Source organism: Artibeus jamaicensis, unplaced genomic scaffold (genome assembly GCF_021234435.1).
Source record: "Artibeus jamaicensis isolate MK-2021 breed Jamaican fruit bat unplaced genomic scaffold, CSHL_Jam_final contig_233, whole genome shotgun sequence".
NCBI classification, from domain to species: domain Eukaryota; kingdom Metazoa; phylum Chordata; class Mammalia; order Chiroptera; family Phyllostomidae; genus Artibeus; species Artibeus jamaicensis.
This window is the reverse complement of record NW_026521486.1, coordinates 64,828,199-64,887,681: the sequence shown is the minus strand read 5'-3', so window position 1 is coordinate 64,887,681 and position 59,483 is coordinate 64,828,199. Positions and strand designations below refer to the sequence as shown.

General features: G+C 41.3%; 1 protein-coding gene and 1 pseudogene across 1 annotated transcript; both read right to left on the bottom strand.

The window, feature by feature from the left end:
• Positions 1-25,428: 25,428 nt before the first annotated feature.
• LOC119039428 (glutaryl-CoA dehydrogenase, mitochondrial-like) lies at positions 25,429-40,533 on the bottom strand (annotated as a pseudogene).
• Positions 40,534-44,226: 3,693 nt separating this feature from the next.
• Positions 44,227-58,774, bottom strand: LOC119039418 (KRR1 small subunit processome component homolog). Its single transcript, XM_037132160.2, has 10 exons — positions 58,496-58,774; positions 55,006-55,178; positions 53,480-53,614; positions 53,146-53,271; positions 52,970-53,053; positions 51,856-51,912; positions 50,534-50,704; positions 48,505-48,582; positions 48,310-48,403; positions 44,227-46,836 (listed from the first exon to the last, which is right to left on the bottom strand). Exons 1-10 carry the CDS (start codon positions 58,578-58,580, stop codon positions 46,697-46,699), a joined length of 1,143 nt encoding a protein of 380 aa, XP_036988055.2. The 5' UTR covers positions 58,581-58,774; the 3' UTR covers positions 44,227-46,696.
• Positions 58,775-59,483: the final 709 nt, after the last annotated feature.

Sequence of the window (59,483 nt, the reverse complement as noted above, 5' to 3'; positions counted from 1 at the left end):
AGATTTTTTAAAAGATTTTATTTATTTATTTTTAGAGAGAGAGGGAGGAAGGAGAAAGAGAGGGGAGAAACATCAATGTGTGGTTGCCTCTCATTCACCCTCTACTGGGGACCTGGTCTGCAGCCCAGGCATGTGACCTGACTGGGAATCAAACCAGGGATCCTTTGGTTCACATCCTGTGCTCTACTCACTGAACTACCCCAGCCAGGGCTAGAAAATAGATTTTTAATTCTATGTAACTGGGCTCTCATAAACTGCCATGTATCATAATACAGTACAAGTAAAGTATGTTAAGTTCCTGTTTGAAGGACTCCCTTTAAAATCCTCTCCATTGGGGGAGAAGTCCCTCTCTTTTTTCTGGATCACCCAACAAGGGGGATTATGTGGGAAGCGAAAGAAGCTAATGATTCAAATCTCCCCACTTCCTGGGCTCCTTGCACAATTGGTTTGAGACCACTGTTCCTTTCCACTCCACTTTCTTCTCTGTCATACACCCCTGCCTCATGTCAGCTGCAGGCAGAAGTGCACCAGGCAGGCATCTTTTTGAATCTAAGTGGAAGTTGAATGAGGGGGTACATTTAATTTGGGTTTAATGGAAAGTATTTATGTGGAAGTTATTGTTAGCCTTTTGGTATAGGATTGCTTTCCAGGAATATTTTTACAGCCACTGGGATGACTCATGTAGCTTCCTCGAAACAAAGATGCAAGGCCAGAGGTCATGTCATAACCTAAGTGAGTTCATCTATGCTGGGCACTAGATATGGGTAGTGGAAGAGAAACAAAGTTTGAAATCACTGAATAGTATCTGAAATCAGATACTATTCTTTAGAAAATTAGTCTAAAGAGACAGTCAAAATTGCAAGTGGAAAATATGCTTTTCATTGATGCCCAAATCAAAAAAGAAGTCTCTGCTGGCAGGAATACACTAAATAATAATTTTTCTGTTTATGAGAAAAATCACAGGAAATTTAAATTCCTGTTTCTTTTCTTCTAAATAACAATTTGCTTTCATACCTTATTCTGTATTCATAAATTTTTGTTTTTTCTTTCAGAAAGCTCCCAAAACATAGGCATATCAAGCCTCAGAAAACCTAGATTCATACCTGCAACAAATCTTAGTGACATAAACTACTTGATGTATGAATTGAGTGAGAACACTAATATCATATAATAAGTATTAGTTAAGTTTAATTCTTCAATTTTTAGCTAAAAATATAAAATTATATTATTGAGTATCTTTCCATATCCCAATAAATATATTTATATACTTCATTTATTTGAATGATAATTGGTTAACAATTGACAACTATTCAGTTTTGCTAAATAAGAAAGACTGCTTTGCAGGCCCAGAAATGTGGGACATTAAACCCTCTCCTGCTCTTCCTTGAATCAATCAATTTTAGGTATTGCAGTTCAATTTCCACATTAGGTATCAATTTCCAGACTTTAGGTATTGCAGTTCCTAGTACCAAATTCCGTCAGACTGAACCATATAAAATTAAAATTTTATAGGTAAAAAATGGTTGAACATTGACAAATTTATAGGTTCACATTGGTAGACATTTAGGATGGATTCAGCTGCAAGTAATAGAAACAAGACTCAAATTCATGTACACAATAAGAAAATGTATGGTGAGGATATCAGTGAATTCACAAAACTGACTGAAAGACTTGAGAATCAAGTTTGGAAAACCGGCAGAAACCAAAGGAGGCAACACTGAGTCCGGATCAGGCTGCAGAGATGAACAGTGATGAGAGCAAAGTGTCCGTACTGTATTTTGCTGTGTAATGTGCACCCACATTTCTGGCTCGAACTTTCAGGAAAAAATCTTTTGTTTTAATTTTTTAATTCAATTTTTTTCTATTTATTTTTACGAAAAAAAAAAACAGTTATCATGTTCCCGGACACTATTTTGTATACAGATATAGTCATTGCTTTCTAGAGTTATGCTTTTAATGCATATGCATAAGTAAAATAATTAAAAACATTATATAGACGTGGGATTAGCACTACACATGTATAAAATGCACCTGTATTTTCCCCTCAAATATTTGGGCAAAATAAGTGCACATTATACATGACAAAATATGGTATTAGTTCATTCTGTGTTAAGTTTCCGAATGACCAGTAAAGTGATTAAATTGGCCAATAGCACATACAAATTTTTACAAAATGTCACCTCATCAATCAAAGTCAAGAAGAAATGTTTCATCTCAAGAGCTAGGTAAGCTATTTATGGAGCAAGAGGTCTGACTAGCAAGCTATTTTATCCCCAACTCCATCTCATTTTCATGGACTCTCCTAAAATGAAGATAATCCTACTAATCACTCATTTTTCTCTATGTTGTCTCCTTAAACAACCAACTTCAGATGGCGCTCTGGAAGCAAGCTAGTGTGTGTTTCCCTTCCCCCTCTTCTTCCCCTACAGGCATGCATTTCCTAAACTCTAAGGGGTCCCCCAAGACTTGCAAACAGGGCAATAATGTGCAACTGCAGCTCACCCCTGACTAACCCTCTGACCCTCTCTCCAAGGCCTCTTTTTCTCTGACTTCTCAACCAGCCGAAGCAGTCCCAACTAGACACTCTGCTGTTGCTTCTTGTCTCCTAAGCAGTTCTTGTTTCACTGTCCCCAGCATTAGTAAATGTACCCTCAAGGTATAAATAAATAAATAAATAAACAAACAAATAAATAAATAATAGAAACTACCTCAAATACATGGAGCCAGGAGTGGGAATACCTAAGGTGAAAATACAAGCTATCTCTGCACCAGGCTCCAACAATGCTATGACTGACCTTGTAAGCAAACAGGCCTGAGGTAAAAAACATAGGTGATGATGGTGATGATGATGATGATGATTATAAACCCTTATCTCACATTATTATACTGTGAATAACAACCACATTTTCTCATCTTTATGTTTCCACAGAATCTGGAAGGATGCCTTAGTTGTATAAAGTATTCAGTGAGCCCTGGCTGGGGTGGCTCAGTTGGTTAGAGCATCCTTTCTATGCACCAAGATTTTGAGTTTGAACCCTACTCAGGGTACATACAAGGAGCAACTAATAAATACATAAATTAGCGGAACAACAAGCTGATGATTTCTCTCTCCCTCTCTCTAATCAATATCAAACTTTAAGTAGTTAATAAACTTTGGCTGAATTAAATTGTTAAAAATCAATAAATTTTACAGCCGAACAGAGCTGTGAATCCAACTCCTCCACTTTTTTTACAGATGAAAAAACTAATTCTAAATAGGTTGGCGGAAGAGCAGTGCTGGTCGTACCACATAAATCTTTGAATAAAAGCAATTGCAAATAATATATAGCTGTTTACTAGGTAGGGATGAAAAAAATGAAAACAAATGCAAATTATTAAAAAGGCTGGGCTTGTTTACTCTCAAACCTCTTAAACTTTCCTGAAACTATTTCTCAAATACTTTCTACTTTGTTATTGTTATCCTGACCCAGGCCCTCATTTCCACACATCATCAACAAAGATAAGGTAGTCCAATTTAGTATTAATTTCACAATGGAGGAAAGTGACTTGCTCCATATCATAGTTACAAGGGATGCATTTTGTTCCCAAATGAGCCTTTTTCAAGTTTTGCTTAAAATGGAAAGGAATTCTCACCTACAGGCAAACACTTTGTTGCCTTAGTTTTCCTAGCTTCCTCTGTAGTTAGATGACACTGTGATTTGGTTCTGGTCAATGCAACCTAGTAGGAATTCTGCTAATAAAATATGAGAAAATAAATAAAGAGGTATATTGTTTAAATTGTTCAATTTTATTATTGCTAATCTCTTACTGTGTCTAATTTATAAGTTAAACTTTCTCCCCATCCTATTGCTTGTTCTGCTTGAATGTAAATGTGATAGCTAATGGAGTTTATGACAATCATATTTTAACCACAAGGCCGTAAACATGTTGGCAAGAGCAAGCATGATAAAGATGGTAGAACAGATAGAAAAAGCCTGTGCTAAGGTTGTGTTTTGAAGTACCATAGAACTATTGAATAACTTCAGATTGTTAGAAAAAATGTGTTGAATTGTTATATATGTTTATGTTATTGAAAAACTAAAGGTAACCTCCAAAGTCAGAGAGATATAATATATAGCCTTTACACCAGGGAGGAGAAAGGTGGGAGACAGACATTTTTCATTAATCTAACAGGACAGGAAAAAAAAAGAAGAAAAAAAACAGAAGTATAAATGGAAAACACAGAATAAGATGGTACTTTGTGTCCAAAAAGTCAGGACACACCCAATGCATAGCAAACTAAACTAGCCAATTAAAAGACCTACATTGTCAGAATCAATATGATCTTGAAATTATACTACAGGACACGCGCCTAACCAAAGACTCACAGAAGGGTTAAAAAAAAAAGGGATACAGCCCTGGCTGGTGTAGCTCAGTGGATTGAGCACAGGTCTGCGAACCACAGGATCGTGGTTCAATTCCTAGTCAGAGCACATGCCTGGGTTGCAAGCCAGTTTTCTGCAGGCCAGTTCCCAGCAGGGGATGCACTAGAGGCAACCCAGTGTTTCTCTCCCCCTCTCCTTCCCCTCTAAAGATAAATAAATAAATATTTTTTAAAAAAGGGATACAAAAAGGTGTAGCAAGCAAGTACAGGCCCAAATCAAGCTGGCATAGCTATGCTAATATCAGTAAAAGAGAATGTAAGAAAATTTACCCATTAATAAAAAGAAAGATAACAATGTATCTTTAATGAAATGTTAGAATGCATAAAAAATTATAAGATTAAAAAATCACCGTGTGGAGGTAACTACTACTAACACATCGGGTACATTCTTTGAGTATTTTTCTTTGTTTTGCTTATTACTGGAAATAATTATGTATTTTTATTCCATTAAAATTAATATATGATGGTTATAGAACAATTTAGACAATGCTGAAAAGTAAAAATGAAAATTTGCCTTGTACACAGAGATAATTCTATTTAATTTCATGCATGCCCCCTAGATATTTTGAGGTATATGTATATATTTGTTTTTAAAATTGGCATCATAATAGCCCTGGTCAGATGGCTCAGTTGGTTAGAGCATCATCCCAATATGCAAAAGTCCTGGGTTTGATCCCTGGTCAGGACACATAGAAGTACCAACCAATGAATAATACATAAATAAGTGAAATAACAAATTGGTATTTCTCAACCTCTCCCTTCCTCTCTCTCTAAAATCAATAAGTAAAAAAGTTACAAATAAAATTGACATCATAATAGATGTTTCCTTTTCACCCAAGGATACAATGTAAATATCTTTCTATATCAATAGATATTCCTTTGTATCATTTCAATGCACATAAAATATTCATTGTGTGACTTTACTGTAATATTTCTTAATGCAGAATTTTACAGAGTTGAAATCATATGGTGTATCATCTTCCATCTCGCCTTTTTCATTTACTATAAAATAACCAAGGTGTCATGTTATTAAGATTTTTCCTAATGATAAATATGAATAGTCAATAATATTTTATGTCTGTGCATAACTTAGCTATTGCTCTATCTTGAAATTTAACTTGTTCACAATTTTCACATATAGATGTTTCAAATAATGATCATTTTTCAGAACAACTTTTTAAAAATATTTTATTTATTTATTTTTAGAGAGAGGGGAAGGGAGGGAGAAAGAAAGGGAGAGAGACATCAATGCGTGGTTGCCTCTTGCATGCCCCCTACTGGGGACTTGGCCCACAACCCAGGCATGTGCCCTGATGGGGGAACAGAATTGGGACCCTTCCGTTCATAGGCCAGCACTCAATCCACTGAGTCACGCCAGCCAAGGCTCAGAATAATTTTTTAATAAGACTTGAGTTCCCTAGATTTTCCCTTTATGTTATTCTAAATACCAGGGAGGCATCTGTAAAGCATTAATTCAATGTCTGATTAGTAATTAATATTTATATAATTAGCATACTTTCCCTGAGTATATTGAATTTATGATTTAATAATGTTGAATTAAATGTGCTGATTATAATCTTCATACTGTAATGTCTTCTCAGGAAATCTATGCAGATAGGATATTTATTTCTGTCTTATAAGACCTGAGCAGCTTATTACAATTTTTAGGTGTTATAGATGTTTCTAGTTCTCTTTGCTTTTTAAGTATTTCATGGGTCAAACCTGTGATTTATTTGATGCTGAGTCTTTGGTGACATGATCCCCCAACCACAACATTGTTCTTCCCTGAGTCCCTGCTTCCTTTATTCATAAGGACCAGCCGTGCTGGCACGGAAGGTCTGTTGCCCGAAGCTTGTCACAGGAGTCCAGGGAGAATGCCAAGCTCAGGGTTCCATGAAGAGCTGGGCTGAGTGAGCTGGGGAAGAGATTTCTGAATCTACACACTGAGGGTGAGGGGCAGAGGCAGGCGTTAGAAGCCAGAGAATTGTGCCAGGAATGGGAATGCCAGGGATAGAGGGGCGCAGAGAAGGATAGATTTGGTGAACGGTCCTCAGTCTGGGCCTGACCATGTACCTGGTTGGAAGCTCTTACTGCTGGCTTGATGGCATTTACCTTTACACAGCACAAAGCCGTGTGTTCAAAAAGTCAGGAGCACAGCTCTCACCAACGGGACCGCTTCCCACCCCTCCCGCGTACCTCCTTCTTTGGGTTCAGTAGTATTACAGGTTCCCTATGTTAACAAGTAGAAGGTTCTTGTGTTAGTTCCCTATGGCTGCTGTAACAAATTACCACACATCTAGTGGACTGAAACAATACAGATTTATTATCTTATAGTTCTGGTGGACAAAAGTCTGAAATGGACCTCACTGGCCTAGAATCAAAGTGTTGGCAAGAGCTGTATTCTTTTCTGGAGAATCTGCTCCATGCCTTTTCCATAAAAGATCGGCCTCGAGACTTAAAAAATGCCCAGAGCAGACCTTTGGTTGTATGATGACTTGCACAAAGGCCCTCAAGCCTGTAACACAGAAGTCCCTTCTGAAAACTAAACAACCCCAAGTAGGGCACATTCTACAAAGCCTACCTCAGATGTGGCCATAGGACACAATGTGGGGTCATGGAGAGGAAGGGACAAGGATTCAGGGAGAGAGGTCTCCACTTCCCTCACCCGCTCACTGCCAGGCAGCTAGAATGGCACCTGCCAGATTGGATAACCTAGGAACTTTACTACAAGGGTAGGGAATCTTTGCAATTACTGCTCCACAGGATGTGATGATCACTACGAATCAGAGGCTGCTGTGTTTTTCCTATTCTTGCCTTTTACAGATAGATATAATGTGTGTGTGTGCGCTATTCCATTCCTGCTGTACAATTTCTAACAGGAAGATCTGAGGTAGATAACTTGTCTTTTAGTTTAGGCTATCAGACAACGAGAAATGATATGCGGCTATCATGAAGAGGACTGAGAATTAACCAGAGATTGTGAACTTTGAGGTGGATGCAGAAACTGGATGGGACTTCGGTGGCTTCTGCCTCCAGAGAGGAAACAAATGTGTGGGAAGAAGGATGCACATGATATTTGGGTACCCAGAGGGACAAAACTGGGCCAGAGATTGAAAGTTGCCCCTCAATGTCTCTTCTCTTCTTTCTCATTATTAGAAGTCTTTAGTTTGGTGCATGGCTACCCAGAAAGCCGATATAGTTCCCAGCCTTCCCTTCAACTGGATAATTCATACATCAAGCCCCGGGCAATGGGATCTGAGTGAAAGTGATGTTTGTGACTTCTGGGCTGCACTCCTTTTTTTTTTAAAAAATATTTTATTTATGTATTTTTTAGAGAGAAGGGAAGGGAGGGAGAAAGAAAGGAAGAGAAACATCAATGAATGATTGCCTCTTGCACATCCCCTACTGGGGAACTAACCTGCAACCCAGGCATGTGCCCCGACTGTGAACTGAACCAGTGGCCCTTTGTTAGCAGGCCGGCACTCAGTCCACTGAGCCGCACCAGCCAGTGCTGGGCTGCATTCTTAAAGGGAGTGGCATACTCCTTTAGTCTTTTCCTTCTTTCTGGTCAAAATGTGACATGATATTAAGTCACCTGGGACCACTGAGACCAAGAGAGCACCACAGGAACAGTGGGACAACAAGATAGAAGGAACATGGGCCCCGACACTGTGGAGGGATATATTAGACTTTTACATGAAAGAGAAATGCCTTTTCTCTTGTAAAGTCAGTGTTATTTTAAGTCTCTACTTATGTGGCAAAAATATATATAGTATGGCTGAATATATCTTAATTTCACAAACATGTTGAGGTGAGGTGCCTTTAAAAATTTCTTATGAAAAATGTCCAATGTACACAAAGGTAGAAAGAATAATGTAGTAGTTTTGTGTGTACTCACCTACAGCCTCAGCAACTACCATTTAATCTATCCGATTTAAGCTAAACCCACCTCCTCCACCTTCTTTCCACTGGAGTATGTTGAAGCAAATTTCAAATAAATCATTTCTTCTGTTAACATTTTAGCACGGATCCCTAAAAGATAAGAATTCTTTTTTTTTAAAAGAAGAGTACCAAATGCTTTTGAGTAAAATAAATATAGATTGTCTATGAGACAGTTGAGCATATCTCTGTAACATTCAGGACAAAGGTCCGTCCTGAAGGCTCATCAGTGGTATTTAAGGACTTGGTAGTAGATGAGATAACCTAGGGAAAGTGGTCCTCTGAGTTTAAAACAGAAAAATTACATCAGTTTAGATAAGCAGAGGTTTCTTTCACTGGTGTCAGGTAGCCTGGGGAATTGTGAAAGATAGGATAAGTGCACATGGGTAGGAAGGTTTTATGAACATCATTTTCACTACCCAAAATTTATTTCTCATCTTGATTTTCTTTGGGGTAGAAAACTACAATCTCATGTCCTAAAAACCAGTTCTTTGTTCAAAGATGGTTTGAATCTCTGGTTCACGTATCTTAGTCACAGCTGATGAGCCCCAAGGAATGTTTGCTGAAGCCTCTTGGATCTTTGGGAACTACCTGCGTCTGCTTGGGTGGTGCGGTGTGATGGGATGTGCTGAAACTGCTACAGCCGTTCTGTTATTGTGGGAGGATCCCGGAGCCACTCTGAGTGTGGGGACTGAGGATGAAGCCAACACCGAGTGCAGAGAGGGAGAGAAACCCAGTCCTTGACGAGTTAGTTTGTGCTGCAGGTTCAAAGCCTTTATAGCCAGCCCTCACTCTGAATCTTTAAAAAAATAAAATAAAATAAAACAAAGCAACTTTTTTTTTTATCCTCACCAGAGGACATGTTATCATTGTTTTTTCAGAGAGAGAGAAGGAAGATAGACTGGGTATCAAACCCACAACCCTTCAGTTATAGGACAATGTTCTCACCAACTGAGTCATACCAGCCAGGACTTGACACTGAATCTTTGAGTTACCAATTTGCCTTTGTTGTTTAAATCATTTCAAATTGGATTTTCTGTCGCTTGTAATGTGTTTTCTCTAGTAGAGCGGGCCATGAGGTCGATGTTTTTTAAGACCTGGAGGAACCCCAGTTCTAGTCACCTCAGCTTTAGCCTGGGCAGGTGATATGTTTACACAAGAAAAATAATTAGCCCACATCCTCTACTCAATATATTTTCTTGGTGTTCAGTAGCAGTGAAAGCATATAGCCTTGTGGCAGGTAGGAGAGTTGCCTGCAGGCTTTTCCCCAGTAGCTTATGGCTTCTATGGGAACTGGCCAGTTGTCGGGAGTCATGGTGGTGCTTAAAGGTATGGGAAAACAGGAGATTTTTCCAGACTTTTTCAGATTCTGTGGAAAAAAGTATTCTAGGTAGAGAAATGTAGTGAATTACGTATACAGTCTGCTTTGGTTATATGATAGCTCTTGCTACTCTCTGCAGAAGCACAGTATGGAGTATTGTTCCATAAGACCTACCTACTATATGCAACCAAGTGAACAGAAGGATGCAACATTATATCTTTTTAAAAATACATATTTTATTAATTTATTTTTAGAGAGAGGAGAAAGGAGGGAGAGAGAAACATGGATGTGTGGTTGCCTCTCCCACGCCCCCAACTGGGGGCCTGGCCTGAAACCCCAGCACGTGCCCTGACCGGGAACCGAAATATATCTTTTTGAACTGTATCCTTCACAACTGCAACAAAACTGGTGTGGAGAGTTTGTAGAGGTGGCTCCTTCTTTGACAGAATGTTGGGGGGTGCTAATGGAAGGCTGGAGCAGGAGATGAAATGTCCCACATTGAAGGGAGATGACCTCAACCTTCAAGCTTGTATTGAAGGCACGGGACCATCCTCACCTGAATGCGGTTTCATTCCACAGCACCGACACTGCGAGTAGTCATTCAGCAAAGAGTGCTCAGTGACAGAGGATGTGGACAATGACTACAGTCACCCCTGGATGCTTTTCTTGTGTGTGGAAGGGGGAATCTCTTTTCCTTTCTGCGTTCCATTGAGGAACAGTGGCAGACATGAGGACTGTTTGCCAGAAGAGTACTCACACTTTTGACAAGTGATTTGCCAGAGAAATGAGCTGAAGTTCTGTATTCTTATTAGGTAAACAGAAGACAGCATGTGAATATTTCAAACAAGCATATTTTACGACTATTAAATTTAGTTCAAAGTACTACAATTTGTTAAAACTCCATAGACAAAGGCTGATAGAAGTTCAGGCTTATTTGCATCTGTAATGATCTAGAACCTAGCATTTAGGGAAGCCAGAAGGGATTTATTATTTAATTATAAAGTATTTATGAACATTGGCATTAGAAAATCAGGCATCTTTAAAATCTAGATGCTAGGAAAGTGGAATAACTACTTTTGCCAGTGTTGGGATGGAGAGGGGCAGCTCTCTTAGAAAAAGAGCAAAAATCCAGAGTGGTAGGGTGAACTCCTGGAATAAGAGTACAGAGCCCCCTGCTGGCAAAAACGAGCAAAGAAGAAGAGACATAAAATATATATATTAATTAAAATAAATAAATAATAAATAAATAAAAGCATTCACCCAAACTACCAGAAACAATGAAGTGGGTCAGAATGTGAAGGTTTAAGGTTGACACGGTAGATGAGGTCTCCTGTCAAGACTGGAAGGAGAGACTGAAAATTTGCAGGGTTGGAGGACCTTGGTGTGCCCTGTAAAATTTACCCAATTGGCACAAATGAAGATTTGCTGAGCACTGAATAGGAGTCAATTAGGAAAGAACTTGGACTAGCAGCCGAGTCTCAAATCAGAAAAGTGGCGAGTGTTGGTTTGTGAGGGGAGAAATGGTGTAGAAGTGGCAATCCACGTCCAAGGGGCGAGTTTCGCCAACAGTTTTTCCGGAGTTAGAAGGAGTTTTTGAGATGGTAGCACCTAGAAGTTTCTGGCCAGGAACTTAACGTGTATATTAATCAAATCTCTACCTTCACTCCCCTGCCCCAACTTCCAGGCTATTTATGAAAATGATTAGGACATCTGGCTTTGCGGTGACTAGGGGACCCAAAGAGTTTGCTATTTGAAATGGCTGTCTGCTGCTGCGGGGACCCAACCCCCTGAACTACTCTTGGGTCTTCTATTTCCTCAAGGGCAAGGACTGTGGTATTTAAAAAAATCTTTTCAGTTCTGACCCTTCCTAATACAATGGCTGGCTAGTGGAAGGTGTATAATTTGGCAATGCCTCAGATGGGTATTGACTTATATATTCATTTACTTCTTACTTTATTTTTACTATGTCTTCTTTCACAAGAGAGTTGAAAATCTTATGAGAACATATATGATCAAACAGAAAATATAAACGATAAATGAAGCCAGCATCTTTAGAAACATATATTTTAGGCAAATACAAGTCAACAGAGTGGAATGAGTTGTGCAAGCAGTAGTGGTCCATACAATTAATTATCTGAGCCACAGAGTCAGATTTGAATTTTCTGCTGAAAAAAAAAAGTGAAGGCCAGTTATGAGTCTCTTAATACAAAGGCAAAAGATTCTAGTTTCTCAAGCATTTACTGAAACTTAACTCAAATAAATTTCTGGTGTGGAGCTTTATATCTGGGACATTGAATGATATGGTAATGTCCTCAATGATATTCTTATAATGAATCTAATAGGGCTTTTCTAAAGCTGTGTCTTATAGCCTGAAATTTTAGATATGTCCCATAGTGTAAGAATTGAAAGGAATTTTGTGGGAGACCCCAAAATTAAGGTTTAAGACCAAAACTTTCTAAAATTTTAGCTAAATCAAAAAATCCAACTAGAAAATCCAGAGTAGTTCAACTCCTTCAAACAATTCTCCATTAAGATCACCTCTCTTGCCCTGGCTGGTGTAGCTCAGTGGATTGAGTGTGGGCTGCAAACCAAAGGGTCGCTTGTTCGATTTCCAGTCAGGGCACATGCCTGGGTTGTGGGCCAGATCTCCAGTCAGGGCACATGAGAGGCAACCACACATTGATGTTTCTCTCTTTCTCTTTCTCCCTCCCCTCCCCTGTCTCTAAAAATAAATAAATATAATCTATTAAAAAATTTAAAAAATATGTAGGTTACCTCTCTTGCAGATTACCTCTCTTGCCTGTGTGGCTCAGTTGATTGGAGCATCATCCTGTACCCCAAAAGGTTAGAGGTTCGATTCCTGGTCCAGGCACATATGGTAGGCAACCAATCAATGTTTCTCTCTCTCTCTTTCTCTCTTCCTCTCACTCTCCCTAAAAGAGATTTTTTTTAAAAAAAAGGACTTCTGCCAAGATGGAGGTGTAGGTGGAAGCACTGTACCTTCTCGCACAACCAAATTTAAAAATAACAAAGTTTTAGCAACAAAAACGCAGCCAAACCACAGAAAATTGAACTACATGAAAGTCTGACAACAACGAACCCTTCAGCCAAACCAGTAAGAGGGGCAGAGCCGGCAGCAGAGCGGGGTCAGGCAGGAAAGATCCACTGGACCAACCCAGGCACATGACCCAGACCTGCAGGCAGCCAAGGGCGGGTCCCAGGTGTGGAGTGGCAGGCGGATGCACTGAGGGCGCAAGGTGGCAGGCTGACCGCAGTTACACATTCCTGCGCAGATAAACCGGTGAAGGAGCGAGCAGTGAGACAGACCGCCTGGGCCCAGCGGTGGGAGGCAGCGGGGACTGCTGTGGTCCTTCTCTGACCCACCCCACATACAGCATCACAAACCAGTGACTTGGGTGTCCCCGCCCTAGTGAACAACTAAGGCTCCGCTCCTCATACGTAACAGGCACAAACAGATCAAAACATGGCTCAAGAACAACTCAGAGCCCCAGAGCCCATAAATCTAAGTGATGAAGAAATAGCCAAACTTTCAGATGCACAGTTCAAAACACTGGTGATCAGGATGCTCACAGATCTGGTTGATTTTAGTCACAAATTAGAGGAACATATGAAGGCTAAACTGATTGACATGAAGGGAAATGCACAGGAAACCAATAGTGATGGAAAGGAAACTGGGACTCAAATCAAAGGAGTGGATCAGAAGGAGGGAAAAAAATGACCAAACAGAAAAGGATGAAGAAACAAGAATTCAAAGAAATGAGGAGAGGCTAAGGAACCTCCAGGACATCTTTATGCTCCAACATCCGAATTATAGGGGTACCAGAAGGGGAAGAAGAACAGCCACCAGTGGAACACTTATTGGAACAAATAATAAAGGAGAACTTCCCCAATCTGGCAAAGAAAATAGACTTCCAGGAAATCCAGGAAGCTCAGAGAGTCCCAATAAAGTTGGACCCAAGAAGAAACACACCAAGGCACATCATCATTATATTAGCCAAGATTCAAATGAAGGAGAGAATCCTAGAAGCAGCAAGAGATAAGGGGACTGTCACCTACAAAGGAGTTCCCATCAGACTGTCAGTGGATTTCTCAAAAGAGACCTTAAAGGCAAGAAGGGGCTGGAAAGAAGTATTCCAAGTCATGAAAACCAAAGACCTACAACCAAGATTGCTCTATCCAGCAAAGTTTTCATTTAGAATGGAAGGACAGATAAGGTGCTTCTCAGATAAGATCAAATTCAAGGAGTTCATCATCACCAAGCCCTTATTATATGAAATGTTAAAGGGACTTATCTAAGAAAAAGATCAAAAAGATGAACAGTGAAAGGACAGCAAACTCACAGTTATTAACAACTACACCTAAAACAAAAGCAAACTAAGAGGACAGCTAGATCAGGAGTGGTCCTGATAAAATAGATAGGGGGGGCAAGAATAGTATGGGAAATATAGAATCTAAAGAACTTGAGACACGTGGTCATAAACTAAAGGGGGGATGGTGGGGGAGGGGGTGTGCAGGGTGGAGGGGAATGAAGGGGGGAAATAGAACAACTGTAATGGCATAATCAATAAAATATATTTTAAAAAAAGATCACCTCTCTAAACCAGACCTTTCATAAGGGTTATTGGAGTTTATATCTCCTCCCAAGCCCTGAAGGGTGATTATTTTCTGTTCATTTAGAGTAGCAACATATATTATAGTTATCAAATAAGATTTTTAAAAAGGCATTATGGAAATTGAGATATGTAACCAAACCCTTTTTCAGGATAGATGCCTAGCCAGCCCTCTGTTCTGGTTATCTATTGCTGTTGTTGAGCTTAAGTAGAAAACCAGAAAAGTGGGTTTATTTCTCTAGAAAAGTGGGTTTATTTGGGAACAACAAAGAATTGCAGTTCAGGACATGCAATATAATGACAAATCATGCCAAGTCCAGAGAAACAAAGGAGACAAACCACTCTTTTATGAACCTGGGTGGGCCTACTGTAAGTGAAGAGTCCATTGCAGGGAACTGAAAGTTCAAATATAGTGGCTTTTCATTGGTTGAGTTATGGCTGAGCTGTTACTGAGCAAGGAGGAATCTTTTCTTCCTTCTGCTAAGGTAGTAAAATAGAATCTCTTCCTGTGGGAGATGCAAGGTACATCGATTTCTGTTGGGGTCAGCAGTGTACGTTGAGTGAAGTTTGTGAGATTTCTCTCTTTTAGCCCCCAGACTCTATTTTAAGTGAGGTTTCTGTTTTTTAATTTTCACAATGCCTAGCAAACTACTGTAAGACTTAGTGACTTAAAAGAACAATGGTCATTATCATTTTCTTTCTTATCATTACGGGGGTTGACTGGGCTCAGCTGGGCAGTTCTTGCTCAGCTTTCCTCATGCAGTCAGACAGTGACTGGGACTCTGATTATGTGAAGGTCCGCTCACTCACATCTCCGGTACCAGGCTGAGGAAACCCAGTCGGCGAGGGGCTGGGACAGCTGGGCTCCTTGGGTAACACTCTCTGTGTAGCCTCTGCAGGTGGTCTCTCCAGCAGCATGGCTTCAGGACAGCTGGACTTCTTACGTGGTGACTTAGAGAGAGAGAGAAAGAGAACTAGGTGCAAGTCATATTACCTTTTCTGACCCACCCTTGGAAGTCATGAAGTGTCCTTTCTACCATATTTTACTTATTGAGGCATGCTCAAGGTTCTGTCCAGCTTCAAGAGAAGGGGATGAAGAGTCCAAGAGGGACTGAGGGGAAAATGTCAAGGTTTGGAAGAGCACATGGGGCCAGAACTACTGTTGCGGCCATTTTTATAAAATATAATCTGCCACACCCTCCACATTCCAAAGGTCCACTGAGAGAGTACCTATAACCAAGACAGGATCATATTTTTTGTTTGTTCGTTTAAAACATGTTTAAAAAAGAAAAACATGTTTTTATTGTTTCAAGGCACTTTTCAGATACATTTTTTAAATTTTATTTTTCAATTACAGTTCACATTTAATATTATTTTGCATTAGTTTCGGGTGTACAGCATGGTGATTAGACAATCATACACTTTACACAATGTCCCCCTGGTATTTCCAGTGGCCACCTGGCACTATACATAGTTATTACAATATTATTGACTGCGTTCCTGATGTGTTACCTCTGTGTGGCTATTTCTGTAACTACCAATATGTACTTCTGAATCCCTTCACCTTTTTCATTTAGTCTTCCACCGCTCTGGCAACTATCAAAATGTTCTCAGTATCCACAAGTCTGTTTCTACAATATTTTGTTTGCTCATTTATTTCGGTCTTTAGATTCCACATATAAGTGAAATCATATGGTATTTGTCTTTCTCAAGGCAGGATCGTTCTTAAGGACTTATTTTGGGCCTTCAATAAGTGAACAAATTCAAGTCCCCCAAATTTTTATCATGCAGCATAGATGAGATGACTTGCATTTTCAAGGAAGCTTTTACCAATCACTCACCACAGACATAGGGAAAGCTGCATAATGTTCTTAAGAAAAGCCCAATTTTCAGCAACATTGAAGCCATTCTTAGTTGATATCTCCAGCTGGGAGGCGGGTGGGGAATGCAGCCTGGTCATCTAATAGTTTCCTTTCAGTCAAAGGGCAGTGTAAGAAGAAAAAGAAAGTGTGAGAAGGAGGAAGAACATAGTGCTGCTTCAGGCCCCTTGATGCAGTTATCTGATTTGCCAGGAGACAAATCTGTCAGAAGACTGATACTAAGATGTTAAAATGCAGCTTTGTATAATAACCAGTAACTAGGAGTTCATACTGTGTTCAGAAGTTTACCCTGGAGTCATTTTTGTCTAGTTGTAAAGGCAGAGAAGAGGTAAGCTGTTCAAAAAGAAAAGAAGGAAGGAAGGAAGGAAGGAAGGAAGGAAGGAAGGAAGGAAGGAAGGAAGGAAGGAAGGAAGGAAGGAAAGAATAAAACTGATTCTATATTCATTTACTTAAGTTTTCAAATTATGCCCATTTAATTTCAGGAGTGTGAGGTCACTAACAATCTATTGTATTATTCTTGATATTTTTTTCCTTAGATAATAGTAGAGTATCTGTGTTTGAAACTCTAGGGAATATTTATTTATCCCCAAATGCTCAGTGTGACATATTTTAAGGAAGAATGAGGCATAACACTTGGATCTATATTTTAAAGGAAGTGATTTAGAACAGGCTTTGAATAAGTTTGACAGCCCAAAGTCTTTACCTGCTGCTTTATTTAAATTAAGGCTTCAATGTCATCTTAGGATGATACAAGCAGGAAGAAAGGGAGGCCTCCCAGCTGTCAATCGAGATTTGCGCATATCTGCGTCTCCAGATCTAGCTTCTTTATTGGTTCTGGCAGTAAATATCCAAGCTTCCTACACTATTCATGAAATTTAGGAAATAGGTTTAAGTTTGAGGAGATTCTGCCTAATCCTTCTGCATTGTTTTTACATACCACTGCACCAACCCAAGTCATGATTGGAGGAGATCCCAGGACTCCAGCCTTTTCAGATGTTCCTTCTTCAGAGGCAGCTTGGAGGGAAATGCACTCCAGGTGGGGTAGGAAGACTGGGAACCTCTGTTCTCAGACCTTCTGGAGTGGGTGTGGCAGATACTGCTTATTGATTACTCAACAGTTTCTTGAGAACAGAACCCCCTAGTGGTTCTTTAAAAAACCTTTTATAGATTATATTTATTTATATTTAGAGATGAGGTAGAGAGGAAGGGAGAGAGAGAAACATTCATTGGCTGCTTCTTGCACGTGCCCCAACTGGGGACTGAAATCTCAGCCAAGGTATGTACCCTGATTGGAAACCAATGGGTGACCCTTCACCCTGCAGGATAACACCCAACCTAAAGGACTCTAGCTTAGTTACATTGACATATCCAAAAGTCATCATAGTCATTAACAAATTTTTCTGTTTTCTTCTGGAAATTTTATTGTCTATTTTGTTCATTTAGTTGTGTAATCCATCTTGGGATAATTTTGTGCATGATCTAAAGCAAGGGTCAAGGCCAAATAGGAATAGGGCATGTTTTGAGGCAGCAGTATGCTCAGAGAAGATGGGCTTTGGCCCCTGTCCCAAGGAATGAGTCACAGGCTGATACAAGCCAATCACAGTAACTCTTTGTTCTTTTCATTTTTTGAGCAAGTATTTGTTGACTGCTTACTATGTGCCAAACACAGTCTCAGCTCTGAGAAAACAATAATAAACAATACAGGTACTGCCCCTGCTGACATAGAATCCCCCTTTTGCATCTCCCTCCATTGGTTGGAGATTAGGTGCGTGAACCAGTTCTGGACAGTGGGGTCTGAAGGGAATTATGCTGTGGACATCTGTGGAAGGTGTTTCTCCTTCATACAAGGGAGACTTTGCACATGGGAGTACATGATAGCTGGTGCTGCAGCAGCCACGTCCAAAAACTCAAGGTGACAGAGAAGACAACTCAGACCGCTGCAGTCTTTGGGTCCATTTATGAACCAATTCTATAATGGCCTCTGTTCATGTTTATTAGGTGACATAATTAAATATCCTTATTGTTTAAGCCATACTGAGGGATTCGATTACATGTAGCCATATGAGGTACATAGACAGATTTCTTGGCATGACACCAATGCTCTCTAAGACTGTGCCACGACTCCCATCAGTTCCTTCCATCATCTGCTCCAGCCTCAACTCTCCTTCCATGTGAGACACATGCTGGAGACTTCCAGCTCCCATTCCAACTTGCTTTGGCCTTTAATAACTAAATCAATCCCTTCTTCCTAGGTCACTCTGCCCCAAAATTTCCACCTCAAAACTACCCACTTCAACATTGCTTCCACATCCATCTTTCCTTTCTACTTTGACTTCCACCTCCCCGAGGTGACTTCCACCTCCCACATTCACCAAGCCCTAAGTGAAGAGGTAGGCACTGGATTATGATTATGTGGTGTTTGAGCCAGAGGGGGTGCATTTTTGATGAAATGTGATGCTGTGTGGGAGCAGAAACTAAAAGCCTTGTACAGAAGGTAGGCTACAGAGACTGAAGTGGACATACAGCAGAGCTGAGGGAACATTCTGTCTCAGAGACAGAAAGACAGAGACGGCTGCCCAATCATTTCAAGTTACCATATGGCCTGACTATACTTAACTGCAGTTGAGTTCCTTGGAAGTCCTGTCTTCTCATAATAAAACTTTCTTTAAAATTTAGCCATATTTGTTTCTCACAAACAAATCACCTAAACTATGTGATTTTGCAGTCCCCAAAGGGAGACTTACTCTCTCAAGTGTACTATTCTTTCTGTTAAAGAATATTGCCAAGTGTGTGGGAGTTAAACCAGGTATCTGTCTGTTAAGTACACTTCCAGAATGTCAGCAATGCCTTCTGTAGAGTCTAACTTAGGATTCTGAAACAGGGAACACATCCAGTCTCAGAGTGGGTTCCACATTTCCTAGAGTTCCTTTTCGCATTTAACTCTTCTGCCTTAATTTGGGTTGTTCTTCCCCAAAGCACAGCCTGCAACATGGACTCAGTTAAGGAGGGAGCAAGCAGAGTGACACAGGGTGGAAGGAAAAGGTAAGTGGTGCATTATGGGGCTGGTTACAAATGCAGATGCCTGGGTCTCAAACTCACTGAAAACCCCTGTAGGATGTGCCCCAGAGTCCACCTGCTCTTTCTACCATTGGTTGCGGTTTGTGCCCAGGGTGTTAATTCCCCTCTACAAATTTTGTGTTATTCTGTGCAAGGAATGATCAAACTCTTGTGGCTTCAGAAAAACCCCAGAGAGGCTGAGAGTTACACTCAGGGTGGGGCCCTGGCAGTGAGCATGGGAACTGTTCACCTGCAGCTGAGATCACAGGTGGGCTTTGGGGGATGCGTCAAACATCATCTTCTATATCCTCCCTTTGGGGAAAGGGCTTTCTCATTAGACCTGGCTGTGGGTTCTCAAAATCAGGGACCCTGGAAGTATATATGGTAATATTCTGTGACAGAACTACTATCCGCTAACCAAAAATCCATAGTCTCTTCTTCCTGAGTATTCTGCTGGCCTACTTTCCCAGCCTCCCATGCAGTTAGGTGTGGCCAACTCACTGAGTTCTTAGCAATGAAATGTAAGCAGCAATAAGCGGTGTCACCACCAGGCCTGGGCCTTAAAACTCCTCCCAGGCATACTTCTCCAGGTTCTGTCCATTTCTGCTGGCTCGAAGCTGAGTCTCAGGTGACTTTCGAAACCACATGTTCAAGACAGCAGAGCCTCTGCCAGCCTGGGTCCTTGCGGGGCTGTGAGCGACAGAGCACCTCTCACTCCCTCTCCTCCCGTTTCTCCAGCCTCATCTCCTTCACCTGGAACTATCTTGATCTGAGAGAGAAATAAACTTCTACGGCATTTGGGCCTCGTACATTTGGAGTTTCTTTATTACAGCAGCTGGCCTACCCTCACTCATTTACCCACCATGACACCTTACCACTGCTCAGCAACAGGAGAGATTTTCCAGGTGTCTCTGAATCATCCTATTCATAAAATACTTTAGGAAGACAATTATAAAAGTAATACATGAACATGTAAACAATACAAGAGGGTTTAAAATCAAAGTAAAATCAAAGTAAAAGTCTCCTGTCTTCCCCTCCCTCTATGTCTAGCCCCATTCTCATTTGGTAACCGTTTTTTAACTATTTCTGCCTTTATTTTTCTGACTCCTACTTCTACATAATCTCCTCTGTTTTATTAATACTAAAAAATATTTAGTGGCATCCTGCTAGGAAAAATGAGTAGTTAACAAAGCTTTTGTTTTTTAATGTAAAAAAGTAAAAAAAGTGTCAAAGAAAACTAGGCCAAAGAAATTACGTGGTGGTTGAAGGACCTCATACTGGTTTTAATTACACGAAGAAGATGCAACGTGGTGATGTGGGGCAAACAAAATTTGAAACCAAATTTGTGTGGATTTCAGCTTCACCTGCTTGTTTCCAAGGTTAGGATGCTGTTGTGAGACCAAACACTGCCTCTGCATGTTCATCTCCAGGAATATCTGTGGGGTCTTCACATACCACCACACTACATGGTGGGTGCCAACTAATCCTATTGCCAAATCTTGTAATTCAAACTGTCCTGGAGGGTAACCTGTGTGGAGTGAAGTGCCTTGGACGTCTGTTATAGGTTCATCCTCTGCTACCGGAAAACAATTCCACTTGAGCCAGCACCTCTTTCTCCACCCAACAGAGGGCAGTACGAGACGGAGTGTATTTGCTTCTAGAAAGGAAGATCTTTCTTAGAAACCAAGCCAAAGTCAGATTTAATTGCTGTCGGCCTATCAGTGTTGGCCAGAAGCCCAGAAGTATACAAAATCATCCTTCTCAAATGACAGATCCATCATAAAATAAAACTAATTCCATATTAATTTAGAAATAATCAGGCTTCATATACAGACACATTATTCAACCACCAGCTATCAGTCATGAGAGTATTATGGCCCTGTTGGTAAGGAGTTCCTGTATGAGAAAAAGAGCTCATTTTCTCATTCTCTGTATTATGTTCAAATGGATCCTTCTGCTGATTTATGTTACTAAACAAATGACATCACCTAAAACCTACCACAGAGTGTTCTTCTTTACTGTAGCTCTTCTCCTTCATTCTGACTAAATGGTCCACTATGGAATTTGTTCAGATTGGAAAAAATAACAAGCTCCTATCTGACTACTCAGTAATGGAAATTTTCACAGAGAGGGGAAGGGAGGGAGAGAGAGAGAGGAAGGGAAGCATTGATGTGCAAGAGAAACATTGCTTGTCTTTTGCACGTCCCCAACTGGGGAACTGGCCTGCAACCCAGGCCTGTATCTTGACCAGGAATCAAACAGGTAATATTTTGGTTTGCAGGCTGGCGTTCAACCAGCTGAGCCACACCAGCCAGGGTTCTTTTTATACATTAATTTTTTTTAATTGATTGATTCGAGAGAGAGAGAAACATCAAATTGTTGTTCCACTTATCTAAGCATTCATTGGTTGATTCTTGTATGTGTCCTGATTGGGGATTGAACCTGCAATCTCGGTGTCTGGGGATGATGTTCTAACCAACTGAGCTACCTGGCCAGAGCCTATTGAAAATTTCCTTAAATGCACAATTCATTCTCATTTTTTCTGCACGTATTGCTAGAGCTTTCTTGATTAACAATCTCACTGACCCTACTGTTTTGCATATTTAAGTAGAAAAGGATAACAGCTTCCTTCAAATATCTAGAATTTCTTAGGCATAAGTGTTGGGAAAGGTAGTTGCCTTTTTAGGCAGAACTCATCAGGAGGCAGTATTGTGAGGTGGTTATCAGACAGGGCAGATCTGGTCTCTGACTTCCTCTTTCTGCTGCTATCTGTGTGATCATGGCAAGTCACTTTGCTTCTCTGCGCCTCAGTTTTCTATTAGAAAAGTAGGGATAATGATAAAATGCCCAACTCACGAGATTGGTGTACTTGGAATATGGTAAACACTCAGTCGATACCATTTCATTTAGTGTCAGATATCATTTTTGAGTAAATGCCTAACAAAGGTTAGCTGCCAGTATCATTATCTTGGGCTATATCTTCAGTAAATATCAGTTATTTAATTTTCCAACCAGCCTTCAGTCCTCTACTACCTGCATCTGCACGCCTAGGGCTGTCCACATGCTAATGCCTGTTTCTGCTCTGACATGAATTTTATATCGTCTGTCATGACTAATCATTGTCCTTGATAGGGACAGTCAGTGCAGACTGGAGAAGGCCAGGATGGGACCATAAGCAGATTCCTGGTTAAGCCTGCAAGTCTAAACATGGGAACAAGCTCAGGGGACCTCTCTTTAAGACTGAATTTGGGACATCAGCTTACATGGAAGAGGGAGGTGGTGGGGTGAGGGGAGAAAGAAGTAAGGTGATACCATTAGCCAATTTTTTATACTGATCCAGGATCCTGGGTACCTAGGACTTGAGACAGGTGATCAATAGGACTTCAATCACCAATACCTGGGACATCTTTGTATACAGCTGGCATTCAAGGTAGTCATCAACTGTTATTACAACCTCAATCGTGGGGACCCTGGGATTTAGAAGCAAGAAGTTCAAAATCTCTGGTGGGCTTTCTTGCCCAGTGCTCCTAATTGTATTGACCATATTGCACACCCTAATTCAGTCAACACAGAGCTATAATCCTCAGTATTCTTGGAATCAAACAAATGGGTCGTTTAACTTCGAGACCAGCCATACGCTTTTGCTAAAAGTATTCTGTGGGCTCTGGTTATTTTTAAATCAAAAGTAAATGAAAGTTAACTTGGTCGGGAAAATTTAGAGAAGCTTTAGAATGTAATAAACTAGATTGAAAATAACTGCAACTGAAATATCTTATCCCTTTAAAACAAGAAAAACCTTACAGAATACTTATCATCAGCTCTCTCTAAGAAAAACCTTACAGAATACTTATCATCAGCCCTAAGAGCTTTCCTGTGCAGTGACGCAAATGTCCCAAGCACAGGAAAAGTTTACTATAGGCAAGAAGCTCTGAATCCTTACACTGAATTTCTTTCCCTCGTTTTCTTCTTTCCATTCTTCCTACCCTCCCTCTTCTCTTTCCTTTTCTCCTCCTTCCTCCCTCCTTTCTTCCTTCCTTACATTTACTTATTGTAGTTCTTAGATGGCTTCAAGATGCTCCTGCTGCAGGAAAAAAGTAAGCAACCAGAATACTTTTTAGCCTCACGAATCTGACTTTTATTAGGAAAAGAAAGTGCTTAATTAAGAGCAACTACTTTATGTTACAAAATCCTTCCTCAATGAAGTACCCATCTAGCAGTTTCCTAAGTTCCCTCTGATAGATGCTAGCCTGTGAGACCAAAAGCCTTCCTGTGACATTTTAAATGTCATTCAGAAAAGCTGACATCTTAATATTTTTGTGTGTGTAAAAAAGCTTTACATTCATTATCTCCTCGGAGCCTCACACCAAGCTGGTGAGGGGCAAGGCATGTAAATCTAGTCCCACCTCCTTTTTCTGTTTTACAAGTGAAAGACTGAGACTCACCTTACGTGGCTCTGTGGAAAATGCACAAGTCGGAATCAGGACCCAGTTCCGGGGTGCTGGGGTTCACAAGTTCTGCTTGTCACTACTGAACTGTGAAAAATTTCAGTACCTCACACTTATTATTGAGTACCGTATTAGTCTGGGTTCTCCAGAGACAAACAGAACTAATAGGAGATTTGATATAGAGAGATTTATTATAAGGAATTGGCCCATGCACTTATTAAGGCTGAAAGATCCCAAGTTCTGCAGCCTGCCAGCTGTAGACCCGGGAGAGCTGATGATGTAATTCTAGTCTGAATCCCCAAACCTGGGAACCAGGAGAGCTGATGGTGTTTTATTCCAAGTCCGAGCCTGAAGTCAGGAGCCCAGTATCTCAGGGAGACGACAAATTCCTCCTACTTCACCTTTTGTTCTATTCAGGCCTTCAACGGACCACCCACATTGGAGAGGGCAATTTGCGTTAGTCATTCTAACAATTCAAATATTAATCTTATTTAGAAACGCCCTCATGTACATACCCAGAATAATATTTCACCAAGTGTCAAGGCACCGCCCCGGCACTGCCGTGTTGTCTCATACAATTCACCATCACAAGTACCCACATAACTATGTGTACATCTCAGTGCTAGACACTCCTGGTGCCACCCCGTTCGTGTCACTCCCTGGAGGTCAGAAACCCAAGCTTCCCTTCTGGATCCTGCATGACTGACCGTGGAGGATGAGTCATTTCATCTCTGCGAGTCTCCATTTTCTCAACTGAACAAGAGGGTCAGGTTTGTTTGACTTTGTAGGATACTTACAGCTCTAAAATGGTGTTTCTGTGATTCTATAATACAAGTCTAAGATTTAAAAACTGATTCAACTTCCATTTTATAGACATGCAAACTCTGTACTACTCTTTTTCTCCCCCTCTTTCTGCCCTAAGGTTCAGCGTAAGGCACTCATCACCCAGATGGGAGGTCAGAGGGCACACAGGGAACTCGAGGGGAGGGGAGTCGCTGGGTGAGACCCCAGTTTGTGTCTCACAGAGGTTGCTTCTGTGTCCCTCTCTTTCCTCTCCCTGCTCCCTGTCAAGAGAAGCTACTGACCCAGGGGAAGTAGAGTCCATTCCCATTAATGGTTAAAAGTAGATTGAGAGATGAGTGGATAGAACAACTATGGAACATTTACACAATGGAATGCTACTCGGCCATAAAAAAGAAGACAATTTTACCCTTTGTGACAGCATGGATGCACCTGGAGAACATTATGCTAAGGGAAATAAGCCAGTTAGAGAAAGACAAATACCACATGATTTCACTCATATGTGGAATCTAATGAACAAAATAAACTAACAAAGAAAATGGGGACAGACTCCTAGATGGAGAGCAGATGACAGCTGGTGGGGGAGGTAGAGGGTGAAGGGATTGAGTAAAAAGGAAAAAGGACTCATGGACATGGACAACAGTGTGGTGTTTGCTTGGGAGAGGGGATATAAGGGACTAAATGATAATGGGAAAAATACAATAAAAATTAAAAACAGTAGATTGAGAAACTTGGTACAGAGAGTCTCATCTTCTTTTTAAGGAGCATATTTGAGTGACTTCCAAAGGGAAAATTTGAAATTTAAAAATCAGTGTCTTTCACCTCCCATTATAAAAATTGGCTCCATCTGCTCCCTTCCTGCGCGAGCTCAGAGCACAGGGGCTCCCTGGGAAGGTGTTCGGGAACACCCCGGCTCCCAGGTGAAGTGTGTTCACTTGGATGCCTGGATCCCTGTGGTTGCCCTTTTGAGAATCAGAGTGTGAGTGTCAGGAGTACCTTCGTAAGTGTTCACGGCCTCCAGGTTCATGGCACGTCAGATCACGATACTAGTCAGAAATCCCCTTCCTCCCAGCGTGTCTCGGGCGTGGTGGGTGATGTTCAGGGCCTTCCCACAGTTACTCCATTCCAGCTAGGAGACCATTTCTGGGGCGGCCTTGTCTTGATCCTTCAAGTGGCTAACTGCAGGCAGGTCTGAAGGCCCGGCGTGCTTGCAGTGAGCATGTCCTCCAGCTTCTTCTGAATCAGCCAGTTCCTGCAAGGACTCAGCCAGACGCCAAACTGTGTCCTGTCCGGGGGTGTGCTGCTGGGGTGTGTGAAAACAGAGCTCGGCAGCTCCAAGCACGTCCCAGCCGAGGCTGTACCAGGCGTTATTTAGGCGGCCAAAGGGACGAAGCAGCACGATCTTCTCCGGTCCCTCCACACCATTCATGACAATCACGCCCATGGCTGAGGCCTTCAGGGAGAACTTACCTTTGATCTTGGGGGCTGACAGGTCCCACTACATCCCCTTCTCTAGCGGGAAGCCCTGAATGCAGTTATCTTTGCACCGAGCCCACTCTACAAACAGACCAGCTATAGGCGAGTTGGTCATCCAAGTCTTGGCCCCATTGAGGATGTAGCTTTTGCTGGACAGGTTGTGGTGGGCTCTGGTCTCCGTGCTGCCAAGGTCACTTCCATGGTTGGGCTCTGTGAGCCGGCAGCAGCCCAGGAGTTCCCCTTTGGCCAGGCTGGGCAGGTACTTCTGCTGCTGCTTCTCACTGCCATATGCATAGATGGGGTGTGTGACAAGGGAATGCTGGACACTCATTGCTGATTTGTAGCCACTGCCCACTTGCTACAGCTCCTGGACCAGGAGCCCATACGCCACAGATGAGAATCCAGCACAGCCATACCCAGGTGCCTTCCCGCTCCCCTCGCAGGCCACTCAACTTCTGTTTTGTTCACAGCTGTGTTCTGTCTTTAAGAAAAATGTGAATACTACAGGTACTTACCCATCAAGTAAAATGCAAATGAAGGCAATAATGCTGTGTGAGTCCAAAAACGTGAAAAAATGTCAAAAACTATACTGAGTACCATGTCTTCTGTATATAATATATAAAAACATATTATTTATATATAATATAAAATGTATTTATATAATATATATCATGGTATTATATATAATTATGTATTTATATATATAATTTGTATATTTATTATATATACATATATAAAATACTGTCCTTGCACCAGGGATCTTACCATCTGTTGGGGAGAAGATCAGCACATAAGAAATTCTGGTATGATTTAGAGTGAAGTACAGACCCAACAGAGAGGGAGGTCAATGAGTAAGACTTCCCCTGAAGAAGGAAGTAGGACTTGGGCTGGATTTAAAAAACAAAACAAACAAACAAAAACATGGAAAAAATTTGGATGCACAGAAGCAAAAGAGGAGGACTTTCTGGGCCAGGGAAGAAACCCAGGCGAGGATAAGCAAGACTCATTTGCATGACAGTGAATGGACCAGACAGATATGCTTGGGTAGGTGGGGCAGCCAGTAGAACAAGGCACAATAAACATAGTATTTGAGGAAGGTGTCAGCTGACAGCAATGAGAGGATGGATGAAAGGGGAGTCTCAGAAACTACTTCCTCTTCCTAATTGACTGACAATCCTACCACAGAGACTATTGTCAGGCTCTGTGGTAGGATTGTATATATATTATCTTGAATCATTGCAACAATCTAAATAGTAGGTTTTATTATCTCTCTGTTTTACAGATACGAAAACTCAAGCTCAAAGATACTAAAAAGTCCAAGACCAGTCAGCTAAGGCCACAGGCTCAGGAAAAATTCTAACCCACTTCGGCAGGACTCTATAATAACCCTTTATTCTGCCATCTCACACTGTCCCTCCCAGAACCAGGAAGCTGCTGCCAGTGCCAGTCCCTCAAGTCACCTACAATTTAATCATTTGGTGGATTTTGCCATTGTAGCAGCCAATTGAGCAATTGATTACCTTGCTTGGTGGTGGTCTGATTTAGGTTGCTCTGTACATCTAACTAACTCAGTCAGCCACTTTGTGGTTTGTCTTAAGGACAAATCCTGATCCAGTGTGGTTGGCGGCAGAGAAGGCAATCAGACTGAGCTGCTCTCCTTACTGACTCCCAGGAGGCAAACTGCAGAGGCAGGCTCTGAGAATGGCTGCTGTAACCACAGACCAGAGGACAGTCCTTTATTCTTGCCTAATATGGAAAATATTGGTCACATGCCAGTTGTTTCTGTAACACCTGCACATCCATGGCCTTGAGCACAAATTAAAAACCAAATTTTAATTCCGACATCCAAGTTATTTACAAGAACTGCTCTACAAGAAGACCAGAGGGAGACGCAGAAGCTATGGTTCATAGTCCACACATGTCTTCTGTTAGTTGTTTGGAGAAATCAGAAGAGGGAGAGTCATGTGTGTGTTTCAGGGGGGAGAAAGGGATCCTATTTCTCTATAAGAATTTCTTTTAAGTTATATTATAAAGGTAAGTCATTGTATAAACCTTAGTTCTTGAAGACCTAAGTCTTCTCTTTCTTTAAAAATATAGATGGAGGTGGGAGGAGGTGGGGATGGCTGGGTTGGGTTGGGGGAGAGTGGTGGGGAAGAGTGGAGGCAACTGTACTTGAACAACAATAAAATCCTTTAAAAATAGGGATGGAGTTGATACTTCATGCCCCACATCACTGATGTAGTTCAACCCAGACGTAAACACTCTGATTGCACCACTGCTACACACCCAGCTAGGGTCTCAGTTGGGACCTTCCATGGAGTTAATTGCGGTTGTGAATTAGTCATTATTCTAACTGAGCCAGGCTCTTAATTCCCTTTTGAAGCTTCTCATTAAGTGTTCTTGAATTGGTTAATGTGAGGACACCATCAATGCAAATTATCATTTAGCAATATGCTATAAACATGCATAACTGGTTTTATTCCACACTCTATAGTATGGAATGTTAAATGTGGAGAAGTCATAAGCAACCACTTATTCTAAGACACTGTTTTCACTTTTTATTATAGTTCATCTTCGCGAGTTCTGGGTTTCTGTAGGATCCCCTTTCTCTTTCACACTCTGGAATTCCACATAATGGAAGCCATAATGGTTTTGGCTGTTCAGAAACTCACCTATTTCAGAAAAGAAGATCAATAAATACTTGGTATGAGTGCTTTTAAAAAGTAATATCTCTTCTCTGATTTTATGGACATTAACAAAACTATGTTAACATCCTCATATGCTAAAAATCCTTCAGCAAAACTGGCCATTAATCTGTCAAGATGAGAATGTATAATTTTTCTGTTTTCCAGGATTGGAACCAGTGTGATGCTTAGTGGGTACCCACTTTTCCAAAGAGGTAAAATACAAAAAAAAGAGTCACAAATCCAGGCAAGAAGTCAGCATCTAGCTGACTTATCCATGAGCCACCAACTTGGGATTCAAGGAGCAGGACTTATTCTTTTTTTTTTAATTTATTTTTAATTTATTTTATTTTTAAAAAGATTTTATTTATTTATCTTTAGAGGGGAAGGGAAGGAGAGAGGGAGAGAAACATCATTGTATGGTTGCCTCTAGTGCATCCCCTGCTGGGAACTGGCCTGCAGGAAACCGGCCTGCAACCCCGGTATGTGCCCTGACTGGGAATCAAACCACAGTTGTCTGGTTTGCAGGCCCGTGCTCAATCCACTGAGCTACACCAGCCAGGTAGGACTTATTCTTAAAAGGGCTGTCTTAAGGGTAGCTTCCAGGCCACGAGGTATTCTAGAACCTCTGCTTGATACCTTCATAGAACTCATGAAGTTCTCCCCCCCCCCCCACATTGTGCTCACCCCAGCTGTGAAGAATACTAGCTTAATGTCTTCCCTATAAGAGCCACAAAGGTCAAGTCTCAGACTCTCTTGTTCAGCTCTGTCACCCCAACATTCAGCACTGTGTCGTGCATTGTCACACCCCAGTCCAGGCTATTATCAGCTCTTGCTCAGGTCATGGCGATAGTCTCCAGACTAGTCTCCCCACTTCTATTCTTTCCAGTCTCTGCCACCTCCTCCCAGCCTCCCCTTCCTCTAGCTAATTCCTTCTCATCCTTCAACTCTCTCCTGATCAGTCAATTCCTTGGGAAAGCCTTTCTTGAAATCTTGGTCTCCCTGGTATTCCCACCAACAGCACCGTGTGCTCCTTTAGCATAGCACTTTCCTTGGCTTGTTATTTATTCATTATTATCATTATTGGGTTAATGCTAGTTTTTCTAATTTGACTTGTAAATTCCACAAGTGCAGGGAATGTACACATTTTGCTGAGTGCCTGGAATATAATAGGAACCCTAAATATATGTTGAATTAGTTCATGAATAATACTTCATGAATACATAATTCAATGAAAATGATAGGTAGGAGAGGAGTGAGAATCGGAGGGTCCTGGAGCTTGTGAACCAGGCAAAAGAGTAGTTATCAGAATTGAAGGAGGATGGAATTGAAAGTGTATGAAAATGAAGCCACTGAGAAGGGGTCTGGAAGCAGGAAACACCTCCTACCTCAACTCTGGAGGAACCTCATGTAACTCTCTCAGCAGCCCTGAACTTTAAGATCATCAACTGCAGGTTGTTTGCATCAGTTCAACACCAGCAAAAATCCCCAATCTGGGGTGCTGGTCTGTTCCAGCGAGACATCTTCAGACCAGGAGAGAAGTCTTCAGTCTTCAGTGAAAAGGAAAAGTGGGCTCCCTGAGCAGGAGGGCAGCTGACTTATATAGACAGACATCCTTGCCCTTTGTCCCAGATTGGTTTGTCCACATGCAAATGAGGACTCCAAATCCTTGCAGTTTGATTGGTTCTGATCGGTCAGAATGAAGCCACTCTGATTGGTTGGTGAAAAAAGCTGATGGGGGTTAGTATGGCTATGCAGCTCCAATTGGATGGGAAAAGGCTCAGTTCTATTGGCTGAAATAGGATTCCAGGAACTCCTTTATAAGGGCTGGCTCAGATGTTAGGATCACAATACAGGCAGGCAGTTTAGTGCAGGATTGTCCCTGATGTTACAGTTTGCATGAGAGGTTCGTGTATAGAAATGGCTACTGGGATGTTTCTGAAATTTGAGCTCAGTTAGCCACCAGGAGCTCTTTTTTTGTAGGTGTCTTCTTTCTTAGGGTCCAGAAGAGAAATAAATTACACCTTGCTGAAGATCACACAGGTGGCCAATGGAAGACCTGAGACTCAAACGAGCTCTAAGTTCAAGTGTCCTTTTTCACACCCAAAAGCTACTTTTCTTTGGTTTAAGAACAATCAGTGGCAGTTAAATATTTGTCAGTACTAAAGTGTTTGCCTGGGGCTCCTCCTACCTTGCTTCTGCCTTTCTCACAAATGAGCATTTGTGTTACTCATTTATTCTTCAGGTATGTCCATCTTAGGGACCACATTCTGATGGCTATTACCTAGAGGTCTGTGCAGAACACCTGTATACCAGGCTATGCTGTGGGTGATTGTCTTCTGCTGGTCCCTGCGGGCTCTGTCATGGCCAGAATGCTGACAGAGCTGCTCAGGAGGCTGGGTGGAAGCTTGGTCACACTGTAGAGATGCCTGTGGCAGAAAAGTGTCTGGACAGACAGCATACAAGCTGGAATATGGTTATTCCTGTCTTGGGAAAGGCTTTGGACAGGAGCAAAGAAGGCGTATCAGAAAGAGGTGCCAGAGACAGGCCATGCAAATGTAGGTCAGATGACACCCTGCGTGCTGGTGAACAACATCAGCTGCATTCCCACACAGACGGGACACCAGCAGGAGGAAGATGCTCCATTTTATCACTTTCATCAGTATGAAAGCTTTTGTGAGAGAAGAAATCTGTGGTATTAGGGGAAATACATCCCTGTGTGTACTGTATACTACTAAAAGTATATTAAGGGATTGGAAATATCGCCTACACAGTCTTCATACAGTTGTGTTTTTGTGGATTAGAGGAATGGTGCCCGGTATCCTTTTCGATGTGCTTTATTGATCCACATTCTTGATTTTAATTCATTTGCTAAAAATAGAATTCACACCTTATAAAGAAACTTTTCTTTTTAGAATTGATTTCTCCGGAGCCAGTTAGATATGATAAAATCCTGTTTCTGCTTCAATTTCATGACATTAAAAGTACAGTCTGCCCTGGCCAGGTGGCTTAGTTGGTTGGAGCATCACTTCATATACCAAAATGGTTGTGGGTTCAATTCCCGGTCAGGGCACATACTACGTTGCAGGTTCCAGCTCTAGTTGGGGTACACGCGGAAGACAACCTATCCATGTTTCTCTTACATCTCTCTCTCTCCCCCTCCCTTTTTTCTCTCTCTCAAATCAATAAACATATCCCTGGGTGAGGACTTAAAAAACTACAGTCTACATAAGCAAGGACTGAGAAGATGATAATATTTATTACCTTTTAAATTTACCTAGGTGAGGGGTTGGGAGGTGGAGGGATTGAGCCAAAAAGAAAAAAGGCTCAGGGACTTGAACGGTGTGCGATTGAGGGGCTGGGAGGAGGCGGAGGAGGGTGTGAGGGGGATAAGTGGTCATGGAAAAAAAAATTAAAAAACACACTATTGGGGAAGAAAGAAAGTTGAAAGAAAGAAAGAAAGAAAGAAAGAAAGAAAGAAAGAAAGAAAGAAAGAAAGAAAGAAAGAAAGAAAGAAAGAAAGAAAGAAAGGAAAGAAATTTACCTAGAATTCTCATTTCTAGCTGTTATGCAAAAATGAATTTCTATACTTTTGTCCATTTTCAAACAATTCTAAAAGCTTTATTTCAAATATCTTTGCTAATATTTTCTTTTATTTATGAGGTTTTGTACTAAATGACTCACTCAGACAAATGCCTAAAATGAAAAAAAAGAAGGCTACAGAAAGCTAAAAACAAATTGTCCCTTCATTTACAAGCTGTGGACTATTCTTCATGTGCCCTTGGTGTTCTTTAATGGCTGTTGGCCTTGCATCTAGATAGGCAGTATCTGCAATGATATGTGAATGTGTTTAGAATCAACCTCAGAAATTTGAACTGTTGACCGTCTACTAAATCAATCACATATTTGAGCTATTTTAGACATGAAGGTTATCTAACACATTAATCTCTCCCTCTATATTTTTGGAAGCTATTACAGATTTAATATGCCCTTTAAATAAGGCATTATATTTATCATTTATCTCAAGACATACTTCCCCTTAGTTGTGCACATTCTTGAAGCATAAAATTTACCAATATAACATCAGTTTACTGATTTGGGGTTTTATTCATTAAATGAAAGCTTGTACTTCCTCAGTCTTTCTGAATTGACAGTTGCTATTTATTTAATCCTCACCTGAGGATATATATATACACACACACACACACACACACATATATATGATATATCCTATATATAGGATATATATATATCTATATATATATATAGGATATATACACACACAGGATATATGATATAGGATATATGATATAGGATATATCATATATATGTGTGTGTGTGTATATATATCCTATACATAGGATATTGATAGATAGATAGATAGATAGATAGATAGATTTTAGAGAGAGAGGAAGGAAGCAAGAGAGAGAGACATTGACATGAGGGAGAAACACAGATTGGTTGCCTCCCTACACGCCCTGACCGGGCACTGAACCCACACCCTTTTGGTGTACAGGGGGCAACACTCTAACCAATTGAGCCACCCAACCAAGGGGACAGCTGCTATTTAAATACAGGTCATAGAATCTCCGGGTACAAAGGGTCTTTTTGGAAATTGTCTGGCCAGCACAGGTGCCCTTAACATCCTTCCTGCTCAGGACCTTGGCCTTGAGTATCAGTGGAAGGCTCTCAGTCCTGAGAATGGGAGCTCCTCCCACTTCCCTCTGGACTTGCTTCTTGAGTCTGTCCTGCAAATCCCAGACTTCTGTTGTTTTCACTCTCGTCTCCAGGACCTGAAGCTTTAGACTTTTCCTGTCTTCCTAGCAGGCCTCTCCCGAATGGGTACCCATTCCTTCTCACTTCAGCCTATGCCAGGCTGTCTCCTTTCGGCTCCATTTCTTCTTTCAGGCCAGCATGGCCCACCTCAGGAGCGAAAGATGGGACAGAACGTATTTCCTAAATGTGACACTCACCACTCTCCACTCTGTCAATATTTGGTGCTGGTTCCTTCATTCAAAAGATATTTTTGAGCACCTCCTCTGTGCCAGACCTGTGCTGGCAGCTGGGGATAGCACATTAAACCATCAGGTTTACCTGCCCTCACCTGGTGACAGGCTCACATAACAGGGGACGCAGACATTTATGGGAAAGTCACACAGATACATATGTAAATAGTTAGATGCTGATAAAAATATGGTACGGGATGCTTTGAAACTGCGTCAGGGTGACCTGATCTGTAAGGAAGGTGGTAGGAGACAAAGCAATGCAATGATTTTTAAGACTCAATCCCATTACGGACCTTAACCTGGTTCTTCTCAATTCTGGCTGCAAGAACAATCTCCTGGGGAACTTCATTAAGTACCTACACTTGGGCTTCACCCCCAGAGATTCTGATGTCCTTGGTCTGGGCATCAGTATTTCTTCCAAAATTCTCTGTGATTCTAAAATGGAACAGTGCTGGTGGGAATGTAGACCGGGACAGCCACTGTGGAAAGCAGTCTGGTGGTTCTACAAAAAATTGAGAACAGGGTTACCATATGACCCAGCAATGCCTTTCCTTGGTATGTACCTGAAAAACTCAAAAACATGTACTCTCGAAGATACATGCTCTCCTATGTTCATTGCAGTATTATTCATGGTGGGCACGGCATGGAGACCACCAAAGTGTCTTCAACAGAGGACTGGATAAAGAAGATGTGGTACATACATGTATACAATGAAATGCAGTACTACTCAGCCACAAGATGGAATACCGACATTTGGGACAACATGGATGCACCTTGAGAATATTGTGTTGAGTGAAATCAGTCAGTCATCAAAAGCTAAGAACCATATGACTTCACTTATATGTGGGATATAAAACTGAGGCTTGTGGGCCCAGACAGCATCGTGGTGGAAGTGGGTGGGAGGTGGGGAGGTGAAGGGAGCCTAATATATGGTGACAGAAGGTGGTTTGTCTTTGGGTGATGGGCACACAGTGAAGTATACAGATCTTGTATCATAGACATGTGCACTTGAACCCTATCTGATTCTGTTAACCAATGTCACCCCAATAATTTCATAAAAATTGAAAAAAAATGGAGTGAAGCAGGATTAAGAGCTTATTCTTTTTTTCTTTTTTAAAAAGAGCTTATTCTTTTAAACTTATATGTTGATGGTTTCAATGTCCTACACTTTTATCTGATGTTCAAATGCAAGTCACCTATATTGCAATAGTTAACTAAAAGTTTCGATAAAGTTGGTAGCAACACTAATCATCCTTACTCACTTGGAAGCAGTGCCAATAAATACCTGCAAGCTATACATCTGTTATCTTTAGTACATCTTCCCTTTGAAAGTAACATGAGCGTATTACAAAACATTAGAAGGAGAAGAAGGAAGAAGAGAAAGGGAGACAGATCTATAAACTTACTACCCTATTGCAAGCACTAGGAGAACTTGGGTGTATTTTCTTCTCCCTTCCCTCATACATCTGTGTAGACTATAAATGAAATAGTGATTTAAAATCTGCAAAAGTTTTAATATAAATTGTATATTATGTAATATATATCACATAAATATCACAAAAGACCCTCTGTGTAAAGCATTAGAGATGACTGTCTATCGCATGGCTGCTTCTTTCTGATACAAATCTTTGAGTAGTAAGTGGCCTGTCCACTCGTAAGATCGAGGAAATGTCACCAACACTCTGGGAGACTTGGTGAATATGTTGCCCAGATTTCTGTGGAGGTCTATTCAAGCGGGAGGTCCTTCAGCACAGCCAAGGTTGGGTCCATACTCTCTACTACCCCCCAGCACTGAGTGAGTCTGTTTTGTCCTGGGACACGTGAACCAAGTCCTCGGTATTCTAAGAGTATCAGGGTCAGAGTATGAACATGGCCATAATGGCTGCATAAGAGACATAAGGTTGTGGTTTTAATGACCCAGCATGGTGCCTACAGCAGGTCTCCACTCTGCGTGCCATCGTCACCACTGCCCATTTGTCTGAGAGCAGGGTCCACACCCTGGTTCTGGAGAGTTTCAGGCCCCCAGCCCAGCACCTGAGCATGAAGACGTGGCACTTACTGTGCAGTGAGTCAGTTTGGGACGCAGACCACAGGCTGGAGACTGTGTTTGAAACTGAGCCAGTCCGGAGCTGTTCAGATGTGAGATCATGAAGACCAGGCTGCCGCGTGGTCTGCCAGGCCCTGTACAAACGTTGTCCTTCCCAGTGCGCTTTAAGCCGGGACGGACCTGGTCCCAGGAATCTCCCAGAATCGCCAATCCGCTTTGCCTTCTCTTGCTTACTCTGGTCCCCTTGCCTGTCCTGGTAGGCGGTTTCCCTCTTTAGGCCCCAGTGTACACCTCTGATCCCCTTGAAGAGCCCTCTGTGTGCCACCTCTGGTCGGCCTGTTGTCATGGTGCCCGTGGTTTGGTTGTGATTGCTGAGTCACCCAGGACTCCAGGTGAAAGACAGGCCCTGCTCTCTGACCATAAACACACACACACATGCAGAGTGCTGGCTCAGATGACCACCAAAGTAGGACGAGATGCGACAGATTCAGGACCTAGCAGGCACATTGATGCAGGTAAGAGGCCCATCAGCAGCCCGCAGTTCCACTCTGCAAGCCCTGACCTGGGATATACGAGGTCTGTCTGGAAAAATTCCAGCCCTTGTTAATATAACAAGAATAGTTTGCAGGCCCTCAATGTAACCTGGCAGCCAAGGGGAGTGGACTGGAATGCGCATGTGTCAACAATGACAGTCGTCATTGTACTAGTTAGTGGTGGTGGTAGACGCTGTTCAGTGAGCGTGTGTGCTGTGTGGCCATTGCGTTCAAAATGACTGACCGAGTAGAGCAATAAATCTGCATCTAGCGTTGCACTAAGCTCAAACATTCCTCCACAGAAACTATTTGGATAATTCAGAAAGCTGCAGCTGTGGGCAACTGGTGATTGGCAGCTTCATCATGACAATGTGCCTACTCATGTATCCTGTTGTCTGCGGTTTTTTTGCGAAACATCAAATTGCTCAGGTGCCTCAGTGCCCCATAGCCCAGATTTGCACTCTGTGACTTCTGGCTTTTCCAAAGCCTAAAATCACCTTCAAAAAGGAAGAGATTTCAGGCCATGGATGAGATTCAGGAAAATACAACCAGATAGCTGATGGAGATTGGGAGAACTGTATGGCCTACTTTACAGGGGACCGAGGTGTCATTGTCTTGTGTTCAGGGTTTCTTTTATCTTCTTCAATAAATGTCTCTAGTTTTCATATTACATGGTTGGCTACCTTCTGGACAGACCTTATAACTTGGACAGGACACCAGGTTATGAACCTGTTATTGCTCAAGGCAGCCCCTGTGTTCATGTCCCTCTTCCTGGCACATAGATGGGACTCTGTAGGAACTCCCATGAAGGGCTTGCACAGGTAGCCTGGCCTGCATTGGCCTGTCCTTTGTTGCCTAGTGTTACCTTAGGGGATCCTGGAAAACAGCCAGAGATTTTGAGGACAAGGGTCTAGCCATAGTCTTCAGCATTACAGAAGGCCCTCATGGTGGGGTTTCCAAAACCCAGGCCCCTGGGAATTCTCAAACAGCAAGACCACATCTTTCTCTGTCTGTGTCTCTTGCCAAGTGAACTGGCTCTGGGGCTGCTACTAGAGTGTGGGTACTTGGTAACTGGGGTTCCAAGTTCTGTTGTGGTCAGTTACCAAGGAAATGACTTCACTTCCTGAAGTATCTTTCCTGAGTCTGATCCTTGAATCACAAGGATCCAAACTGTTCTATCAACTCCTGACTTCTAAGCCCCCTTGTTCCTGCATGATCATATTTTTATATATTGTCCCCAGTGTTCCTTTCTTCACAGCTGCCTGGGACGGTCTGGTGCAGCCAGGGTTTCAGCTTTGAAACAGACTTGTGTTCAGACTCAATCCTCATTCTTTCCTCTTCTGGATTCTGGACGAGCCAGGGTGTCTCTCCTGGGCTGTGTGTCTCCTGTCCGCACAGTGGTGACTATTCTAGCTTGTGCTCTTTAGGGGTGTCCCAAGTCATATGTAAAATACTGCCTATAAAATTGTAGGGGAGCTGTCACATGTAGTAGTGCCTCCAACCTTTAGTTTCTTCTTGTTAAGTCTGGTATATGCTCCTCTTAGGATCTGAAGCCTACTCCTCACATCTAGTGTGTATGTGTTTGAGGCAGGTCTATGACCTGTTTAGGGGTCTGGCTCTTTTTGGGGGGAGGGGGGCATGCAGCTGAAAATATAGATCTCACCTCAGTGGAGTTTTTTCAGACTCCCTCCCCTGAGGGAGTCCCACAGTCTGGTGGCAACTACTGCATTCCTAAGTGGCATCTGCTCCTTTGGGTTGTTTTTGCTCAGTGGATTTGTCCATCTTGCTCTCCAGACTGTGATGGGCAAGGATGTTCCTTTAGCATGGGCCACTGATGATTTATTTCAGCATGAGAACATTTCACAAAGCTCAGGGCACAGTTGCTGAAGCAAGAGATAAGATGACATCTGACCACTAACAAGGGAAGAGATTAGGAATGGATCAAAAAAAGTGAAGGGTGTACCTCATGCCAGAATGGGAGAAGGGCAACAAGGGGCCAGGTGACACTCTTGCTCTCTTTGGTTCAGCTGAACCCACTGGACTTAGGCTGACCCTGGTGGCGAGTGCTAGCACTGCACCCCAAGCAGGGAACCCAAGAGTCCAGCACATGGGCTTTGGGAGTCTCCAGGTATGGACTTTCCTGGTCCCAAAGGGACAAAACAGCAGGACCTGCAGAATCCACTAGGTTTTGAGGGTTATCTTAGAAGCTTCCCCTGTCTCCCTTCTGTCCTCATTGCTTTGGGATGACTATTCCTTCAAGAAGCCTTCTCATCAAGTCTGGGGCAATGATTCAGGCCCTATTTTCTGCATCCTTGCCTTCCGACTCAGAAAGATCACCAGAGCTAGAGTGTATTCCATGTTTTTTGGAGCCTAAGGTGAAAAACCAACAGTGACATTCCTGAGCCCGTGGGACTCTGGGGTTTTACTGCAAGCTCTCAAACTTCTATGGGAGGAAACACAGTTTTCTACTCTAACCCTCTCCACCCAGGGGGTGTTAATTGGATGTCAGACAGGATTATCCTAGTGGCTTCTACCTACATCTGTGGATTTCAGATACCAGGATCATGCATCTTCTGCCTTCCATGGTCATGGGCCCCACCCAGGCATAACCAGGGGCTATGAGGGTCCCTATGCACATGGTCCTTTCTTCTCCCTGCCCCCCATGCTATGGACCCTGGTCACATCCTGGGAGAATGGAGGCTGCTGCCCTGAAGTAAAGCCATTTCCAACTGCTTTCTCCTCTTGTCTTTGTCAGTTGTCAAGGTTTCACTAAGACTGAACTCATGCCTTAAGGTCCCCTCCTCCTACGTGAGTGGTCATGTGTGGCCATGTGTACCAGTGTAGATTTCCAGTGGAAGAGGTTCCACCTGGGGTTTACTGGGCTGGGGTCCACGTGGCTCTTGTTTGTAGAGCTAATCACATTGGCAAAGTTCCACCCTGCCCCGGTGGCCGATATTCTCCCTTCATCTAACGACTTGAGTGGACTTGACCTCTCCGTGTGTCTCTCAGGGCTTTAGTTTTGTTATTGCAAGTGGTAGATTATACAAGGAACTGCTAAAACTTGAATCCAGCCAAATGTGCTCCAGGGGCGCAGCTCCTTGTGATGGCCTTTGGGGGGCGCCAGGAACACCACCTGTCCTATGAAAAGCCTGCGGGTGCTCCAGTGGTTCTGTGAGCGCTCCTGCTCTGCACCCAGTGAAGGAAGGACTACCTTCCTCGTTTGTGGGTAGAGGAGAGTGTTGTTCCCTCCCAAAGAAACAGTGGCTTGGTGGCTGCTAAAGGATGACACGGATGTGGAGTGGGTCACGGCTCAGGGTCTTCAGAACCCTACTGGTGACATCCTCCCTGCATTCACCGAAGCCGGCAGCCCCGGTCCCAAGGATCTCCTAGAACCGCTGATCTGCTTTGCCTTCTCTTGCTTACTCTGGCCTCCCCCACTGTCCTGGTATGTCTTTAGGCACAAGGGTGCTCCTCTGACCCCGTTGAGGAGTAGATTCGATCTTCCAATTCTGCCTTGACTGCTTGTCACTATGCTCTTGGTTCCAGCACTGTTGGGACTGCTGAGTCACTCACAACTGCAGGTAAGAGACAGACTCTGTTTTCTAAATGTGGAGACCCAGACACGGACACACACACCAGTTGTTCCCACGATAGGGAAACAACGTTACAGCTGGTGGCCTGGGAGGGGCACTGGCACAGGCTTTGGGAACAAGGGTTCAGCCTGCCTCTGTGGCTTCTGGGAAGGCTCTCATGGTGCAGTTTCCTAAAGCCGGAGCCCTAGAAATTTAGGGAATAGCAAGACAACATCTTTCACTCTCAAGCGTTCCTTGCCAAGTGCGCTGGCTGTGAGGCAGTTACTAGAATGTGGGAGCCTGGTAACCGGGGTTCCAAGTTCTGTAGGCGTCAATTATCAAGAGGTGACTTCCCTTTCTGGAGTCCCCTTCACTGAGTCTCCCTCTCGAATCACAGCTGGATAAAGATTTCTGGGCTCCTGACTGTTCTGTTCCCCTGTACAAGCAAGACCATACCTTTACTTAGGGGTTGTCAACCCTCCTCCCTCCACAGTCCCCTGGGGAAGTCTGGTCAGCCACAGTCCCAGACTTGAAACAGCCTGTGCTCAGACTCAAGCCCGCTTCTTACCTCCTCTGGATTCTGGGTACGCCACTGTGGAGATGGCTTATCACATGGTCCGTCTCTTGTCTGCACGATGAAGGTTATTCCAGCTTGGGCTCCCTGGGGATGTCCACAGTCACACGTGGGATTCTGCCTGTAAAAGGGGTGGAGCGCCATCCCAGGTGGGCCGTGCCCGCAACCTCTACTCCTTCTTTGTCACCTCCTGTGTGGGGTCTGGGAGGGGCCAGGCACTTATACCTTCCAGTGTCAAATGATAAAATTCTTTCGAACTGCTCTTTTCCTTGCTCCTGATTTGTAAACACTTAACTCTCATCTTTAGGTGCAGCCACGCTTTGTTGACCAGCTCTCTGAGCCAGTCATTCCTCCCCAGTTCAACCATTTTTTTAATTTCACTCACATCAGTTTTGTTAATAGAACTTGGTAATATGTAGTCCATATGCAACAGATCTTTTATCATAATATGAATATATTATTTTTTCCTTTCATGTTGCTACAACACTAAAAAGCATATTATTTTTTTTTTTTCCAATTTAGGCTTTATGACACAGGAGTTAAAACTGCAGTCTTTAGAAACAATAAACCCAGGCTCCAGTCGGGATGGTGGAGTAGACAAATGCTGTACTTGCCTCCTCCCACAGCCACATCAAAGTTACAACTAAACTGCAGAACAACCATCGATGAGAACTGCCTGAATTCTAGCTTATCTAAGGATACACAGAAGAAGCCACATCCAGACTGGTAGGAGGGGCAGAGAGGTAGAACTGGCCAGTCCCATGCCCTCATGTGGCAGTTAAAAATCAGGAAGGCTACCTCAGCTTCGTAGGTGCGCCCTGAGGAGCAGGGGCCCCATCCCCGCAGCAGGCCTCCCGGCCCTGGAAGAGAGGTCCCCACGACTTCTGGCTGTGAAAGCCAGTGGGGACCATGGCTGAGGGAAATGGGGGGCTTCTGGAGTCCCAGGCATTTCTCTGAAAGGACTTACCTGGACTCTCACTCTGATGTCCAGTCCTGGAGCAGCAGCTCAAAAGGTACCAGGGACCATAGGAACTGAATTGTCTTGGCTTCAGGGCAAGGGCTGAGTGGCCAGCTTCCTCCTAGTCAGAAGGGCTGGCATTTGTCAAAGCCTCCCCTTGCAGCACAGGCAGCTGCCACATCTGAGTTTCCACTGACCTAACACTGTTCGCACTGCCCTGGTGATTCCCCAAGACCCCACTCCGCCCAATTTGTGGGCCCACACAAGCCATTTCTACCACACAAACAGCCTGTTTTGCCCTTGCTTCTAACTTTCCTAAAATCTCTCAAAGATTCACAGACCACAAACAAGCAGCATCTGGACTTAGTTTGCAGCTGACCCTCTCCTAGGCCCCTCTGAACCAAGCACAAAAGGTAACCATCTGCAGATCACTTTGTACCTCATACCAGGTAGCCCCTGGCAGGTGGCTGGTCTTGGCCTGCACCTCCCAAGAGGCCTCAGAACCAACACATTCAGTGGCCAGCTTCAGACTACACCAGAGCACCACCCAACCACCTCCACAAACAATACATCTAAAGGCCAGACTTGCCAGGCACCAGAGCTCTGCTAAGGTGAACCTTGCTCCATAGGGTCAGCCCTGCAGAAAACTAGTCACGGCCAGTCCTCACTACTAATCAGCATGGGGGTCAATCTGTCCTACTGATGTGCCAGCTGCAATGAAGGCTTAACTGCAACACGAGGGCATGCACACCCCATACAAGGGACATACCCAGGGAACCCAACTCAGGTGACCAGGGAGACTGCATAACTGGGCCGGCCTCCCAGGACACCTACTACATTAGGCCTTTCTACCATGACTGGGAGAAGGAGCGCCTCTACCTAATACACAGAAACAAACACAGGGAGGCAGCCAAAACGAGGAGATAGAGAAACATGACCCAGTGAAAGGTGTCTTGACCTATTTCCTCAATAATAAAATGTAGATGATAAATCTCTTCACAGCTTTGGTGAAGCAGTTCAAAGAAAAACAAAATACGTGTATGTACCTAGAACATGAACCTGGCATACAGGAACACTCAATAAATTATTTTCTACTACCCCAAATTCATCCCTCTTGTAATCCCACATCTTGAGTCTACTCTTGGTGCTTCGGTGTTATTTTTTTATACCCAAATTTCTAGCTAATATTTTTATGCCCATGAACAATCCTTATCTGCTTCTTTAAAATCAGTGATTCAGGCCCTGGCCAGTAGTGCAGTTGGTTAGAGTGTCGTCCCAATACGCCAAGGTTGCGGTTTTGATTCACAGTCAGTGCACCTACATGAATCAACCAATGAATGCATAAATAAGTGAAACAAATGGATGTTTCTCTCTTTCCAAAGATGAATCGATAAAAAAATTAAAATCAGTAGTTCAAACTGAGACAATTAAATTATATAAAAAGTAATTTAATTGTTGCCATTGGCTTGTTGTCTGTCTTTTCCACTAGACTAAATTCCAAGCAGATAGGAGTTATGCCGATTTAATTCACCTTTGCAGCCAAGGTTCCTATTCTGGTTGGCAGATAAGCACTAGTAGAGTGAATGTTTCCCCAAAACAAAAAACAAGCAAACAAACAAAAACCCAAAAAACACCGTTCCTTTAAAAAAATTTAGATAATTAGTAACACAATGATAATGACAAGAATACTGATGGAGTTTTGGATTTTGATGTAGGAGATCCCACCTGAGATGCTGTCTACTCTTGTGGAATAAAATTCAGAAAACTAAAGACTCTAGTCCAACAATAAAAGGGCTCTGGGCTCTTAAGAAAGATGAAGAGGAAACACATGCTAACTTGCACGGGGGTAAGAATTAGAGGATAAAAGTTTTATTCAGAGTCCAGCTCTGACAAATCATGGCAAACACTGGGGGAAAAACTCCTCTGTGGTCTCCTAGATGCTGCTGGCAGGTTCAACAGATCCCCATGGAGGCCAGTCAGGGCGGTTTTGTGAAATGTGCTGGGCGTGCTGGATGGTACTCGGGAAGGTTTTAGCTAGTGCATGGGTGTATTTGTCTCAACAGTCAAGTTGACATTTACCATTTACACTATGTATGTAAGGAAAAGTGGCACATCACATTCTTGATTTTGTGGACGTAAGTGCCCAGAAAAGTTAAAGGAGCAGCATCTTCGCAGTGACGGACGACAGAAAAAGCCCGGAGACAAGTATGATGATGAGGGGTGCTCGCAGTGCTCGGAGGGGCAGCTCCCTGTTGGTTCCAGCACAGGAATCCGACAGCAGCTGGAGTGGAACCGGCTTGCAAAATATGACAAAGTCTCAAGAAGTCTAAGGCAGATGTGGGGTTCTCTTTCCCGTGCTCTGAAGGCCACATTCTGAATACAGCCCAGTGGAAGGAGAGGAGTGATTATGCCTTTATGACTGCCACATGCCCTGTCCATAATTTGATGACATACTGGAATGGATGAGATGCCACTGTCTCTTTATTGCTAACTGACCATTCTTCTATCAGAGGAACTTATTTTCAGAAAGGTATTTTAATTAATTGCTCACATTGCTCTAACTGGTGTGGTGCAGTGATTGAACGTCATCCTGCAAACCAAAAGGCCACAAGTTTGATTCCTGGTCAGGGCACATGCCTGGGTTCGCAGGCCAGGTCCCCTGCTGGGGGCATGTGAGAGGCAAGTGATGGATGTTTCTCTTGCACATCAATGTTTCTCTCCCTCTCTTACACTCTAAAGAAAATAAAATCTTTTAAAAATATATTTTAAAATATATTTTATTAATTATGCCATTACAGTTGTTCTATTTCCCCCCTTCACTCCCCTCCACCCTGCACACCCCTTCCCCCACCATTCCCCCCTTTAGTTTATGACCACGTGTCTCAAGTTCTAATTTAGATTCTGTATTTCCCATACTATTCTTGCCCTCCCCCTATTTTCTACCTACCATCTATGCTACTTAAGAAAATAAAATCTAAAAAAAAATTTTTAAAATAAATAATTGTTCATACTGAGTACCACTAATATTTAATTCTTTATTTTAAAATTCTAATCATTTAATTTTAATTGTATTCATTATCTGCTAGATATGGTACATAAAATGACTTTCCATTTACAGTAGTGATATATAAAGTTTGTATATGAAGTTTACACAAAATGTTGCTTTAAAAAGAACCATTGAAAATCACTGCAATGAAGCCAAAGCAACAGTAAATGGTTATAATTCGAAACTTGGCTTTTTAGAACTACTCTTTTTGTCTCCTTTTCTCTGACTTTATAGCTAGCCCACAGCAAGGCTAAGTCGCACACATGTATACAAATCTCGTTTCATTAAGGTCTTGGTGAATTATGTTACTGCATTATGAGGAATAACGTCTAAGAAGATACTGTATGTCTGCTTCACAGGTTACTTACTACCACTGCATATCCAGACTGACTGATACACCGTATTTTGCTGTTTATAATGTGCTCCCGTGTATAATGTGCACCCATGCCTTTGGCCTAAACTTTGAGGGAAAAAAAATCTCTTAATTCAATTATTTGCTTATATTTAGATACTTGTTTTTTGTATTACAAAGGAATTTATTTTTGAACATATTATGGTACAAAAAATTTTATGTAACAAATAATCACGAAACACAAGACCAGATACAAGGTATTTCAGGTACTACCCATGTGTAATGTGCGTCCTTATTTTTCCCTCAAAAATTTGGGCAATAAAGTGCACATTATTCATGGCAAGATACGGTCTTTGTGTAATAGATATATAGCTCTCATTGTCAGTTCACCAATACCAATACTGAGTGCTCTGATTACCATTTTGTTCAAGGATAAATAGCCTCATTTAGTTCTTCTGGACTAATACAAACTAGAAAAAAGTTTATAAACTCATTTACATAGGACTTAAAAAATATTTTATTTACTTATCTTTAGAGAGGAATGGAAGGAGAGAATGAGAGAAACATCAATGTGTGGTTGCCTCTCGTGTCCCCTGCTGGGAACTGGCCTGCAACCCAGGCATGTGCCCTGACTGGGAATCGATCCTCGATCATGTGGTTTGCAGGCTCAGGCTCAATCCACTGAGCTACACCAACCAGGGGTACATAGGACTTTTTAAAAATTACAGTTGGTCAGGGCACATGCCTGGGTTGTGGGCCAGTTCCCAGCAGGGGACTCACGAGAGGCAACCATACATTGATATTTCTCTCCTTTTCTCCTTCCCTTCCTCTCTAGAGATAAATAAATAAAATCTAAAAAAAAAAAAAAAAAAGAAAAGAAATAAAATTACAGAACATTTAAAAAAAATACAGTTGGGTGTATTTCTAATTTTAAAACATTCCAGGAAAAACAGCCATGTTGCTGCAGTGAAGCCATAACCCAAAGCAGCAGCTGTGCCACATCCTAACTCTGCAGGATAAGCTCATGTCTGCTCTCCACTCTTCCACGGACAAGCACTGTTTTCAGGCTGCCACAGCTGTGCCTTTCAGTAGCGCAAAATGAGCCAGCTGGATTCAGGCGATTCTAAGTCCATCCACCGGCCTTCAGTAGTAAAACATTTCCATATAACTTGTTGCATGCTGACTCAACTCTGAATATCTGGTTTTACCCACTGGCAATTTGGTGTCTTTCTACTTCCCCATATGCAGAATAGAACAGTAATTAAGGAATATGACTTAATAAGCCTCAGGGGTTTTTTTTTTGGCTTTATGGGTTGTTAAATGTTGGAACGAAATGTAAAATAAGATTACAAGAAGGAGTAAACCTAAATGTTTGTTTATCAGTAGAGAGAGCACTGAAAAATCTGAATTTATTTTCTTCAAAACCAAATGCTGGGACACAGTTATACAGGGTGGGGTGAAAGAAGGTTTATAGCTATTCATATGAAAAATAATACAATAATTAATAAATAATACAAGAATAAACTCTGCTTCACGTACTGACTACTATAAACCTACTTTTGCCCCACCCTGTATTTAAAGACTAACCAATGTCATCACACATTCAATTTGATGGATAATTACAACAGCCACGTTACAAAAACCTTTATATAAACGACCTAGAGAATTACTCCTAAAATCATGCTAGACCAAGCCTGCCTGGAACAGATTAGGTACAATGTATACAAAGACATATATACCACTCTGTAGTATAAAATTTTTCAAAAAACACACAAAGAACATCATTTATAAAGAATAGCAGTATATATAAACACTCTTATAAAGAAAACAAACTCAGAAAAAAGTAATCAGGGTATTACTTCTTACACTTAAGGCAACTAATGTGCTAGTATGTCAAAGTCCTTTACAAAAGGAAGTATCTTAATAAATTCTAGTTCATTGTTTTTATGTATTACTTTTTCTTCTTTTTCTTTTCATCTGATTCCATTTTAAGCTTAACTTCTTCAGCTGTAAGAGCTCCAAGTTTCTTATTCTTTGCTTTCTTAACCTTTTCCTTGATGGCAGCCACATCAATTTTAGTTTCAGTAGGAGCTAGACAAATTAAAAACACAATATAACACAAAATATGTAATCTTTAGGTATTTACCAAATATAACATAAAGAACATGTATTTAGGACAATAACTTCAGAATACTGTTATAATTGGCAGGTCATGTTTAAAATATAAAACACCTGCCATCTGCCTAAAGGAAAGTTAGAAATTTCTTTAAAAGAAAAAAAAAATCTTAAAATACTTTAAGAGCACTGGCTGGTGTAAGAAACTGTAAAAATACATTAATGAAAGTATACATGAAAAGGGCATTATAACTTAGCTATTTCAACTAATTGCAAATTTAACTTTCCCAAATTCATTAGTTCAATGAATGACCTAATGTAAAATGTAATGTAAATGTAAAATTTTGTAAAAACGATAATCTGAAAGTATTTAGAAGTCCCCCTAATAGAATTTAACCATTTAATCAATGTCAAAGCTTGAAAGAGCAACAAAAAAATTGCAACATTTCCTTACCATTTAAAGAACAGTATTTAGAACATTAATAATTCACAAGATAAAATATCATACAAACTACCCAGCAACTCGAGAAGCAGAGTTAAAGGGCTCACTATAGTGGAATAGCTACATTTTTAACCCTAATAAACCGAGATGAAACTAGCTACTGAACTACCTTCAAAGTGCCTGACTGACGTATCCTACAAATTGGAAATAGAATGCCTGCGATACTTCTTTTACATAACTGACGTTCTATAAAGAATAGTATTTTTACTGCAGTTAACACTAACATGTAAGACACTATGGCAAATAGTCGTGCTATATCTGGCTGTGACCAAAAGGTCATGGGCAATGCTGCCAGTGACACCCTCCCCTCACGAAGCCACTGGCCACTTTGCAGTTTCTTTAGGAATAAAAAGCACAATGTTACTAGATGGAAAGAACATGCAAAGAGGAGAGGATGAGTGAAATGAAACCAGGAACAGAAGAGAAGGCACGAGTGTTTCCTCTAAGCATCGGTCTAATAGCCCCTAAATAAACCCTGCCATACTTTGTTGGTGTCCCTTAGCCCGAGGTGACGGAAATCCATGTTAACAATGCAGGATCAAACTTTAAGCCACAGATCACAGTAAGAGCAGAAAGTACAACTTCTGATAAGCTCTTTCTGAGAGACACGGTGGCAGAGCTCTCGGATCTCAGGGCTTTACTTTGATCTTTACAGAGTCACTGCACTGTTTACCTTTCAAAACAAAAGGTCCTTCCCACCCACCCAGAGGTCAGGAGAGGGCTAGCAGCCTGGGATGCTCTTAACGGAGGCATTGGCTGCTACTGTCCTATAAGTTACCTCAGTTGTCTCTCGTCTGTCGGACTAGTGATTGATGAAATGCTATGTGAATTAACTGAAGATAAGGTTATTTCTTAACACTCAAAGAGATATGGATAAATTCACAGAGGGTTTACTTCTAATGTAACCGACTTTACCATCACACCAAGAATTGGAAAACAAGCTTTACCTTCCTTAGGCTTCACGACTGGTTTTTCTTTAGGTGGAATAAAAGCTTTGTTTCTCTCCTCTTGTCTCTTAGTAAGAACTTCTGCCTGTTTAGCCTACATTATTAAAATATATGAATAAAATACAACTTATAGTTAAGTAAGAATTCAAGTTTTTGTGAACTTAGCAATTAACGTTATAAGCTAGACAGTCTTACCTTTATTGCTTCCATTTTCTGCCGCTTCTTTTGACTTGCCTTCAGAAAGTATTCACCAGTAGCCAATTCTTTATCGATCTGTCAAAATCAGTATTTATAATTATATTAGAAATAGTGCAGATACAGTCATTTCCTAAGAAAGGAATATCCATGAGGTAAAAACAAGGGGGTCAAAAACCTATGATTAATTCACTAAGGGAGTGAGAAAGAAGGAAGGGAACATACTCTAAGCTGAAGGGAAAACCTGCACAAAAGCACGGGGGTAGGAAAGTAGGCGATGTGTCTGCTGAATACACACAGGCTTTTTGTGGTGGAAGGTCGATGACTCAGAAAAGTGTAACAGGAAAACTGGAAAAATAGTTCTGAGGAAGCTTGAATGTGAGGTGAAGGAGGTGGGGCATGATTTAGAAATGACTGAAGTTTCTAAGAAGAATGAAGAGACCAAAGTAGCATTTTTCAAGGTATAGATAAATGGAGAAGTAATAAAAGCCCTGAATAAAGGCAGTAACATGCAAAATGAAAAGCAAGATTTATTAGGATTTGGTGACTAAGGAACACTAACTAGAGAAAGCTATAGCTCATTCATTCACTATATAGTCGACTGATAATTTATCTATCTTGCATGCACACAGCATTATTATGTCTAAAACAATGTTCTAAACTCTTTACAGGTGTAAGCTCTTTACAATTACTAATTCTCTTCTCATTAATAATTCTTTGAGATAGGTATTATCATTATCCCCATTTTATGCATGGGGAAACTGAGGCATGCAGAGGCTAAATAATTTGCAAATAAGTGACAGAATAAATCAACTGAGGCATCACTGTTTAAGGAGCGTACAGTTGTTGGGGAGAAAGACATGAGAATCACTGACCCCAGGACAGGCCGTAAGAAGCAGAGCAGGTGCCGTGGAAGCGCGGTTTAGTAACTGGGTCCTTCCCCTTTCCCCCAACCACCACTTCCTTCCTGTTTTCACATCCTTCCCTTTCCAGAGGAGACCTCAGGATCCAGCACCTCTGCTGTTGAATTTTCATCATCATTCTTTTCCCTTTGACCTTTCATCAAGCCTTCCTCGAAAAACTGCAAATATAGGGCAGTGGAGAAGACAGCACCCAGAAACAGATGGTTCATGCACTCAGCACAAAGAAGTAGCAGGAAGGGAAGAGTTTCCAAGGGAGGGAATAATTCCGCGAGACCCCTCAGGAGACAGGTGAAGACTGAACTAAAAGAGCAGGTAAGAAAGGATACAGATGGGAAACATGGAGGTGAGAGAAGAGGAAGGTGGAAGAATTCTTGCCCGATGGTCTCAAATATTTCAGTAAAATAAAATTCAATGTCCTCTGCTAGGAGGGTGCTTAGAAAATAAGAGGATTCACAGAACTGCCACAAAATTCTGAGGACCTATCAGAGCTTGGAAACATAAATTTGTAGTGGGAAGAACCCAAAGGTATGACTTTTCCCACCCATGTTTGGCAACCACATTATGGAAAAGATGTCACTGTAGGGCTGATCCGAGTTTAAGAGGAACAGAAGGAAAAGGGAGCAGGAAGGAAAACGATGATGGGCAAGACGGAAAAGGAAATTTTGGAATGAAAATGAATCCAGAAGACAGTGGATGAAATGAGAGGCATTCATAACTTGGAAAAAGGGTAATATTAGAATTTAAGATTAATATTAGAATTTAAGATTTCAAAACTGGAGCAGTCGTATAGCTCATGGTCACAGTACTGAAGATAAAGCAGAACAGAGAGCATTTTGGGCTAAATCGTTGAATTTTTTAGTGGCTACAGGGACCTAGGTGACACCGACCACCTTGACAGAGTTTACACTAACAATGTAAAGCCCCCACCCCGTGCAAGTCGCTCAAAATAAGCCTATTTACACTTACGTTCAGTTTTCTTGTCTCTACATACTTGAACACACACAAACACACAGCAATTCCACCTAAAACACTCTCAATGAAGTTTCTGACAAAATGGATTATAACAGTCCCCCCTCATGTAATGAAATTCAACATGCAATACTGACCTGACTTTCTGGCTGTGGTGGTGGGAATGGTGTATATTCTTTTTTAACAGTTTTTTTCTTTGGTTCCTTGCGCTTGTTTACATTTTTGTGCTTGAACTGTGGCAAAAATCTTTCCCAACTTTGTGATCTTAATTCAGAATCTTTTGCCAATTCTCTTTTAATCATTAAGGTCTTTAGTCATGCAACATACAAACAATGTAAAAATTTCAATTTCAGAAGTCATACATTTCTCAAACTAAGACATTATAAATATTGTTCTTATAAATCCTACCTTAGTCTCTTAAGTAGGATTAAAGCAATTCCATAAAGAAAAAGACATGTAATCTTGATTTTCACCCAAGGATCATAAAACCATTGGCAATTTACATTAAGAAATTGAGGATTGTTAAAATAGATTGAGATGAAAAAGACTAATTCAGCTTTTCAACCATTATTTCTTTAAACCTTAAAACTCAATTTAACAGCAGGGGAGCTCCAACACTCCCGGCAAGCAGGAAGCTTTCAGTAGCACCTGAAATATCACAGCGGAAAAAGGGCAAACTTTCTCATGATCAGGCGAAACCAATAGTCTCACGCTTTCTCCACTCAAATTCAAAGGTTTGAATTTTATAGAGATTAGAGGAGGCAAACCAGGCATTAGACGCATGACTTTCTTTAATGTCCTGATGTACCTCAAAATTGCTCTTCCACTCCAATCTAATAGAGACTTTTTAACTCAACCTCATTGTATCTAAGTGGGCCACTTAATAGATACCCATCAGAAACAGTTCATTATACCGTGGTTACATTTCCAAGTACAGTAATGAGCTCTATACACACAGGGATATGACAGATCTCTCTCAAAAGGCTGGCATATAAAAGAGAAAATGCAGAGCTATTTTGGGTAAACTAAATAATGAGTGTTAAATTCCTTCCCACCAAAAGAAAAGGTTTTAATGTAATCTGAAATATTCCAGGCTTTATTTAATAGAAAAAGGCAGAATTCTGAAAGACCACATCTTTAAATCTAATACATGGGGGTCACAATCTAAGAAAACAGAATCGGTATCATCCATGATAAATTCTGTAGCCCTCTGTACCAGAACTATGTGATGTATTACTTAGGAGCCCCAATCCTGGGCTCCTAAGCTTCCAAGGAAGTAACCACAGGAATGGGGTAGAATTGAGGGAGCTGAACTCCACCTCTAATTTACCCAGAATAGTTCTGCTTTATCTGTTTTGTGTATTAGACTTTTATAAAAATTTAATTTCGAGAAAGGTTTCTGTAGCTAAAAGAAGCATGATGATGACTATTATTATAGCGATATATAATTAACACTTACTTTAATATTATAAATTGGATGAATATTCTTCATAGTATCTAGGACTACTTTTCGAACCTGAAATTTGCGAAGAAAAATGAATTAGTCACTTATAAAGATTTTACTGAACTAGGTAGAAGACAGATGATTACTGTATTGCAAAATATATTGCAAAATATCCTACCAACCAGGCAATGGCTATCAAATTGTATATAACAGTTCCTTCAGCTGCTCTTAGTGGCTCCTAGATCTCTCGTAATAGTCAACCTCCCCCAGGGACAATAGTTACTCAACTGTACTGCCAGAATGTGACGTATGGAACCAGCACAACACTCTGGGACGGTGATTTAGGGGGAAAGAGGGCTGGATTTAGAGTCAGAAAATGTGGGCTCAAATAATGAGACTGCCGCTTTTTATGGGCAAATCACTTAATTTTCCTGTTCCAGTTTATTTAGTTTTAATGTGGAAATGAAAATTTCCACAGGCCTCAGTGGCCTGTTGTAAAAATATTTAGACTTTATAGAATTATAAAGTACTTAATGTAGTTAAGTTTTTTAATTGCCCCATGAAAAAGAGCAGGTAATTTACAAGCCTGAGGTCTAACAGAGTTCCATCAAAGGTCCTGGAAAGGAAGAAGCAAGACCTCATAGCCAGATCCAGACAACAGTATCAAAATGTTTGTGAAAACATTAAATAAACATTACAATAAATTCAAACAAAAGAAAATATATGTTAAAGAAAAAGAAAATTTGAGTTTGGTTTCTACTGGCTGTACACATTCCTGCAAATAACAAGATCTGTTCAATTCCCTAGTATTTGAGCACAGGAGACTACCTCATGTTTTTCTGTGTGTTACAGACGAAGAGGCACCTAAATACCCATTTAAAATTTGCAGGGAAAGGAGTGACTGCGTGCAGACCTTCTGACTGAGAATCGGATGTAATTGTCAAAGGTCGGCTATAATACGTTAGGGTCCAGGAGTGACTACTCCCTCAAATTCCAGGAAGCAAAGAGCATTTACAAATAGGTAATCAAACAAGGCACACTCAAAAAAAAATACAATAATCATAAAACAATATAACCAAATTATTTATTCTCTGCTGAAAATTAACTAAAGATAGTAAGTAGTTCTAACCTCTTTTAAGCCTCTAAATGGTCCAATGGCTGAAACCGTGTTTCCCTGAACCATAATGTAACAGTTTGTTAAGAGTTCCAGCGCCTACATCAAAAGAAAAGTTGAGATTCAGTTGAAATATACTGGACAACAAATGACAGAGGAAGACACTCAGGTTTTCTACTGATAATAAGTACCTTCAATGTGGATCCTTTGGGACCAATAAGCCGTTGTCTTCTTTTTACGAACCTTTCTTTATTTCTTACTAAAGAACCTATTTTAATGATGTCACACGCAACATCATCCTGAAGAATTCGTACTGCCTTTTGGAAAAAAACAAAGAAAATGTGCCACCAATATCCTTTACAAATGCATTCTTTTCAAAGCCCACAATGGTGTCTAAGCAGAATAATGAAAACTTTAAGAATGGAGCGGGGGAAGGAGGGAAGGCAGGGATGGGTGGACGCAGTGTTATATGTTGTCTCTAATGTTGGCACAAATAAAGCCAAATCTCTTTAATTGCAAACTTACCTGTTCAAATGAAACACTCCTTGCTAACAGTTTTATTAGGTCTCTGGCCCTGATGATGATGTACGGATCAAAGGTCTTCTTTGTTGTGCAGACTGTCATGCTGCCCTCGATCAGGTCCAGGGTTGCGTTAACGTGCTACAGAAGGGAAAGTGCAAACAAGCAGCTGTCTAAAAATGCACTCAATCTTAGATAATTATAGAGCCTTTCCTAATCTACCTATTAATTACTGTGAGTTAAGCTCTCTCTAAAATTGTATTAGCTCCCTCCTTGAAGAAGCTGGGTAGTTAATGTAAAGAATGTGTGATTACTTTCATCCCTCAAAATACACTGAAACTCAAACAACTGAAACCATTTATACTTACTTGGCTTTAGAATACTTTGTACTTATTGAAATAGAGATTAACTCTAGTTAAAAACTATGTATCTATCCAAGTGAGGCCATACTTAAGACCTGAGGTAAAAACATAAAGCTGTATGTCCTCCCTATCCCGGACCCAGCTATGATCCATCATCTGCTCCTTAGGGTGACAGAGGAATCCCCTTTACAACTTTTTTTCAAGTTGGTTGAATTAGCTAAATACAGACAAATTATCATAGGTTCAGAAAGAAGCAATACTTGGAAAATTATGTATCAACTCTCAGTAGAGAGCACCAGATTTCAACAAAGCCTGTAACACTGCTATTTTCTGATATTTGGGCATATTTTGAAGAATATTTCAGCACAGTGAATAATGGACTATTTAACATAAGGTTGGGTTGCTATGAGTTTACGAGAGTGAGAGTAAGAGCAAGAGCCAGAGAGAGTGAGGGAGACAGAGAGTCCAACCAGAAAGACAGGTATAGACAGCTGGAACACACTGTTTGAAGTTTGCCAAGCCGCCCTCATACCTAATGGGGACAAACAACTCCAGAGTAGTGCCTCAGTTTGAGAAATATATTTTATATTACAATCTAGCACCCGTATACATATACACACATATAAATGAACCAAAAGCTTCATAAAATGATACTTACCACATATGGTACATTCGTTTTTTAAAAAGACCTGTTATAGACACTAAATTGACTTCTAGATCCACTAACGGATTTCAACCCACAGTTTGAGTAACAAAAACAAACACTGCTCTTGGGCATGGCAGCAGTAACAAATGGGGAAGCTGGCACATCCACAGCTTTCATTTAAAATGAAAACTAAGCAACTCAAACTGTACAGGTGCATGGCCACTACCACTGCACACAGTAGGCATTCTGAAACTTAGAGTTCACAGATGAGTTTCAGAGAGTCCATGAAATCCCTACAATTTTAAAGGTATGTGACTTTTTCAAAGTATTCTATTACTCACAAAATTAAAAACAAATGGATTACAAGAAGAAAGCTTAACCAGGATATTTAAAATACCTAAGGAACCAAATTAACCAATCACGCTAGCTGGTGCTTTAAAAAAATAATCCACCAACATGTACAAACTTACTTAAAACGTATAACCATGAACAAAATCTCAAAGAAATATATAAGATATGCATACATGTTCATTCAGTGCTTTCTGCACCAATGGCCAGCACTCTTTCAAGTAAGCTTCTCTGTATTTTGGGAACAAAGTTGCGAAACTGCTCTCCTCCAAGAGTCCTCTGGGATTGTCCTCTTTGGAAAAAGCTGGTTCCTTCCAACCATCAGGAACAGTGAGAAGTTCTGATTCATCTGCAGGAAAAAATGTACACATCAGATTTTAACCTACTTTTGGACATTTATATGCATGCATTTATAAGCTTCCAGTACTCGCCTTGCACTTCTTCTTCCTATGCTTAAAAAAAAAGATCCTCACCTGGGGATGTGTTTATTGACGAGAGAGACAGAAACAAACAAACAGAAAAACATGGATCAGTTGCCTCCCATCTCCCCTGACCAGTGATGGAACCTGCACCCTGGGAATGTGCCCTTAGTGAAGACTGAACCCACAACCTTTTGGTGCACGGGATGACACTCCAGCCAACTGAACCTCCTGGCTAGGGCCCTCTTCCTATGCTTTTTAGATTGTTCAACAATCGAAAAACAGGCCTCTATCATTATTATCAATATACTATACTAAAATTATTTGTACACATTTCAGTTGCCTCATAAAGCAACGTTCCTCAAGGGAAGAGATCCTCTTGGATCCACACTAATCAGCATATGCTTGACAGATAATGGGTACTCAAGGAATTTCCACTGTAGTCCACTGTGTTAAGAGTTGAAGATTCAAACACCATTTTGTTCACAAGACTATTTTACTATAAGTAACCTTTCAAATTTTACTAAAACCTGAATATGTGTGTATGTATGTATGTATGTATGTATATACTGTATTTGCATGTGCATAAAATTTTTAAAAACCTTTATATATTTTTAGAGAGAGTGGAAGGGAAGGAGGGAAGGGAGAGAAACACCAATGTGTGGTTGCCTCTTGCTCACCCTCTACTGGGGGCCCAACTTGGCCTGCAGCCCAGGCATGTGCCCTGACTGGGTATCGAACCAGCAAGCTTTTGGTTCCCAGGCTGGCGTTCAATCCACTGAGCCACATCAGCCAGGGTGCATAACAATTTTTTTTTAAGTTAATACTTTGGTGTAAACTTTTGGTTAATAGCCACTAGTATAGGGTTTGGGGTTTTCCGAAGAGTTTTCATGTGCCTTACTTCTGTATACCTTTCAAGACAACTATGAAAGGTAGAAAAACCAGTATTATTTCTCCCATTTTATGAAAGACATTCAGCCCTGGCTGGTGTGGCTCAGGGGAATGAGTGCTAGCCTATGAACCAAAGGGCAAGAGGTTCGATTCCCAGTCAGGGTACATGCCTAGGTTGCAGGCTAGGTCCCCAGTTGGGAGCACTAGGGAGGCAACCACACACGGATGTTTCTCTCCCTTTCTCTCTCTCTCAAAATAAATAAAAAATAAATAAAATAAAAAAGACATTCAGTCCTCTCATTAAGACAAAATGCCTCTGAAGGGGCATAAATGATCTTGCATATCATTTATTAAAACTCCTGGTTCTGGATTTCAAGAGCCTCTTAAATCCAACAGCTATAACTTCCATCAGTACTATTCCAAGGTACGATCCACAGGCCTGCAGTGTGAACATAAACCACGAGTGTGTTAGAAATTCAATTCTTGGCCCTCGCTCCAGATCTACTGAATCTGAATCTCTGGGGCGAGGCCCAAGAATCTCTGTTTTAACAATCTCATCAGGAGATTTGTATGCACACTAAAGTCTGAGAAACACATCTGTACAGTCCACGTTAAGTACCCTAGTCAGACAAACCTGCTTTTGTTTCTCACACTCACATCCACTTTGCTATTTCTGGTTGAAATCACAGAGAACTAGCTAATCTTCATATATCATTCACTTCTCAGTATCCTAAAAATAACGCTCAAAATTTACTATGGTCATTGCTTAAAATGCACATCTGACCAAGTCCCTACTCAATTTAAATACTTCAATGGATATTAATTGAAAAACTGGCAAAAAAATACAAAGGAGTTTCACTATAGATGAAGTACAAATAGCCCCCAAATATGTGAAAAGATGTGCAACGTCATCTTTAGTAATAAGAAAAGTTCAAATTAAAAGCCCACCTAGGTACCATTTCATACTTACCAAAATGACAGAAGTTCATAATTTAGATAACACCAAGTGTTACTATACTATGTTTGTAGAGCAATGAGATCTCTCATCCACCTGAAAATACCCTACACTTCAAGGATTTCAATCCCATGTATGTAACCTAGAGAGACTCTCAAACACGTAAACCAAGAGATATATACAAAGATGTTTGTAGTGGCATTTTTTCAATAGCAAACAACAAGAAAAATGTAAATATCCACCAATGGTAGACTGAAAATGTAATTTAGCACATATTCATACAAGAGAACATCATATAGTAGTGAAAAGAAAAGACTAGAGCTTCAAGTACTGCCCTTGACTAAATAACAAAAACAAAGTTAAGCCTAAGAAGCAGGATACAGAATCATGCCTACATTCCTGTCGCATTCATATAAAATTCAAAAAAACAGGCAAAATCAAACCGCACAATTGCACAAATCTTTACCACCTTTGTGTAAAGGTGGCTAAGATTATGAAGAAAAAGAACGGAATGATTAACATGATTTAGAACGGTTACTTCATGTCTTAAGAAGAAAAGGAACATAATGATCTGAGGTGCCTGTAAGCGGTGTTGGGGTAGAGCAGTGCTTTGCTCCGCTCAGTGGTCTGAGTGCTCCTTTCTCACGTGTTGGTTTTAGTCTGAAAGCTGTACAGACACTGTACTCTGCTGTGTATGTTCATAATTAAAAACAAAACACCTTTAATAACTTTCTAATGCCTATAGAATGAGAGTTCGAGGTTTTTAACACTTTCAATAAGTATGACTGCTGAAGCCCTGGGCTATTTCTTTAGCCGCTCTTCCTGTCACTCATACTTAATAAAACCAGCATAAAACAATACAGGGGAGCAATTTAAAAGCAAGACAGTTTAAAGAGTAGGAGCCGTATCGTCTAATATTTTAGCATTGTAACAAAAAAGAATACTAAATCTTTCAAAATTTCTTCACGAACTGACAAACTAGCGTTCTGGACGCTCCAGTTATCTCCTTCTTATCACTATTATCTGTCTCACTCCTTCATTATCTGTTCAAATGCTTAACGACCTTCTACCGCATCCCTCATATTGTTGAGGACGTCCAGCCAACACCACCAACTCTTGCAACGCCCTAAAATCTCTTAATTCCTCATCATTTTACAGAAAACGAATTCCGCAACAATTTCATTTTGGGGTCCCTTAGCAAAAGCGATTAGTTAGGAACACGTGACCGACACCATATCTGCCAGACGATTTTCGTAGGTCCGGCAATAATACTAAAAACCAGCAATTACAGGTACACAACTCTAGATAACAGGCTCAAACCAGGGTTACACGTTCCCAGCAAGCGAAGCAACCAATCGCAACTAAACATCCAAACCCAGGCTTCGGTTCTCACAGACTTACCTTGATTCTCCTGCTTCAGCTTCTGGTTATGAAATTCTTTTTTCCCAGCCGTTGTAGCTTGCTTTTTCAATTTGGAGGACGCCATCTTTCAATCCCTCCCGGTGTTACGGGAAGTGGAACTGTCCTTAAATCCTTCCGGCTAAACTTCCTCTACTCAAAATAAGTGCCTCAGAACTCAAACAAGAAGATCTGCGCCGTCTCCGTGCGTGCCTGCACTAGAACCGCGTATTTTCCCAAATTATAGCTCTTCTTTTACGTGGCCAAGGGAGAGATAGAGGCTTCCCCCCCCCCCCCGGGCGCACTGCAACCACGGAATTCGAATGCATCCTGGGAATTGTAGTTCAGCACTGCGAGCAAGCAGGCGAGGGGTCTTGTGTAAACTTTCCCCTGACCACAGTCTAACTTCGAAGGACTGACTCCAGTGTTCGGCCGCAGAGTGCAACCTATCATTGTTGCCAAATATTTATATGATAGCTATGTGGTAGGCATTGGGAGAAGGCAATACTAGAATATATGGTTCTCAATGGCAGGAAGTGACAGTAATAGCTACCATCAATTACTGTGACATTACTTTGTGCAGGGTACTTTATGTGCATTATTTCTAATCCTTAAAACAAAACCAGGGTTATAAAGTGAGAAATCCAAAATTAAAACAAGATTGATAATTTTTTGGAAGGTAAATTTTCAAAGTTCTTGTTTCTGATGGTAGTTTCTCAGGGTCTTCGTATTTATTTTTTTAGCCAGAGGGACAGTAATTAAGCAACACTTCTGAAGTATTTAATCTAGACTAAGATCTCCCAAAATAATTAACCCCAGGCAACCCAACACTGCATATGGCTGACTTCAAGATGTGAAGTTCATCACTACTAAAACCCTTTATACTTTTTTACTATTCTAAAAGTTAAAAGACTCACTAAACACCTCTGTTGATGATTGGTCTCACTGTTGCCCTTTAAAATTTTTTCAGCAAAATAGAAAAAGTCTTTGA

Coding starts and splice junctions, on each gene's coding strand:
- LOC119039418 (XM_037132160.2), bottom strand. CDS start 58,580: ATGGCGTCCTCCAAATTGAAAAAGCAAGCTACAACGGCTGGGAAAAAA. Junction 53,054..53,145: donor CCAAAGGATCCACATTGAAG/GTACTTATTATC, acceptor CTTTTGATGTAG/GCGCTGGAACTCTTAACAAA. Junction 48,404..48,504: donor AGAAAATGGAAGCAATAAAG/GTAAGACTGTCT, acceptor TTAATAATGTAG/GCTAAACAGGCAGAAGTTCT.